Source organism: Vitis vinifera, chromosome 18, assembly GCF_030704535.1.
Source record: "Vitis vinifera cultivar Pinot Noir 40024 chromosome 18, ASM3070453v1".
Classification (NCBI taxonomy): Eukaryota; Viridiplantae; Streptophyta; class Magnoliopsida; order Vitales; family Vitaceae; genus Vitis; species Vitis vinifera.
The window spans coordinates 18511034-18583122 of NC_081822.1; the positions used below are offsets into that span (position 1 = coordinate 18511034).

The 72089-nt window shown below is 32.0% G+C and overlaps 3 protein-coding genes and 2 long non-coding RNA genes across 6 annotated transcripts in view; 2 read left to right on the forward strand and 3 right to left on the reverse strand.

Annotated features, from left to right (window-relative positions):
• Positions 1-2118, reverse strand: part of LOC132253251 (uncharacterized) — a 5148-nt gene extending 3030 nt beyond the window's left edge. Inside the window, exon 1 of the long non-coding RNA XR_009465101.1 lies at positions 1798-2118. This is a non-coding gene — a long non-coding RNA (uncharacterized LOC132253251). The remainder of the gene's footprint in view (positions 1-1797) is intronic.
• Positions 2119-8935: 6817 nt separating this feature from the next.
• On the forward strand, positions 8936-11037 carry LOC109121648 (uncharacterized). The gene is made up of 2 exons (XR_002028863.2): positions 8936-9395; positions 9981-11037. It is a non-coding gene; the product is annotated as an uncharacterized LOC109121648 (long non-coding RNA).
• Positions 11038-18033: 6996 nt separating this feature from the next.
• Positions 18034-26212, forward strand: LOC100252919 (probable arabinosyltransferase ARAD1). The gene is made up of 3 exons (XM_002270202.5): positions 18034-18849; positions 20702-20955; positions 25527-26212. Exons 1-3 carry the CDS (start codon positions 18204-18206, stop codon positions 26076-26078), a joined length of 1452 nt encoding a protein of 483 aa, XP_002270238.2. The 5' UTR covers positions 18034-18203; the 3' UTR covers positions 26079-26212.
• A 68-nt stretch (positions 26213-26280) lies between these two features.
• LOC100247803 (protein DMP7) lies at positions 26281-26922 on the reverse strand. The gene has a single exon (XM_002270242.3). The coding sequence runs from the start codon at positions 26920-26922 to the stop codon at positions 26281-26283; it is 642 nt and encodes a 213-aa protein (XP_002270278.1).
• A 792-nt stretch (positions 26923-27714) lies between these two features.
• Positions 27715-41401, reverse strand: LOC100242669 (putative 1-phosphatidylinositol-3-phosphate 5-kinase FAB1D). 2 transcript variants are annotated; one of them, XM_010666734.3, is made up of 13 exons: positions 41122-41401; positions 39532-39829; positions 39367-39400; positions 38574-39251; positions 36136-36280; positions 35715-36056; positions 32982-33830; positions 32426-32760; positions 31846-31972; positions 31560-31715; positions 29013-30491; positions 28674-28940; positions 27715-28375 (listed from the first exon to the last, which is right to left on the reverse strand). In XM_010666734.3, the coding sequence occupies exons 2-13, from the start codon at positions 39767-39769 to the stop codon at positions 28025-28027; spliced, it is 5001 nt and encodes a 1666-aa protein (XP_010665036.1). In that variant the 5' UTR covers positions 39770-39829; positions 41122-41401; the 3' UTR covers positions 27715-28024. The 2 variants fall into 2 exon arrangements, with proteins under 2 accessions (XP_010665036.1, XP_059590324.1); XM_059734341.1 differs by lacking the exon at positions 41122-41401 and adding an exon at positions 40903-40965.
• Between the last annotated feature and the right edge of the window lie 30688 nt (positions 41402-72089).

The window sequence follows — 72089 nt, forward strand, 5'->3', positions numbered from 1 at the left end:
AGTTTGATCTTTCTCAAAAGCTCTTGTCATGACAAAATTTGAAATGTTGGGGTGCAGCTCACTGTCAAATAATGTATTGCTGGAAAAGAAGTCCTTTTACAACTCCTGTGACAATCTTAAAGCGTCCTTTGCCAAGCCAATGATGCACTTCTTTTCTGATCAAAAAATAAAAATAGTCCAGACATTTGTTAAGCACGTATTCATAGATTAGCATCCTTCCTTCTTCAATATGACAACCCCAAAAGCCTGAAAAAATCGAGGTGTTGGAGCTTGGATATCAAAATAACTTCATCCTTGTGCTCTTGGAGCCCTTGCGGGTTTCTGGACCTAATTCAGAACCTGAAATCCGATGTAGATGTTTTTCTTTGTATCTTCAATATACCCTCAGACATCAATCTGATGTCCATACCAGATCAAACAACTGTTGCCTTCAGCACTGTGTTGATTATTGTAAGTCGTACAGAAACTGTTTTGGAAGAACTGTTCTCCTCACATTTCTTTGAAAGACAGTAATTATGACTTCAACAACACTGTCTGAACCTTGTATGGGCTTATCATCAATTCCAACAATGGAATTGTCCATCAATATCCGCAATACTTTCTCTACTCTTGAATGAAACCTGGATGAAGTTTCTCTCATAGCATAATAAAAGAAAGCAGACACCTGATTCTCTCATAAGCAATGGTTTTTTTTTACAACTTCCAACATGATCTTTTTAACACTTTTTTTATCAGCTATTCAACTGGTACATTCCTCGATATGAATGATACCGCCTCTGCCATAAATTCCTGAATGTAGTCCTTGGGGTAACATCTTAATTTCACTGTAACCTTCAGAACACGAACAATATCTTTTATCTTGTCCTACGATCTCTGCAAGACGACACTTATTCAGTACCTCCCGGATTTCTTGATCTGAATACTCTCCTAGAGGATCCAAATTAGTTCTCACAAACTGACCCAACTGACCCACAAACTGCAACCTTGTAACCTTTCATAATTTTCATCCATTCAACAATTTTGATAGTTGACTCCTAATTTTTATCACATGTCCAAACGCATTCTACTATCTCAATATCAAAGGTGACTTCAGATGGTTCAGCTTTCCTTTTTTTTTTCTTTTTTTCTTTTTTACCGTATAAAACCCAAAGGATGCAGATTCATCCATCAATTACAAACATCAGAGAAACATCTTCATAGTTAAAATCTCCGAACATTGAACCCAGAACGCCACAAATTAAGAACCTTCAGGAACTATGGTAACCTCTGCATCTATCTAGTCTAACCCTAGGTAACCTTGTTATACCCAGCCTTTATAGAATTCCTACCTTTCTCGGAATATTCATCCTGTTATGGTCTCCGTAGCCCAGAACACCAAAGGAGGGAGAAGGAAGAAATACATAGAAGCAGAAGACAAGAAAAATAATCCAGAAAAAAAAAAAAAAAAAAAAAAGAGGCAAGGGAGATGAAGATGGGTGAGAAGGCAAGCCACAATTCATTGTTTTCAAAAGGGCTAGAAGAATTGAACATGTCAAGACGAATTTAGTTAGAACTTTATCAAGATTCCACAAACATTCAAGCTTAAGCACAAATCTCTGTTTCAGCTATTTGTAGAAAGATTCAAAGAAATCAAGAACACAACCATAATAGAGCAAGTTCATAGACAACTTCGATTCAACGACATAAATAGGTGGCCCTTGATGTCCACTCCAAACAGTGAAGTAAATGCTCAGAATTATCAGAGAAGCATCAGGAATCAAACATAAAAGAAGACATAGAAAATGGCTGAAAACGTACCTGAGCAATCTTCACCGGGTTACTTGGCTTCCCTTTCTTCTCCGAAATCCTCTAAAATCAATCGTGAATTCCTGTTTTGCTTCTTCCCACCAAAACGATCTCCTCCACAAAGACAGTTCCCCTAGAAAAAATCCCTGAATCTCCTATCCTTCTTTTCCTTTTCTTTTTTTCTCCCCCAAAAAAACCCATCTGTTAGAGCTTTCTATAGCAAATAACAGTTCTTCTACGTGAGGAGTCTTCCTCTCTCCAAATTTTCTCTTATGCATCGGAAAAACTCTTTTTTTAAATTTCAAACAATGCCAATCCCTGCACATCACCTACAATCCATGCATATCATCTAAAGAGTCTTACCGTTTTCAAAAACTTCTCCAATGGTAGACTTCTTCTATAAAAATTTCAAATTATTAAATTAAATAAATAAGTAATAAAATAAATAAATAAATGGGAGAATGATAAAATGATAATAATAGATAAGTGAATAAATAACAAGATAATAAACAAATAAATAAGAATAATAAATAACTAAATAACCAAAAATGATTGATAATAATGAAAATAAATAAATAAATAAAAACATAATAAATGATCAAATAAAAGTGATGGATAATAATAAAAAATGAAAATAAATAAATAAATAAATTGAGTCACACAAGTCATGCAACTATGCAAGTCACGCTAAGAATGTCTAATGGGCCAAGTGGGCTTAAGCGGGCCTAAGCAGACCTAAAGTATCAAAATGACTTAAGGTGGTGTCTAATGGGTCGGGTATACCTATACGGGCCTAGGGTGAGACAAGGTGGGCCTAGCTAAGTTTAACCTAAAGTGCATCTAAGTGAAGCCTAATCTAAACTTGAAGAGCAGTCAAGGTCATAATGTGGAGCCGGATGAACCCCTAAACCAAAGTCTCCAAAGTGGCTCTGAAAACATAAGTTACACGAGTAGTAATGGGCCACCAGGGAATTTACTGTAAAGTATCGAACAAGTATCTAATAGGACACGTGCTAGGAGGACAAAATTGAGGGTCTACACTATCACTAGTGACCCAAATCTTAGTGTTATTGACATGCTTACAGGGGTAGTCTGGATATTCCTCATGTTTGAAGAGTTCAAACCAAATCCAAAACTTAATGTTTTTCTTTTCTTGTCTTAAGTAAGCATAAAATTCTTCTTGGTAGAGGGTTCTAATGTCTTTAGGGACAGTGCTAAAGAACCAATCTTTCCTTTGCTTATTGACTTTAGAATAGAAGTCCTTTCTTAAGAGATCCTTGTTGATTTCAAAGTCCTCATCACTTAGGCTTATAATGTTAATCATATAGGAGACATAACAGGGGACTCATCCTGTTGTGATTCCTGAGTAGACTCATTTTCCTCAGTGTAAAATGGTCTGGCCACGTTGGTGTGACTTCTAACACCTGTTAACTTAATATTCTTAGGATTTGCTGAACTGTAACCTTCTTCTTCCCTAATGGTTCTAACTAGGATAAAAGAGTTTGAAGCTTTAGAGGGTTCATAAACTGAAACTCTAAGGCTGTTGGAATGACGGAAAGAGTTGGAGAAAACTAGATCTCCTCCTCCGTCAGGATATTGAACAATCTGTTCAATCCTTTCAGATCTCTGCTTAATGGCTGGAACAGCATTAGCAAAATGCCAATTTTCAAGAAACTCAACATCTTTCCACAAGATCTTCTTAGGGATTATGAAGTTTGACTTATCTAGCATATCAAAGTAGAAGAGTAGTCTCACCCTTAGGACTGGTGCAAAGAGCTCCAGATCCAACACTTGTGGTCATGCTTTTATAGGCAAACCTGGTTATGATGGAAACAGGACTGTTTCCTGGTTTGAACTTAAAACCATGGGTCTTAACATGCAAGACAACTGGATCTAAGATGTCTGCATCTCTTAGTCTAACTGTGAAGTTAGGGAAACACTTGAAGTAAACTAGGCCATCATTCAGTCCAGCTTGGACTTCACCTATAATAGAATCTCGATAATCGAGATGTCTATTATCTCTTAAACACATGAAAATAGAGGTGTTTAAACCTAATCTTGTCAAAGGCTTAGCTGCTACTTGAATCATACCAAAGTGTATGAAGTTATAGCCATCTTTCTTATGCTTCTCAATAGACTTACTATCTAACAGTCTTATGACTTGATCGTCTTGTTCTAAACTTACTGACATTTCAGAGGTTTTGATGGTATAGTCTGTGAAAAACTTAAAGGTTCCTTTCTTATAAATTTCTTGATTAGACACCTTGGGTAGCTTCCAATCATCTAAATCATTTTGGATCTTAGGATAATTGATCTCTTCACTGTTTACAACAACATCTTGAGAATCAGTGGATCTCCTAGACATGGTTTTGAAAATCGAACTCATTTTAGGCTTTTATTTGAAATGAGTAATTGTTATTTTTGCTTTTAAGCATGGATCAAATATATTTTTGCATGGAAAATGTGTTATAACATTTATTTTGTTTATAACGAAACATATGGAGATATTCTACTTTTGTAAGTTGGAATAAATAAAATAAAGAATTTGAATCTAGTTTGTTTGGTCTTTATCAATAGGATATAATAGTTGACTTTTTGGTTCAACCAATGGGATGTAATCATTGACCTTTACATTTTCCTTATAAGGAATGTAATTGATTTGGACCCTAACCTCTAAGGGTTTGGTTAGAGGTTACTAGTACTAGTAGTGTTTGGTTTCATCCACCTTAAAAAGAACATTTGAGGCTAACCACCCATTTGTAAAGTCTCACTTAACTAGCCACTATTTATTATTTGATAATCAGAGTAAAAAAAATTAAAATGTATTTGATTTGAAATGGATATGAAATTATTTTGATATATATGAGAATGTTTGGTTGAATTGTTTAAATGTATTAGCATGTTTAACTCAAAAGTTTTATAAAAAGAATAATGTTATATCTCCTATTTATAAGTATAATTGAAAATATTTGATTCATGAAACTATATTAATATTTCTTATTGGGTTTTGAGTTTATCCCCTTGTTGATAATTTTTTTCAGGTACCTTCGTTCTAGTCCCAACAACAAACTCCTTGATCATACAGTCATCCAAAGTGACACCACACCCATCCATCCCAAAAAGTAGCGGCATTCCAAGGACGCCAAGGCTAGTCCGAAGCTGTGCAGTGAGAAGGAACATTGTGAGGGACTGGAATTTCGAGGAGGTAGTGATGGAGTATTAGTATTTTACTAGTAGCAAGTATGAAATATAGCTAGCTGCTTTGTTTTGGGTGCAACTAGATCCCTAGCTTTTTCTCTGTACAAGAAGATTTTGAGCCTCTGTCTCTGAAATCCAATGTGAAACTCTGTTCATATTTTGGCTAATCGCATTCCCTTCTATAATTGCTGCTGCTGCTTTCAGTGCCCCTCTCACTCCCCTTTGTTTCCATTTTCTATTATTCTTGCCTTCCACCATTTTCATGTTGATTTGCTGCCTCCACTTCCCACGGCTCTTACCAATTATTCATTTTCTTTTTTCTTTTCTTTTTTTTGAATTAATTACATCAATCTTAAATATACTTACAACCCTGCATTATGTTTGTTCCAATAAAGTACTAAAAGAAATATCCTTTACTTCAACGGCGTCTAGAGTTCTTCAAACAATGTGATATCTCACACCAAGTAAACCCTTAACTCTTTCCCCTCTTACTAAAAAGACTACAGATTGTTCTTGTGAATTATGGCCAATATCCGATATATAAGCAGTGATTTCAAATCCAAAGGTTAATCGTACTTTGATAACTTTACTCAAAGTTTGGTTTTTTAGGGGTGATAGTAGAAAAGTTGATAGATAAGTCACCTTTACCGCCACTCTTTAAAACTGTAAATGAGATTTCCACCTCATACAGCAACCTTTTTCCTCGTTTGAGAATCTCCTCCCCTCTTCCACTCCGTCCCAAAGAGTAACTATGACCAATTCAATCACATTTTCATGTTCCAATTGAACACTTTCCATTTTTTATCATTCTCAAATCAAAAGAGAAGATTATTTTTTTTACCGTAAAAAAAATATGATAGAAAATTAAATATAATTAAATTTAATTAGAAATTTTTTTGTTTTTTAATTATTTATCTTTATATAGAACAGTTTAAATAAATGAAATAATATATAAAAATAATTTATTAATTTAAATTTTTTATTTATTTTCTTTTTCTCAATTTTCTTGAATCAAACATAACCTTAATTTAAAAAAAAAATTATAACCATGGTATATATATATATATATATATATTAATTTTTTAAAAGAAATTATAAATTATATATATAAGAGGCAAAATCCTAAATGGCAATGTATTCAAACAAATAGAAATGTTTATAAAAACCTAAAAATATTTATCATTTAACAATGACTCGACAAAAAAAACCTAATTAATACAATAAAACTAAATCAGAAAGAAAGAACAAAATTAAATGAGTCCATCGAGTAAGTCTTTCTTGCAATTAATTTTGAACCACTCCAGAATACATGGGAACAATGACTCGACCACTGAATCGGATCTAATCAACAGCAAACCTAACACAGTCTTCGTCTTCATCTTCATCTTCATCTTCATCTTCATCTTCATCTTCATCACCATCACCGTAATCATCTTCATCTCCACCCTCCATCTCCCTCAACTCAACAACATCCTCTCTATCAATTGTCCATACATCCACCTCCACCACCATCCAAAACCCGTGGCCCCCACTCCTCTCTACCACCTCCTCCACAAACGAGGTTGTTCTGGGTATCAGGTATTTGAAGACGGTGCTCCCAAGTTCCAAGCTGGCCAGAACGTTTGATACATAGAGTTGGCGCAGTAGGGGCAGATGAAGCACTTGCACCGGCACTCCAAACACTCTGACGACTTTGGGACTCACAACATCCTCTGCCAGCATCTCCTCCCCTTCTCTCGTGTCTGTGCCTACTACCCGCTGATATCGGTGTTTGATGTGGATTTCCATGATCGCAATGGCTTCAGATATGGAATGGAGACCGTAAAAGGACAAATCGCACAAAAGGGTGTTGGACTTCATTGTGGGTGAGAGTAGCCGAACTACAATTTTGTATGAGAGGGTTTTGCTATATCCAAATATTTATAGATAGACACGAATGAGAATTAGTAACCGATTGAGCTTTGAAGTTTCCTTATTGGTGAGACATGTTGAAGACTCTCCTGGTTTGGTTTGGTTTCTAAAACCGGTGGAAAGTAAAGCTTCAAAGGAGAGGAGAAGATATAGAGGATCGTTACACGTAGGTTACCGTTGGACAATAAAAGGAAATTTTATTCTCTATTTCTAAACTATTGGATTTCCTTTGGATACGTGATTATTTGGTTTCTTTTGTCGCTAACAAAATTAGAGAACACCTTTTTCCAAAAAACAGAAAGCTTTGGATTGGTTGATAAGAAATATAATTACTTTCTATTATTAGTTTGCAATTTTAGCCACGTCATCGACATTTGGAGTGGTTTTTGAAATTTTGAATTGGGCTTCCATGGACCGGGCCAAGGGACATCCTGCACGCATTCACGGTATCTTTTAATGCCCAGCCCGCTAGGCACATTGGATACCTTCCAGCACTTTGTATATATATCTTGTTGCCGGCCGATGTGGGATGGCCTCGCCGCACCATTAAGCCAACCTTGCTGTTGTTGTCTGCATGTTTCATACATGTATTTATATTACAAACTAACATTATATCTAAGATTCATGAATGTAAATCCTACACTTATGTAATTATATTATAAATATCTCATAATACATATAAATTAATTAGAATAAAATTATTATAAATATAGTGTATTTTACATAATATTTAAATACAAAAATAAATATAAATTTATAAATAAAATTATCAATGTTGATACATATATCATTGTTTATTTTTTTTATATCATTGAATACATCCTCTAAATGTATATTTAAATTATGAATATTATAGTTGATTATCATAAATTATATCTTATATATATATATATATATATATATATATATATATATATATATATATATATATATAATAAAACAATCTCAAAATATCTATTATTACTTCTTATATAATTTCTTAAATTATATATATATATATATATATATATAGTAAAAACAATTAACTTATTCTTAAATCCATATTTTCATTTTACTTTTTTACCATTATTTGCCCTAGTTAGTTTCAAGATCTCTTTTGCTACTCCACAACTTCTATTATTATTCAACCTCCTTTATCTTAGTTATAATTTATGAAAATAAATATGTCAATTTGATAATTTAAAATATGTTTGAAATTAATTTTATCAAACAACCTTAATACTTAAAATAAGAATTAAGTAATAAGTTTTAAGTTAACAAGTTAAGTATAATTTAATTTAAAGTCAACTTAACTTAAAGTAATAAATATTAAGTTTTACCAAACACCTCTTTAGTTTTCTACTTTTCTTTTGGATGAATATTGAAGTTGGGGTGTCCATTTGTGAGGATGGTCCTGTATCAATATTTGATAATATTTTAGTGAAATCTTTAGAAAGTTAATTATTTATTTATTAACAAGAAATAAGATAGATGATTTTGGTAATTTACTTAGAGAGTGTTTAGTAAATCGATTTAATGATTTAAAATAATTTAATAACTTAATTTAAATTATCATGAAGTAAATTAAGCATATATGGTAAAATAGTTTAATATCATAACTTAAAATAAAAATTATTTTAAGTATTAAATTTAGATATCTAGCATTTGCTCTATCTCGAAGCTCTATAGTGAAACAACCCTTTCTCTCACTATTAATTCCAGTGCCACCTAAATCTAATTTAATTATTAATAATTGATTTTAATAATTTTTTGATAATTTGAAATTTTAAAAATAAAACAAGATATTAATTATTTATATGTTTGATCATATAAAACAAGATTTTAACCATATTTTTCATGCTTTGACTACATTCAAAATCATACTCAAATCATATTTTATAAGATATAGGGAAAGTTGAGTTTGGAGTCGGCTATTTGAAACTATTATGGAAATCAAACCCCAAGATTGTGGAATATGGTATTTGATCGTGAATGAGAAAAATATTATGTTACCCATGCACTATATACTGCTTAGGTAAGCATTTCCAAAATTGCCCTTTAATTTTCCCTGTCAGTAGCCACCGGTCTCCATGTCAGCAAGCAAGTGCACAATTTAATAAACACTAAAATTTGAAACTTGAAGTTATGAAATCTGAAACCCACAAAACACCCGACCCGAGAAACATTTGAAAGTTAGGGAACTCTCTCTGTCACTTGCTCTCGTTTTGCCCTAACCTGATCTCAGAAAATGTTCATTTTCATAGCTCGTTTGATACAACCGATCTATTTATTGAGGTCTTGAGCAGGCGATGGATACCCATCTTTCAAAAGCCGTCTTCGTTTGATTTTGGCCTAACCCTGTCGTGTCTCTCTTCGTGAGTTGACCACCCAAACCCAATCGGTATCTTCCGAAAACCTTCAACGAAGCCAAAGTCGAGGCATATTTTCATATTTCTTCATCAAAGGTTGAATTTTTTTAAGGTTTCTGGAAACCGAAGTGGAGCTTCCTCAATCAATCTCAGGTGAGTTTTCCATTTAAGGATTCGTTTGGCTACTGAGAAAATATTAGGGTCGAAGGTGTTATATTTTGGGGTTTGTTGTATTTTGATTAATTTTCGCATGAATGAAGATGAGGGAAAATTTGTTTTGGTTAAAGAAGTTTTCAGATGGACCCACCTTTTTTTGAATCAGTTTCTTTATGAATTGAAAGCCACCGAGTTTTCCCTTTTGTTTTTTTGGAAATTATTTTTTTTTTCCAATTTCTTTTGCTTATTTTGTTTTGGAAAACTATCTCACTGTACTAAGAACAGATTCTAAGCCTTAAATGTCTTATACTTTGCTGGAAAGCGTTTTAAGCTTATAGGTAATAAAAAGCTGGCACCAGCAGGACTATGGCCATTAAAGTGCTTTATAGTGTGCTTGGTTAGCAACCAAGTACTTTAAGCTACAAGGGTTTTGGCTCAATGAGATCCAATAAGATGTTTCTGAACCTTTTGGAAGGACCTTCCCTGTTTCTTCTTAATTAATATTTACTTAGAACTTGATGAAACCTCTCTAATGCTTATGTGAATGTCTCACATTATTGATGCTTTGTAATTTCACTGCAGGAGAACAGAAAATGGATAAACTTCTAGCTATCAGATTGACTAGGTTTGTTGCATATTGATTAATTTTATCCCTGGAAATTGAATTCTAATACTTGTAGCAAGATATTTTGGAACATTTGAATATATGAAGTATTTGGAACCTTTAACTAGGGCCCTCTGATCGCTGATATTGTATATTGCAACTTCAATTGATTTTTCCTTGGTCAATTAACCATGATTTGTAATTTGTAAATTTCTGTGTGTATTTCCTCTTTTAATTTTAGTTTTTATTTATTTACTTATTTACTTATTTTTATGTTTCTTTGTGTAACATGTACTTGTCTAAAACTTGAAGTTGTGACCAAATGTTGCAAACATGTTTAATATATGTTTTTTTTTTTTCCAAAACTCTGAAATTCCTCACCTGTTAATCTGAATTTTCATCATTTCTTCCTATAAATTGTTAGTCCTTCGCTTGAAAAGAAGGATGGGAGGATGCGGAAGTTTATATTCTATATGATGTGTTAGAATTGTTAGTCCTTTGCTGGAGATGTTGTTTATATCTTGCGACATCTCATAGAATTTTTTAGGAAAAAGAAAAAGACATGTTTGTTGCACCTCAAATGCTGTAAGGCTGCATTTGGTTGTTCACTGTTGTTGTAAGGATAAAGGATTTGAAGATGAAAAACCGATTATTGCAGAACTGAGAAGTGAAGGCATAATTGCAATTAGAGCAGCAGGATTCTGCCGGGAGGGTCAGAACGGATACACACATTGAGAGAAAGTGGGATGAGAAGCATGAATGATGACCATTTTGGTTGTTCGGTATTTTCTGTCTCAAGGACAAGATGACTCAATTCTGTTTCTTGTACCATTTTTAGTCCTGATGTGAAGCCGATTGCCATTTGGGATGTTCTTACTTTGGCTCTAATACTCAACTTATATTTCAGGGATTTAATTAGAATTAGTTGTACCCATTTAATTTGTATACATAAGATTTTTGTAGAATTCACTAGCAATTTCTCCGATGTAATGAGGTATATTTGAAACCAGTAACTGAGTTGATCATTCTCTCTAACTCTGTCCCTCATTTGGTTTCTCCGAAACACTTTACAATTGAATCTTATCTCAATCAGACTACCAGTAACTGAATTGTAATGCTCCGACCACCAACTTTAAGCTTGAACAAGTTTGAGCCCAAAAAAGGGCAACCCAAATCCAGAATACTCTAATTACCCAGAAAGTAATCAATTTCCCAAAATCTGAAACAAAATATGATGTGTGTAATATTTGATATATTGGTAGTAATTATTTTAAATTCACAGGTATTATCTAATGGGAATCTAGAAATTTCAGTCAAAATATTCTTAAAAAAATAAAAATTAATTAATTAATTAATTATTATAAAATGTGTGTTACGTTGTAGACTAGAATAATGAAGTGGATAAGGTCAAAATTTTAAAATGTTAGTTTGAAATAAAATTCAAATTATTTTAAATAATCTCGACTTTGAAATTGAATTCAAAGCATGGATGACTAATAAAAATGCTTTAATTTTTCACCTAAAATTTGGTGGGTTGTTGGATGGAATTTTGGGTGTAGGTACTTTTTCTCTTTCTACTTTATAATTTTTTTTAAAAAATAACAGTAATATATATAAATTGTTTTAAAAAATTAAGGTATTCGAAATATTTTACTAAATTTTAAATTTTAAAAAAATATAAAATAAGTTCAATGAAACAAGACTTATTTTACAAAATAAATAAACAAATGACTCGAAATATAACTATTAGTGACCGCTAAAAAAATATGAATAATTTGTAAAAATGCGATAAAGATAAACCCGCTAAAAAAATATGAATAATTTGTAAAATTACGATAAACATAAACCCGGGTATAAAGAATGTGATCATGGTACAAAAAAATATAATTGAGGTATAAAATGCATAATGAAGGTAGGACAAAATTTGACAATGAACTAAAGTACAAAAATTATGAGTAAGATACAAGTAATGTGATTATAGAATAATAAATGTTACTATGGTATAAAAGATGTATTAAGGTAACAAAATGTGATCAAGGAATTAAGGTATAAAAAATGTGATCAATCTATGTAAAATGTGATTATGATATAAATGACACGATTAAGGCACAAAAAATATTATGATTAAAGGCAACAGTACCATAAAAGTACAAAAATGTAACTATATGTTAAATGTAGGTGTGGGTTAGAAAAATCGAATTAAGATAAGAACAATGTTGTAAAAGTACAATGTGGTTATAATGTGGTTACAAAGTCTTCTTGCAGTTCTAGGTGTCCAACAAATGAAGTCACCACTAGTATGGTATGACAATTTTAGCACAGTACCCTTACCAGTGAATCCAATATTACATTCATAGTGAAAAGTTAAAAGAGTTCCTATCATTTTATTGTCCATGATTAAATTTTATTGTCCAATGAATCCACTAGTATGATATGTTTTTTATAATTTTTAATTATATTAATTTTGCATTATCCAAATATAATTTATATCAAAAGAAACAAGCATAATTTAAATAATTAGAAATTTATTATAGCTTATATTGACAAAATTTGTACATATTAGCTTAAATTTAAATTTGGAAAATGCTAAAATTTAATTTCCATAGATATAGTTGTTAGCTTTACAGCTCAAAAAAATTTTATTCCAAAGCATATGATGTGTCAAAAATTCTCAATTTTTGTAATGTTGTAACCTTTAGTGAACAAATTGTCTTATGCTCCAAACGTTTGAGTGAGCATTTTCAGTTTAACAAAGTAGATAATAATAATCACATAGTACATGTGAACACTACGACAAATACATGACTACACATTGATATTCATAACACATTTTCAAAACCTATGTTAAACTAGATATTACAATAAGCAAAACACATGCTACAAAGAAACCAGCAAAGAAAGTGATTACATATGTATATGAAATATTTTGCAAGGAATGTTGATCATCAACTGCAAGTTCAAACTTTGGTTTCCCAACAGATAAGCATTCATCACTTCTCTTCCACCTTGGTGCATAGAACACCCAAGCTTGGACAGCTTCCTCTTTAGAAGTATATGATTTGTAAACACTCCCCTTATAAAGGAGCTCATTCTTTTGACATTCGGCCCAAGAATCGCACACTTCATGTCTACGACCCACAAACACTACATAGTATGTTTGCTAGTTCGTCATCTGATCACATAATTGTTGTTGGTTAATTTTTTATAATCAATCAACTAATAACTATTGAAAAATATAGTATAAAACATATATAATTCACACATGTGTACCACATTGTAGGATAATAACAGTGATGATAAACTACAAAATTTAAAATATAACAAGTAATGTGTGGGATTTAAGATCTGAGGCTTGGGATAGGTAGAAGAAGCCAACTTTAACTGAGGTAGTACCTAAGGTCCCTTAAGGTAGTACCCAATGTAGATTAAGGTAGTACCTGAAGACTATTAAGGTAGTACCTAAGGTACAGTCCGCAAAAAACCAAAGGTGAACCACTTGCCCACACAAGAGAATCACATAATGGCATGCTCTAAGGGTCATAAAGGAAGGTTCGAGGCTTTGGATAGGTAGAACCCAACTTTAACTAAGGTAGTACGTAAGGTCCCTTAAGGTAGTACCCAAGGTAGATTAAGGTAGTACCTGAAAGCTATTAAGATAGTACCTAAGGTACAGTTCACAAAAAAATAAAAGTGAACCACTTGCCCACACAAGAGAATCACATAATGGCATGGTCTAAGGGTCACAAAGGAAGGTCCAAGGCTTGGGATAGGTATAACCTAACTTTAACTAAGGTAGTAATTAAGGTTCCTTAAGGTAGTACCCAAGGTAGATTAAGGTAGTACCTGAAGGCTATTAAGGTAGTACCTAAGGTATAGTCCGTAAAAAACCAAAGGTGAACCACTTGCCCACACAAGAGAATCACATAATAGCATGGCCTAAAGGTCACAAAGGAAGGTCCGAGGATTTGGATAGGTAGCACCCAACTTTAACTAAGGTAGTACCTAAGGTCCCTTAAGGTAGTACCCAAGGTAGATTAAGGTAGTACCTGAAGGCTATTAAGGTAGTACCTAAGGTACAGACCGCAAAAAACCAAAGGTGAACCACTTGCCCACACAAGAGAATCACATAATGGCATGGTATAAGGGTCACAAAGGAAGGTCCGAGTCTTGGGATAGGTAGAACCCAACTTTAACTAAGGTAGTACCTAAGGTCCCTTAAGGTAGTACCTAAGGTCCTTTAAAGTAGTATCCAAGGTAGATTAAGGTAGTACATGAAGGCTATTAAGATAGTACCTAAGGTATAGTCCGCAAAAAACCAAAGGTGAACCACTTAACCACACAAGATAATCACATAATGGCATGGTCTAAGGGTTAGAGAGGAAGGTTCGCGACTTTGGATAGATAGAACCTAACTTTAACTAAGATAGTACCTAAGGTACAATCTGCAAAAAAACAAAGGTGAACCACTTGCCCACACAAGAGAAGCACATAATGGCATGGTCTAAGGGTCACAAAGGAAGGTCCGAGTCTTGGGATAGGTAGAACCCAACTTTAACTAAGGTAGTACCTAAGGTCCCTTAAGGTAGTACCCAAGGTCCCTTAAGGTAGTACCCAAGGTAGATTAAGGTAGTACATGAAGGCTATTAAGATAGTACCTAAGGTACAGTCCGCAAAAAACTAAAGGTGAACCACTTGACCACACAAGAGAATCACATAATGGCATGGTCTAAGGGTCAGAAAGGAAGGTTCGTAACTTTGGATAGGTAGAACCCAACTTTAACTAAGGTACTCCTAAGGACCCTCAAGGTAGTACCCAAGGTAGATTAAGGTAGTACCCTAAGGAACAATCTGCAAAAAAACCAAAGGTGAACCACTTGCCCACACAAGAGAATCACACAATGGCATGGTATAAGGGTCACAAAGGAAGGTCTGAGGCTTGGGATAGGTAGAACTAACTTTAACTAAGATAGTACCTAAGGTCCCTTAAGGTAGTACCCAAGGTAAATTAAGGTAGTACATGAAGGCTATTAAGGTAGTACCTAAGGTACGGTCAGCAAAAAACCAAAAGTGAACCACTTACCCACACAAGAGAATCACATAATGGCATGGTCTAAGGGTCACAAAGGAAGGTCCAAGGCTTGGGATAGGTAGAACCCAACTTTAACTAAGGTAGTACCTAAGGTCTCTTAAGGTAGTACCCAAGGTAGATTAAGGTAGTACCTAAAAGCTATTAAGGTAGTATCTGAAGTACAGTCCGCAAAAAAACAAAGGTGAATCACTTGTCCACACAAGAGAATCACATAATGGCATGGTCTAAAGGTCACAAAGGAAGGTCCAAGGCTTGAAATAGGTAGAACTCAACTTTTAACTAAGGTAGTACCTAAGGTCTCTTAAGGTAGTACCCAAGGTAGATTAAGGTAGTACCTAAAGGCTATTAAGTTTGTACCTAAGGTGCAGTCCACAAAATACCAAAGGTGAACCACTTGCCCACACAAGAGAATCACATAATGGCATGGTTTAAGGGTCACAAAGAAAGGTCCGAGGCTTGGGATAGGTAGAACCCAACTTTAACTAAGGTAGTACGTAAGGTCCCTTAAGGTAGTACCCAAGGTAGATTAAGGTAGTACCTGAAGGCTATTAAGATAGTACCTAAGGTACAGTCCGCAAAAAAATAAAAGTGAACCACTTGCCCACATAAGAGAATCACATAATGACATGGTCTAAGGGTCACAAAGGAAGGTCCAAGGCTTGGGATAGGTATAACCTAACTTTAACTAAGGTAGTAATTAAGGTCCCTTAAGGTAGTACCCAAGGTAGATTAAGGTAGTACCTGAAGGCTATTAAGATAGTACCTAAGGTATAGTCCGTAAAAAACCAAAGGTGAACCACTTGCCCACACAAGAGAATCACATAATAGCATGGCCTAAAGGTCATAAAGGAAGGTCCGAGAATTTGGATAGGTAGCACCCAACTTTAACTAAGGTAGTACCTAAGGTCCCTTAAAGTAGTACCCAAGGTAGATTAAGGTAGTACCTTAAGGCTTTTAAGGTAGTACCTAAGGTACAGACCGCAAAAAACCAAAGGTGAACCACTTGGCCACACAAGAGAATCACATAATGGCATGGTATAAGGGTCACAAAGGAAGGTCCGAGTCTTGGGATAGGTAGAACCCAACTTTAACTAAGGTAGTACATGAAGGCTATTAAGGTAGTACCTGAGGTACAGTCCGCAAAAAACTAAAGGTGAACCACTTAACCACACAAGAGAATCACATAATGGCATGGTCTAAGGGTCACAAAGGAAGGTCCAAGGCTTGGGATAAGTAGAACCCAACTTTAACCCAGGTAATACCTAAAGTTCATTAAGGTAGTTCCCAAGGTAGATTAAGGTAGTACCTGAAGGCTATTAAGGTAATACCTAAGGTACAGACCGCAAAAAAAACAAAGGTGAACCACTTGCCCATACAAAAGAATCACATAATGGCATGGTCTAAGGGTCACAAAAGAAGGTCCGAGGCTTTGGATAGGTAAAACTCAACTTTAACTAAGGTAGTACCTAAGGTCTCTTAAGGTAATACATAAAGTAGATTAAGGTAGTACCTGAAGGCTATTAAGGTAGTACCTAAGGTATAGTCCGCTAAAAACCAAAGGTGAACCACTTGCCCACACAAGAGAATCACATAATGACATGGTCTAAGGGTCATAAAGGAAGGTATGCAGCTTTGGATAGGTAGAACCCAACTTTAACTGAGGTAGTACCTAAGGTCCCTTAAGGTAGTACCCAAGGTAGATTACGGTAGTACCTGAAGGCTATTAAGGTAGTACCTAAGGTACAATCTGCAAAAAACCAAAGGTGAACCACTTGCCCACACAAGAGAATCACATATGGGCATGGTCTAAGGGTCACAAAGGAAGGTTCAAGGTTTGGGATAGGTAGAACCCAACTTTAACTAAGGTAGTACCTAAGGTCCCTTAAGGTAGTACCCAAGGTAGATGAAGGTACTACCTAAGGTACAGTCCACAAAAAACCAAAGGTGAACCACTTGCCCACACAAGAGATCATATAATGACATGGTCTAAGGGTCACAAAGGAAGGTCATAGGCTTGGGATAGGTAGAACCCAACTTTTAACTAAGGTAGTACCTAAGGTCCCTTAAGGCAGTACCCAAAGTAGATTAAGGTAGTACCTAAAGGCTATTTAGGTAGTACCTAAAGTATAGTCTCCAAAATAACAATGCGACTTACAACCTTTTGCAATTGTTAGAGCTCGCTAAGTCTATTGATGTCCAAGGCTCTTTCAAAAACCTGTGACTGAGTAAGCTTTGACATTCCACCCTTTTCTATATTCATACTTTGTAATGGTAAGGCTCTCTTACTCTCGGTTAATAAATCTTATACTCTCAAGGAACAATAGCTACTGGAAGTGGAAGTTTTTGATGCTCAAGTCCAAACCCAAATCTATAGTACAAAATAAAATTATTTATCATCTAATAGTGAAGTTTTGAGATTGGAGGATCTCAATAGATATGAGAACTTATTCAACATGGTAAAAAGAAATTGTAGATTTGAGACTAGATGTTGATTCTTGCTGCTCATATTCATCGACTTATCTCAACAATTCAAGCCAAAATGAATGGGTCCTACCTATTAATTCCGAGAGACTCACAACTACACCTCTTCAACCTAGCTAGTTACTTAGTGTTCTTACGATGAAGTTCTCTGTTTGGTTGCTGAGATAATGGAGATAGATTGGTGGTTTTAGGGTTTTTTTTTACTAAAATGAGAGAAAGAAGATTAGGTGTTTGGGAAATTTTGTGTTCTCGGGTCGGGCATGAGGAGATATATCTTGAGTAACCCAACATCATTAACTTTTAGATTATTGTGTTTTATTAAATTTCAGATATATCCTGCTGACATGGAGACATTAAATGTTGTAGACATGGAGACGGTAAAAGGGTACCCGGGGAAGAGAAAAGGGACTAAGCATAGAATAATAGTTTTTCCATTCACGGTCAAATCCCATATTCCACAATCTTGGCGTTTGATTTCCATGATAGTTTCAAATAGCCGGCTCCAAACACAACTTTCCCTAGGATAGATATGCTGGTGACAAATTTACTAGTATAAAAACCAACGTAGTTGCCCTTTTTTCTTCCAGGGAGTGGAGAATAGGAGTGAGCAGGGAATAAATTAACTGCAACGATGGCTCTGAAGGCCACCAGCTTCACCTCAACCCTCCACCCATCTCTCTGTTCAGTCTCTTCTCTCTTCCTCTTCACTCTCATCTCCATTCTTTCAGTCTCTCTGTTCTTCCTCTTCACCACTGCTAACCAGTCCAAATCCATTTCATCTCAATCTATCATCTCCCAGACAACCCCCCAAGCCTCCATCAAAGTCTACGTTGTAGACCTCCCCAGATCCCTCAACTACGGCCTCCTCGACACCTACTGGTCTCTGCAATCCGATTCAAGACTCGGGAGCGAAGCGGATAGAGAAATTCGAAGGACCCAAATGGGGAAAACTCTCAAATTCCCGCCGTATCCCGAGAATCCACTTATCAAACAGTACAGTGCAGAGTACTGGATAATGGGGGATCTGATGACCCCTGAAAAGTTGAGATATGGGTCTTTTGCGAAGCGGGTTTTTGATGTGAATGAAGCTGATGTTGTCTTTGTGCCTTTTTTTGCTACGATTAGTGCTGAGATACAGTTGGGTGGGGGCAAAGGGGTGTTTAGGAAGAAGGAGGGGAATGAGGATTATGAGAGGCAGAGGCAGGTGATGGAGTTTGTCAGGGGGACCGAAGCTTGGAAGCGATCTGGTGGGCGAGATCATGTGTTTGTTCTTACTGGTAATGGTGATTCGTTTTCGAATTCCTTTTTTGATTTGTTGATTAGTGTTGCTTTTCATCGATTTGCTATGTGGGTCATGAGTTTCTTGTGTTAAATTTGTTCAATTTTAGCGATTGATTTTGTGATGGGTTGCCTATGTTTTTGGCCAAAGTTCTGCAGTTAATACTTCATTCTGTTGTTGTGCGGACGATTTTCCTTTTTTTTTTCTCCTTTAAATTTTCCTTATTTTAGCAAGTGTTTCAGATTGATTTTGAGGTTGATGCATCATATATGTCTATGGGTGTTCTCCTCAAAACATGTATAGTAGATCTCAAGTGAAAAGTTTGGAGATGAATCACTTAGTGGATGGTTATACTGTTCTTTTCATTTTTTAAATGCATGAACAGAAGCTGGATCAGTTTTGGAGAAGATGATAGAGTTGACCAGATTGGTGCCTGGAAGAACAATTATTTGTTCAAATAGGGGAAGCTAATTATGATTATAATTTAGAAGCCCTTTTCCATGTTCACTTACTTCCTATCCATTTTTTGGATTTTAAGATTGGATGTTACAGATATGTAGAAGATACAAAGAAACTTCTGGGTAAAGATGGGACAAGAAAATAAATCATGTACTGTACTATGATTGGATTGTGGGTGAGAGGACTCCAGTGTTGTTCCCTAGGGTTATCATTTGGAGCTTTTCATTTTTACCCTATTGTTTCTTGTGTTTGAATGGAATTTCTTGACCAAATTCTCCAATGGCGGACGTCTTTATCTTGAGAGAACACGTTGTTATCAACTAGTTCAATGCACTCTAAGTCTATCCAACAAAACATTTTTTCAAACTATTTTGCTTAAGTAGTTCACTCCTTATACGATAAACCCACAATGTGACTCCTCCTCTGATTAGTTTTGAAATTGCTTGTAAAGGCATCCTTTTCTAGTTTAGCTATGACCATGCTTCATAAATTGACTTTCTAGCTGCTTAGAAGAGTAGATAGCTAAGTTTAGAAGCCTAAGTTTTCTCTCTATAGGTGCATGAGGGATTGGTAGAGGATTTGAAGAAAAAGGAGCCATCACATCTTTGATGAGCATTGAAGCTGTTTGATTTTAAGTTATTCCTATCACTTTTTTGGCATGTTCTGTTGAGAAACTTAACTGAATTTCTTTGGGCAATTTCCATGTGTTTGGGATTCTCTTAAATTCTGATGCTTTGTGCCTCGGTAAAAACCAATAAATAGAACTGGTAAATTGTTATTCTTGAATATACATAAATCTTTGAAGGAATCATTTAATTTCACAAATTGCAGTTGTTTCTGTGATTTCTCTTGAATTTTGAAGTGAATGAATTGTTTAATCATCAAACTCTCAAGCAATATCAAGTTGCTTTAAAGCACATCTTATATTTCAAATTTTTATTGGAAGTTGTCTGCAATGGTTGAATCAGTTTCCTTGACTTCAGTTAAAATTCCCTAATATTAATATTAGAAACATATCACTTTTGGTTGAACTTTTCCAACCTTTTTTAGACTTATCTTATTTGTTTATGTCTATAATATGTATATGGCAGTTTTTGATAGAAAAGAACAATCTTCTCCAATGACTCACACTTCAATTCCTCTTTTATCTCTCGGCAATTATGAAAGTCAAGTTGAGAATATTTACAAAACCATGATCTTATTTATTCTACAATGCTCTATTTCATTTGGTGTTACATTTTTTACCGATAAGGTGAAAATATAGTCATGTTCTTTTGTTACTGGCTACCAAAAATGTTAATTAAGAAAAAAAATTAGAAGATGCTTTAGCAGCTTATGATTTAGTTTGTGGATTGTCAGGTAATCTTAAAACTTGAGGCATTCTTTGGCAGACCCTGTTGCAATGTGGCATGTCAAGGCTGAGATTGCTCCAGCTATCCTTCTAGTGGTTGATTTTGGAGGATGGTACAAGCTCGACTCAAAAGCATCCAATAACAGCTTGTCAGAAATGATACAACACACACAAGTTTCGTTGCTTAAAGATGTAATTGTGCCATACACCCATCTACTTCCTAGGCTGCATTTATCAGAAAACCAGATACGTCAGACTCTTCTTTACTTTAAAGGGGCTAAACATAGGCACCGGGTCAGTGCAAAATTTCTATGGAGAATTATTTTAATGTAGTTATCAATTACTTACAGTTTTCTATTGATTGTAGCATGATCTTTTTGTCTACTTAGATGATTTGCACTTGCTTGATATCAAGGTTGTTTGAGTTAGGTTATTGATAGGTACCTATTAAGAAGTGAATTGAGGAGGATCAAATGGAGATCATTTTAAGATCATATATGAAAAATAAAGGATGGTGTGTTTATATAATACAGATTCATATATCTGTGTCAGTGTGTGTGACATGTATGTATGTTTTTTTTATCAGAGTGTGTCTGTGTATGTATGCATGTGTATTGGTGAGAGAAGAAAACTGTAACTTAAGAAAATACAGAAAATAAAATCCTTACAAAATCAAGTAAAGCAGTAAGAGCGAAACCAAAAAATAATAACTTAGAAAGTAAACATATTGCACTAAAAAATTTTGAAGTTAATAGGTAGAACATTTTGGAGAAAAGGATGTTGGCTAACTAACAATGTATTTTGCATAACACACCCACTAGATTTTTTTTCCCTTAAAGTAAAGAAACAATCAAAGTTTTAAAATTTTTACCCAAAAAATATATTTTCTTTTGTGTTAAAGTGTGAAAGATTTGAACAACTAATTTGTATTATTTTATTGATTTTGGTGATTCATATAATCTGAGATATATGTCACACACTTGGGAGATCCCAAGCACCTATGAGTCACTTTTACAACTTCAAGCGTGGCTGCTAAGTTAGCCTCACCTTACCAAATGCTAATCAATGTATAGGAGCAAAAATGCATGAAATTGAACACTTGGAAGCTTGAAGAATGCACGCGTATTGCATAATACAAGGGTAAGAGCTTTAATTTGCCTCAGAGCTCTTCCACTCTTTGTTGTGCTTTATGGCTGTGAGGCCTTTCCTATTCACAATAGACACACTTAACACATTCCAAAAAATGGGATCCTGGAGATTTTCTAGAGCCTTCTATACAAGTTCAACTATGTACAAGTCTTTAAACAACTTTGGAGCATTTGATATAACCCTGGCTATATCTAGTTATAAGGCATTCCATACTATTCCACAGTCAACGTTACTCTGAAATATTCCACATAACTTCAGAAGTTTCTAGAACTCTGTGGTCTTCTCTACTAGAAGTTCCAAGGTGCTGAGCAGATGCCTCTGTAGTTCTATGAGTAATTTAGGATTTGTGTCTAGAACCTTCCTTCTGCAGCATAATATACAAGATGAGGAGTCATTTGCATGTGATGTGAGCATAGGAGTCTTAGATGGGAGATGATTGAAAATAATAGCATAGGATAAGAACCCTTTTTACAATCAAAAAAATTGGGAAAAATGTGTTTTTGGTACAAACTTTTGAAAGAAAAAATGGAAAAAAGAGGAGCCTCAAAAAAAAAATCAAAATGTCATATATTCTAAAGTCAAAGGTAGTACCTACATTATTAAAGGATAATACCTCAGTACTACCTTTTATCTAAAAGTGCATAAAACAACAAATATTTTGGGATCATATGATATAGTTTGAAATATGAAAAGATTCCCATTTTATATACATTTTCAATTGAGCACATGAAAATGTACTTTTCCCAAAAGGATTTATGATCATTAACCAGGAGCTTAACTGCTATGCTTGCTCTGTAAGATTTCTTTAACATACAACCTCCACAGTATGCTCTTGAGGCTGACCCAAATTGTAAGGCTCAAAAGATGTAGTGTGGGGTGGGGATATCAGAGGTTCCAAGTTTGATAAGTTTATGTAAATAGGACATGGGCAAAAGTTTTGAGATCAATATGCATGAAAGGAAGACCTTTATAACAAAGGGAGAGGTTCAATATCAAGTTTTCTTTATTTGCTTATCACACATACTGATGAGGATGAATCTTCAAGATATATATCAAGAAAGGGAATTAGTATTAGTTGTAATTAAAGTAGGATTAATATTACTTAGAATTAAATTATGATTAATATTTGTTGGAGTCTAATTAGGATTAGCTAATTGAGTTATAATATAATTAGAATTTGAGTCATGATAGGTTATTAGAGTCCTAGTAGACTTTGAATGTTATAATTAGAATTAAAATCATAATAGGTCATTAGAGTCCTAGTAGACTTTGAATTTCTTAGAGAAGCCTATAAGTAGGCTAATCAATGTAAATCAAAGAGATGAATTGATGAATAATATTATATTTTCTTCATTGAAAGGTTGCAACCCTCAATGATAAGACTCCATTGATTTTCTTCTAGGTGGGGCTCTTAGAAGGCCTTAGTGAGACTCTAAGGTTTTTTCATCTTTTCTTCATTGTTTCTTCTTTCTCTCTATTTCTTATCTTATAATTTTCTCTACCATAAAGTTTATTCTTTATTCCTCTCCTTACACCCTAAAAATAAAACCCTAGCCCACCTACCCTTGAGTGTAGGCAACCATCCTAGGGTTGTCCTACATCAATTTTGGTATCAGAGCGAAAATTCTTGGCATGAAGGCATATGTAATTGAGGAGTGGAGCAACGTATGCAAACATGGTTGAAGGCTACAACTTTTTTATGCAACCATTGGTGAACATACCAAGGCTAAATGAAGAGGAGGATTGGCGACGTACTAGCATCTTCCAAACTCGTGTTGCTTGTCAAGGGAGACTATGTACTTTGATTATTAATGGAGGTAGTTGTTCCAATCTAGCTTCAGAGGAGCTTGTTGAGAAGCTTAATCTAAAGATAGAAGATCATCCAAATCCCTATCAAATAGCATGGGTAAATGGTACATCTATTTTGGTGAGTTCTCGTTGTCTAGTGACGTTTAATTTCAGTAATAATTTTGAGTTATCAGCATGGTGTGATGTTTTGCCGATAAAAGTTGCCCATATTATGCTTGGAAGACCATGACTTTTTGATGAAAGGGTCCAACATGATGGATATGAGAACACTTACACACTTGTGCGCAATGGGCGTAAGAAGATCCTTCGTCCAATGAAGGAAATTCCACCACATAAGTAACTAGAGGAAAAATTAACACCCTTGAAACTAGAAGAGCCATCAAATATTCTTACTAAAAAGCAAGTCGAAGTTCCTAGAAAGGAGAAAGAAATCATCAATGATGAATCTAGAAAGCAAGAGGTGATGAAACTAATTCTAGATCAACCAATAAAAGAGCTCAAAGAAGTTGAAGAAGAATCGATGTTTGACTTCCCAAGGCCAAACATTATCATGAGTGCTGGCAAACATGAAGAATTTGCTGAAATTTCTTTTGAATATAGGGAATTCAAGAATCTTATTCTTCCACAAAACAATTTATAAGAAGAGTGTGGGAAACAACTTTCCACAAGCTTATTGAAGACACGTAATTATTTCAAGAATTATCGACTTGTTGTACAACATCAAAAAGTTTTTCGAAGTCCAATGTTTGTCTTGCATGAAATTGAACAAGTTCAAGAGATCTTGAGATCCTGTCTTACCATGGGATAGAGACGACGAAGAAAGAAAGGGTGGAAGGCATTTATCGGAATTTCAATTGATCGTGGGAAATCACTAAAACTCGAGGTCGAGTTTTTTTCAAGTCAGGGGGAATTGATGAGGATGAATCTTCAAGATATATATCAAGAAAGGGAATTAGTATTAGTTGTAATTAAAGTGAGATTAATATTACTTAGAATTAAATTAGGATTAATATTTGTTAGAGTCTAATTAGGATTAGCTAATTGAGTTATAATATAATTAGAATTTGAGTCATGATAGGGTATTAGATTCCTAGTAGACTTTGACTATTATAATTAGAATTAGAATCATAATAGGTCATTAGAGTCCTAGTAGACTTTGAATTTCTTAGAGAAGCCTATAAATAGGCTAATCAATGTAAATCAAAGAGATGAATTGATGAATAATATTATATTTTCTTCATTGCAAGGTTGCAATCCTCAATGGTGAGACTCCATTGATTTTCTTCTAGGTAAGACTCCTAGAAGGCCTTAGTGAGACTCTAAGGTTTTTGTCATATTTTCTTCATTGTTTCTTCTTTCTCTCTATTTATTATCTTATAATTTTCTCTACCATAAAATTTATTCTTTGTTCCTCTCCTTACACCCTAAAAATAAAACCCTAGCCCACCTACCCTTGAGTGTAGGCAAACCATCCTAGGGTTGTCCTACATCACATACATACAAAGGAGGATCTTGAGTATGCAGTTCCCACCATATTTGATGGATTCCAAACTATGATTTGGATAATGAAAAGATTATGGAACCAGGACATGGACAAAATTTTTGTTTCAACTAATTTTTCAAATATTCAAAAAACCTTGGATTTGGCACCTATTGAAATATTGGAATCCAAAAGGGATTATGTAAAAGAGGACAGTCTCTGACATTTTATCTGCTGCTATTTTGACACCCCTTATTTTGAGAAGTCAAGATTTTCCTTTTGTCATTTTTATGATGTAATGAAAGATAACCATCTTATTCCAAAGTACCCTTTCTTTTGCTGTGTTGAAAATCCATGTGCACATTACCTTTTATTTTTGTGAATGATGCTCATAAGTCATAACACCATTAAAATTTTCTATTAACAGGGAGGCCTGGTACGTGAAAAATTATGGGACTTGTTGGTATATGAGCAAGGTGTTATTATGGAAGAAGGCTTTCCTAATGCCACTGGTAGGGAGCAATCAATAAAAGGGATGAGAACATCAGAGTTCTGCTTGCACCCTGCTGGGGACACCCCTACTTCCTGCCGACTTTTTGATGCGATCCAAAGCCTCTGTATACCTGTCATTGTCAGTGATAACATCGAACTCCCATTTGAAGGGATGGTGGATTATTCAGAATTTTCAGTGTTTGTGGCAGTAAGAGACTCATTGCTGCCAAACTGGCTTGTGAGTCATCTTAGAAGCTTTTCTAAAGGGCAGAGGGACAGATTTCGTCAAAATATGGCACGGGTTCAGCCCATTTTCCAGTATGATAATGGGCACCCAGCTGGTATTGGACCTATCCCTCCTGATGGTGCAGTGAATCACATATGGAAGAAGGTTCACCAGAAGCTGCCCATGATTAAGGAAGCTATTATTCGAGAGAAGAGAAAACCACCAGGTGCATCAGTTCCACTTCGATGCCTTTGTACTTGAATCATGTCTTCATCTTTTTCAAGTATGGTAGCTGATAAGTGGTTCATTTATCTGGTTATTTATCAGAACATGACATATTGTTTCTTGTTTCAGCATAATGTAGTAATAATATGATATATTTTCTCCTTTGCAAACCTTATTCAACTGAACATTGTACAGAGGAAAATAGCAGGGCTTCCTGTTTTCTTTAACACAACCTCTCTCAATTTCTGGTGTACAAAGCATCCTTCTGCAACAAGAAGGGATACCCAATTCCCCTTCTATTAGAAGGAAACACCACAAACAACAGACTTATAACAAACCCAACAACCAAAGGAACAGAGTTGGTCACTTTTCTGGACATTTCCAGATGATAACACTCCAAAACATCATTGTGTGAGCCTGCAAAAGTAAGAAAAGCAATCAATGAAAGCAATGCGTGGAAGAGATCAATCCATCTCAACCTATACTCAGATGGCGCACAAGGCTTCCTCCGGCCTCCATTGAAAGTCCATATCCCATTGCGTGTGGCTACGCCATAGTACAACCTTCCCCTTGCAGTTCTGAAGCTATCAGTGAACAAAAAGAAGATGCAAGAGGCTGCAGAGATAGCCAAGAAGAAACCCATCAGCCAGCGGTTGAGCGTGTAGCATTTGCCGTCATTTGTGAGGAGGGGAGCAAATATGGTGAAGGCAAGGATGGTGGCGGTAGGCAACAGAACATTGAGCCTAGCAGTGCCACTGAGGATGGCATTGAGGACGTATATGAAATGGGACTCATCAGTGCCATCGTCTCCCAGGCAGTAGTAGCTGCCGTTGTCAGGTAGATAACTTTCTATCAGATCTTGTTGGAGGGAGTTATCCATCCCCAGCTAGCGATGGGGGTGGAGGAGGAATGTTATCATAGCTTATATCACGAGCAGGCAACATGAGATTCTTTGTTGAAAGGAAGGGAACAAGTAATTCTCTACCCTTTTTCCTTCTATTCCAAAGGGAAACTTTCCTTGCACCTGCATTTGCTTTTGGTTTCAGAAATGAGATTGCCTTTGTTCACATTCCAGGAGGATCATGGCATGCAATCAAGACAGCTCCCACCATGTTAAAAGGTAGAATGTTTAAATTCCAATTCAAACAAAGTGCCCAAAGGATAATAGGGATGAAGCCATGTTCGGCAATGTTCTGGAAAACAATTCTCAAAAAACAGTTTTCAATTGTTTTCAAAAACAAAATTATGTTTAAGAAACTCAAATATAAAAAACCATATCCATGTACTTACGTACAATTCAAAACTACTCAAAATGTTTTTCATATTTTCAGTTATTTATCAAAACACTTTATAAAGCCACTTAAAAACAGCAATTTCACACAATTTTTAAAACATTGTTTTTAGTTAAAAAAATTTATCAACTGCATCTTTTTAATTAGAAACCTGTTTTTTATTTTTGAGAGCAGAAAATCAAACATGCCGCAACAAGTATGATAGAAGTTGAGGGAGGTGATATTGTAATGTCAGGTTCAAGCCCTTCAGTAGATGTTTCAAGCCATGTTCTTCCTGAAGTTGCATGATTTGTTCAGACAATTTCATTACTAAGAGAACGAGAAAAACCGAATCCTAAGGTTAAAACAAATATCCCGGCAACATTCCAACCCAGAGTTGATGAACATGAGACCATATAAATGCAACTTTCATTGATTAAAATAATCACAGCTGTCCTTCACCATTGTGGGCTTTCTACATTTGATAAGCTTTACAAAAATTATATTATGTATGACTCAACCTGGACATGATATATGACCTATTGAAAAGAAACTATCCCCAGGAATTCGCTAAAAACCGCAGAATAACAGGGCTATATATAAACTATGATGACCAGCTATGTACAGTATTTGTAAACTAACTCGAAAAAAAATGAATAAACGCTGGGAAAGGACAAAATAAAAAACACTGAATAGTTGAATGAACAAGACTCAAGCTGAAAAACCATTTTGCTCCCCCTGCTTCTGGGCTTTCAATTGAGAAGAAGACTCGTCCTCTCTGATGCCACAAAGTTCACAAGGATTGGAAGACCTTTGTGAGCACCAGTGATCTGGGACACTAAAAAAGTATGTAGACATGAACTTCCTGAATCTCTTTTTGTACTCTTTTGGAGAGATGACGGTTGGCAAAACATTCTTAGGGACAACAAGGGAAGACTTGACCCATGTCTCAAGTTGCTTGTCCCATGTGTACTGCCTGAGATAATCAATAATGCCACAAACAAGCTCATGCCGCTGAGTATCCACTCCCACCAGTAGAGAATAATCCATGACATTAATTGACTGCAAGTTTAATCAAAACACAGAACTGTCAGAAGCTAAATCTAGTGACGTATTATTGATTTGGACATTATAAGCTATTGGTGATGATTGGAGTTCAGGGTAAATCTGGAAACGTGAGCTGCCACTCTACTATTGCTTCTAAAAATTCAGAAAATTCAACACATGGGATATCTAACAGTAAGCTGTGGTGATTGAACTATATGCGATAAAATCTATATGCACTTAATTAAGAGTTCAGGCGTGTTTTAGGACTTCTCTTGCCACAATTATTAATAGAAACTGTCAGCAGAAAACTCACATTGAGGAAAGTTGTGTCATTCCAAACTGCCCGCTGCAAGACACGCTTCGCTTTCCTACTAACGTACACAGGAGAGGTGTTCATGTCATTAACAAAGTTCTGGTCCAAGAGAACATCTTCTGGACCATCAGCAGCTGAATTGTATCGAGCATGTAAAGCACCTTTGAGATCATACTGGCGAGTAATGCTTCTACAGAAAGTAAGATTCTCCATCACCATCAGATCATGTCTCATCTCTTTCCCACTCTTTGTCTGTCTAATAATTACCTGCAAAGTAGTTCAAATGCTAAGAAAAATGGAAGTATAGTCATTAAATGTAAGAAAGGTATAACAACAAACCTGATAAATCCCAAGAATTTTGGCAAGGCAAGTTTGGCTCCCCGATGTGAAGGAGTGATTCATGTAAGCAAAATAATCAGGAGCAAACTTCATAAAGGATTCGAATTCTGTCTTCTTAATTTCCTTTATGATAAACCTGTCATCCAGTGTTTTAGCAAAGAAAGATTTACTTTTCCCACCTTTGGCATCCCAGTTCCTACATCGGCTGAGGGAGGCGATGTAATCAAGCTCAGATGGACAGCACTGATCTCGAAGATTGCGGAACTGGTTGGCATATAAACAAACCACTGAATATTTACCCTTTCCAGGTGATTTTGCAACTCCAAGAGAGACCTCAGGATGAATGGCACCATAAGAAACCAGAGAATCCAACAAATTAAATCCATCAAAACTGGAGAAGAGAGACTCCTCAGAAGAAACACTTCCATCTGAATCCACAGAACCATTTGAATGCCAATGAGATGAAGGCATTGACGTAATTCGATTCAGGCTGTGTGAATTTTCCAATGCTCGAAAGGCCAATCCTCTCTCTCTCCTACTACCCTCATCAAAATCTTCTGCTGGTACAGGTACATCCTTCAACAAGGCCAGGGCACAAGAGATTATGCTTGAAAGTTCACCCTCATAGTCTGAGACAATATAATCATCAGTACCAAGAGGGATATGCAGCCTTGAGCCCTCCTCAATGATCAGTTGATAAGCTGAGGGTAAATATTCTGGTGTGTAGCTACTAATAGATTCAAATTTGGGCAAGTAACCTCCCTGGAGATCCTTCATGCAATCCCTCCTAATTTCTGGAAATGGAGACCAGATCCATCCTTTTGCCTTCTCCAAGTTGCATGCCAATGGATGAGATGAACTCCTTTGAGATGCATCTAGACCACCAAAAGAATCATTGTGTCCAAGTCCTCCGGTAATAGGAATGATTCTAACAGCTTCTAAATGATCCAAGGATGGAAGTGTCTCTCCTTTGCAATTTTCATCACCAGAATGAACATGGTCAGAGAAAACAGGTCTCTCTGAGACTGATCCATATGTGTGTAAATACCCCAAAGTTGACCCCTCAGTATCCACAGCCACAGTTGATGAATTGAATGGATCAGCTTGTTCTCTAGACATTTCAACAGGACCCTCAACAGGGATTTCCCTGATTGACAACTCATTTCCCTGATCTCTTGTCTCCAACTTTGTTTTCACATTGCCACTATTATAGAAACCTTTATCGCCAGTATCCAAAATATTTTCTGCCCGCAGGATTCCATTGCCAGCAATGCCATCCTTCTTCAGAAGCCCTTGAATTGCTTTATGAGTGGCACTAGTGCCAACCACTGAAGAATCAGGCGAGAGTAGTGCATGCAAACGCCTATCCCATAAGCATGATTCAAGTTGAAGCTCCCAGAGTAATCTGTTCAAGCTGAGAAGTTTATAAATGGCCTGCTCTGGCTTCCCATTCCTAACAATAGCTTTTTGAATGTTGACCTGAAATTCCACCAATCAGAGAGAAAAAGAAAAGAAAAAAACAAAAGGAAATCAAACTTTAGCTCATGGTTGATGGAATTGTACGTGGCAAACCTTGTCTCCTTGAAGTTAGAAGATGAGGGCATGAGCAAAAGTGCAAAAATGAAACATGGAAGGGGAGCTCCATGTTAAGATGTGTGGAGCCTAATTATTATCCTAACGGTGATCACCCTTGCGTAGATTGACCCGAGGCAAAGACAGCACACAGATCAACCTTTGCAGTAAGGTCAACGTGGGGGTTGAAGAGGGCAACTGCCCAAGGACAGAATTTTGTATGTAAGGGTATTTTAAGTTGGGATATTTTGGAGATTTTACATATGTAATTTGATTACCCTAATTATGTCATCTTTAGGGTAGTCGACTGGTTAGATCAATGTATTAAGAGAGATAGAGAAAGGTAGAGAGAAAAACCTAGAGGGTGCGAGGCGTTTTGTGATTATTTTGCAATCTCCATTTGATCATAGTTAATATCTATAGCGGCTAAAAATGGACGTAACCCTCACATTGAGAGTGAACCACTATAAATCCCATGTGTTCTTGTGCTTTAATTTTTTGCATTAGTTTATTCTTGTTTTTTAAAATAGGATTAGGGTGTTTTAATCCTAACACTCCAGAGCCAACAGTATATTTTTGCTTAAAGTTGAGGACATGACATTAAACCCCCAGAGTAGTGCAAGAATTTACATGATATCATATCACATAATGATAAGAACTTAACTTTTCCCTCGTATTAGAAAATGAGTGCCAATTTGATAATGCAGAAATAGCTAATAATATATTAATTTCAAACCATGGCTACATACACCAATCTTAACAGTAATGACAATAACATGCATGCATGCACAATTAAATACATGGAAAAACATCCACCCATGTGGCAAATAATATCTTTCCACAGAAAACAGACGAAATTAGGTAGAGAGAAATTTATAGGAGACAACTGCATTCACAAGAGTGATGGATCTCTGCCACAATGATTCTAAAAGTCATAAGATATCAAAAACAACTACAAGGAAAAAAAAAACTAACCTCAAATTCATATCTCTCCTGGCTTAACATCTCTTCAACATCAGAAAATTCTTTCAATGAACCACCAAGATTCAGAGTGGAGCCTGCAAACCGAGATGCTATCTTCTTCAAAGCATTAGCAACCTCTGTGAACAGTGATATCGCTTTCATGTAGACCTAAATAAAAGGAGAAAAATATTACTTCTAATTGAAATGAAGAAATGAAAGAGCAGCTAAGAATTTAACATTCAACATTGGACAAAAGTATATAACCATTTGGTGCAGGCAAATTAAAAAGGTAACATACATTCTCCATTTCCTTCTTGAGAGATTCTTGTCTAATTGAATTACTGAATTCCAGCTTATGAGGAGGTACATCTACAGCATAAGTTGAGACAGGAGAATATCTGAGCACTGCAACCATGGGACCTAACCTGGACAATGCATGAAGATACCATGGATCATTAGGATGTACAAAACCTTAAGGATGTCGTTTGCAGGTTACGATAACAATAGGAAGGAAGAGCAAGTGCAAAAAGTGTTCATTTGTTTGCACCAGTTCTCTCAAGTTGAATTACTTGGTGCACTCAAGCAGCAGGTTCAAAAGGGTGAAATGGCACTCAACCTGGGACATGTTTCCCCAAGCCCAACACTTTTTGACCCTGTCTCCCCCTCTTCCTTTCTTTTAAAAAATTCCATAAAATCGGATTGGATTTGTTTTTAATCCATTTCAATGCCAATAACATGATTTTTAACCAATCCGGAAAATATTTCCTCTTGTAGAAAGTGGAAACCCAGCCCAATTCCGGAATTAATATCCCTTTCATCATAATGGGCAAAAGAGTAATACTAAATGACAACTAGCATATTTACACTACAAATCATACCCAAAAAAGTAGAGGAAGTCCCTGTGAAAAAAATGCCCACAGCTTGATACCCTACTGGGTGAAGACAGCTGTGAAAAACTGAGCTCCAAAAACTTTCCAAAGGACAAGCCACGAGCAGCAGTGGATATCAACACTCTTTTTGTACATTGTGTGATTCCATTCTCAGGTTTACATTTACCGCAGCGACTCCACATCCAAAGTTTTCCTTCTGCTTCCCCAGGCAAACATGACTTGGTGGGAAGTTGTTTAACTTGTATGGTAAGCTGCTTATTGCAATGTGCATAGTAGTAAAAATGAGCTTCTGGCAGTTCACCACATGTGGGGCATTGATGCTTCTGCATAGTGCAGCAGTTTCTATCAGTGCAAACTTCAAGTTAATGCAAAGAAACTAGAAAACAAATCACACCATGCCATGTCATAGAGCTGAGTGTTATTTAAGTCATCACACTGAAACTAGAAAAATGAAATGACTCAAGCAACCTTCAGTAATCTTGACAGGCCCAAGTGACAGAATAATAATAACTTAAAACATCCTAATAAATGGAGACTCAGAAACCTGATTGAGTAAATTATCTTGCAAAAATTTCCCAAGGGGAACATCAAAGTTCCTGTAGAACTTGATATGAGAAAAATGGCTTTGCTCACAGATCCTCCCTTTTGATGCATTCCGACTTGACATCAGAACCAAAATGCTCTGGGAGTCCAAAACTGTGCTAATGTCATCCTTACTTTGCATTTGGTCTTCATTTTTGCCACCAGATTTTACGTCATTCAAAGGAACATCAGAGCAAGCCAAGGGTGACAGTGGTCTTTTGCTATCATGTGACTTCTCTTCATCAGAACCACTTTTTGCTTCCATATCACAATTTTCAAATGCCTCTGGAGATTTCAAAACTGGAACTGACGTCATGATCTTATTGTGGTGTTCCTTTCCATTTAAGCCAAAGTATGAAGATAGCGAGTGATAAGGAGTTGAGGATACAATAGGGAAATTGTCCCCTATAACTTTCTTTATGGAGGCTGAAAGAGACGATAACCCCGAAAGAACAACTGGGTTATATGGCTCATAAGATAATGAAGAATCACCTTCTAATTCCAAATTTAGGGTGGACGCTCCTTCAAGGAATCCATTTGAAACAGGAACATCACTCAAGCGTAATGCATCATCTTTGGCAATAGGCTCCTCAAGACAAGAGGCACTTGAATTACCAGAGCCAACAACAGGGAATTGTGGATTAGTTGGCGCTAGATTTGCTAACCCATCAAAAGGAATAGTAGAGATCATTGCTTTTTGATCAACAAGGAAAGAAGTCTCTAAAATTAAATGATATGCCATAACAACTGCACACTGCATAACACATTTAACCCTCTTCAATTCCTCACTGTGAGTTCCTTTCAGTAAAATCTGCAACATCAAGATTATATGAATTATTAATCAAATAAATAAAGGGAACACTTCACAAGGAGCAGCTGCCATGAAAACTTGTGGCAAAAAATAAAAAATAAAAGAATTATAATACACACATAAGAAAACTCTATATACCACCCAATACCAGTGTGGTCCTACAGACCCAATATACACAAAGAAGAAGGATTGTGTCATGCAGATATCTGAAATATCATAGACCAAAGGAAAACCATCTCATAAAGTGCCAAAAAGGAAAACAGGAAGTTATAGATTAAATGGCCTCAGAGGGAAACGCAAAGGAACAGTAAGGCATGGTCAAAGTGAATGAGAAATTGCATCACATGAGCATACAAAATAAAAAGTATGAGGAACAAACTGATTCCTTTTTTCGTTGCATCAGAAGGGTCACCATTGAAGCCCAGTGCCTCTACAACAATTAAGTTAAAGCATCATAGAGACAGCCTCTCATGGCCTAGAACAAAGCTTTCCCCCAGGCTTTGAAAATGAACAGGTTTTGTGCCTGTGCCCATACAGCCAGCCCTCAACAGGGACATGATACTTCTCCTATTTTGTGGCTCCTGGTTTCCAAGGTATTAGCTAATATCATTTGAGCAACATTGTCAAGGACTGGGAGGCTACTTGCCAGAGAAACAAGAGTAAAGAGCAGACTAGTGCTAAATAAACTTCTCCATCTGTGCTGTTTCTCAAGCTCAATTTTGATGGGCATTCTCTAGAGAACCCAGGCCAAGTGGCTGTTGGCATATGAGCTTATTCTAAACCAGGTGTTTTGGGCTTGCTATAAAGGCAAAGAGCCTGGGGCACCTTCTTCCTTGTGGATCTCTAATATTTTTGTGAAAGGAGATTCTTCAAGTATTATTCTTTTTTTATCTCTTTCTAATGGGACTATGGGGGAATCCTAAAGCACCTTCGATCATGATAATATGAGAATCCAGGATCTTGAGAGGAATTCTATAATATCCTTTCATTAGGACAAGTCGCTTGAAATACTAAGAAGGGAGCTCAGTTTAGTGAGATTTTTCTTGAAACCCTATCTGACAGTTTTGCAGGTTTAAATGATTTGAACCTTTTTTCTTCTTTTTTTTCAGTTTTGCATTCTATTCCTTTTCTTCTTCTTTTCTCTTTTTAAGGGGAGGATTCCTCATCTTACCTTTTTCTTGTATATAATGTTCACATTAATTGGCATAAATTAGCCAATAGTGTTTTTCCAAATGGGTTTACTATGTGCTATCCAATTTGCAAGTACTTATGCAAGTGACTGTTTATTTTCCAGGTGATCTATCACAGAATGTACCAATTTTAAAGGGACAGTCCAATTTGGTATATTTTGTTGGCGGTAGGCACTCTTACCGTACAATTTAGCATTTTGATCATACTTATGGTACAATTTAACATTTTGATGGAGGTAGGCTTTCCACAATGGAGATGGAAGAAATCCTAATATGGCAAGAATAGAACAACTATACATTTAAAGGAGGAAAAAGGGAATGGGAATGGGAATGGGAAGAAAAGAGTACCCGCAAGACACTAGTGGAAGCTTTTACCCCATACTTCGAGACCTATGTATATGACTTGGTAGAAATATAATACATCAATTAAAGATCATTAAAGGTTACCACTAAATGCTGGAAAAAAAAAATTATAAGTAAAACATCAAATGGAGCTATTCATTGTAGGAAGAGGTCTTTTGTTTGGAGTATGTCCTTGAAAGAGAAATTTATGACGTTTTACAACTGTTCAAGCACAAAATCCAGCATTCAAGTGCAACATTGCTGTGTAGGACAGCCCACAATGAACCAGCCTTGTAAATTAAAACTTCTAGAATATCATGAAATAAGACTAACATGAAAAGAGGATACTCACCGTACAACCTTGCCGTGTAGGACAGCCCTCAATGAACATCAAGGTCTTACTTGGCTTTTTTCCACCTTCACCCACACTAGCATGTTCCTCCACAAATTTTTCAAAATGAAAGGAATCACAATGTTTCAGCTTTTGGCTCATTAAAGTTCCAGGGGACATTATTGGTGAACCAGTACAGCGAGCAACTCGTTCCAAGCGATGGAGCTTCATATCAAAGACTAGTGTCACTCCTTTTTCAAGAAAAGTCTCTTGCACATCACGAGAAACAGTTTTCTCCACTAAAACTACATTCGGGCGACACACATCTATCATCTCACGAACAGAATTCAGATTACCCTTCTCCTGTTCATTATCAAATGATCAGAAAATATATTTTCATATGTCCCAGAGATCAATAACAAACACATGCCAACCATTTTACCTGATCCATTGAATTAAATGATGATAACCCACTTGAAGAATGACCAAGCATGCCCTGAATCAACAACAGTCGAGGGTTCTTGTACCTTGTCTGCATGTGCTTATGAGCAGCATGCTTTTTAAAGACCAGTCCTTTAATTACTTGACTGCAAAACCAAACATCAATTTCAGGTTTTCCCACATTTCCCAGCTAACATTTACATGATGCTTTTATTTTAAGATCCGTTATATTTTTTTTACACTAAATAAAAAAAAAAAATATGTGAAAAATAAGATATCAGGGTTTAATAGTTTTCCGGTGTGTTACTTTAAATAAGAAGGAGAAAAATGAGAGAAAATAAGGCTTGAAAACCATCTTTTGTTTGAAAATGGAGAAAGCACATGAAAAGAAAGGAAAATAAAGGCCCCATTTAAGCACTACATTAAGATACATGCACACTATTTTGGCTAAGCACCAAGATGGTAATTCCCACTATATCATCCTAGTTCTTCTGTCCTCCTTAAAAGAGCCTACAGAAGAAAAAGGTGGTATCTAAGGTGTTGTTTGGTAACCAAATGATCTGGTGAAAAATGAAAAGAATTAAGAGGATCTCAATAATTGACCTTGTTCAATAACAGAAACCAGATACCACATAAAATAAAGTCCACTTAAAAGCCAGTTATCCATTGTGTCATAGAGACTGTACCAAACATTTAAAACAAAACATGGTGAATGGTTTTAAAATTTTATCATTTAAACTCCATTTTAACCCTCTTCTCTAAAACAGATTTCTTTTACAATGAAGTTTATTAGCAACCAATCTGCAATTCTGTTATCTACCTTTTTTTTTTTTTTTATTGGTTGTGAAAAATACATCTACGTATTATGAAAATGAATTTTCCTGATTATAACTCCAGAGATAAAAATGTTGATTCCCCGTTTGGGAAGTGAAAAAGAGTTTTTTCCAATCATGTTTTTTCAAACTAATAAACCACAAGGAAAGTCTGCATCTAAACAAAATTTCACTTATATTTTGCATATGCATATTTCTTAACTTGATTTTTGAATTTTAAAAAAGCAGTTTAACTCTTTTATGACATTTTCAATAACCCAAGAAAGTAATATTCCTCAACATCATATACCCAACACTTTATTTATTTATTTGGGTGGGGTGGTGGTGTTGGGTGGGGACAAATTTATGAGTAAACAGTTTTCTTTTCTTTTTTTTCTAAACCTTATTTTAATTGAGTTCATCACTTAAATTCTGAATGGTAACGATAGGTTTCCACTTCTACAAAATTCAACACATAAATATTCATTATTTGATTTGCCATTTTATCAAACACCCTCTAAGTAACTCCTTTATCATCAACTTATTTCCTTTCTTCTCTACTCCTTAAACAGAGCTATAGAGGAAGAGGGGCGATATTAAGGACCTATTTGGAAATTGTTCTTAAAAACAGCTTTTTATTTTTGAAAATAGAAAATGGTTTTCTAACTCAAGAAACACGATTGGCAACCTTTTGACTGAAAACAGTTTTTTTCAAAATTTATTCTGAAAATTGGTTGTTTTTTTAGAATAAATTTCAAGTGTTTTCAATTATTTTTTGTAGTGTTCTAAGCAACAATTGAAAAGATGGAAATACTTTGAAAAATTTTGCATTATAAATAAGTGTACAACAAGCCAAGAAAACTGTTTTTCACATTTGGGTCCCCAATCAGAATTCTTTTTTCCTGTAAACAATTGAAAACTATTTTTAAAAATTATTTTCAAAAGCTATTTTTTAAGAACTGTTTTCAAAAATGTTGCCAAACTGGCCCTAAGGTTTTCCAATATCTATTCCAAATAATATAAAAGATGACAAAAGGAAAAAAAAAACATTTTAAAAAAAAGGTACAACTTTATTTCCCCCTAAAGTAAAGGAATTATAGATAAGTAGTAGAAATATACCAGCTTCAGCAGAGCAACATTCAAGTTTACATGCCGGTAACACATTTTATACCAATGAATTTTCTAAAGAAAAATGACTTCATGAAAATGCACAATCAAAATTCTTCTAGTGATAAACATCATTAATGTTGAAGAAAACCACATGCCTCCTTATTAACATTAGATAGCCCTAAATCCAAGAAAAATTGAGCATGTTTAGTCCTATTCTCTGAAAAAAATTTCTCGAAATAGGTTTTCTATAACAAAATACTAAACATCAACTTATTGTCCTCTATGTGTTTTCTCCATGTTCTCTTGTATTCTAAGAAAACTAATTGACTTATCGTAGCATGAAAGAAACCTTCCCAGTATTTTCCAAACATGAGTTTTAAAAAAATGCCACTAGTAATTGAACTGTTTTCCATTTTATGTTGTCCAAGAACAATTTTCGGACAGGAAGCAAACAAGGTATTTTCTTTTTTAGAGTGAGGGTGAAAGAGGAACGAGAATATCAGTTTGAGAACATTACCTTTGGTTGCGAGAACCAGCTGCAATGCATTTCACCTTCACATAGCCATCTGGATCCATTGCTTTACCCTCAATGGCATCAGGTTTCACAAATGAAGCAGCTTCCCATGATAAAGAAGTAACTATATCCACCCAGCTTTCACCATCTTTCCCTGAAGAGGCAACACCCACAGATTTAAGAAGTTGATTCACGAGAGTCTTGAACTTCCCATTTATAACCTCTTCCATTGCCTTTTGTTTTTCATCCCTAAACTTGTAGCTCCCGCTGCCTTCTTCTCCAAAGCTACACAAGGAACTTGGCTCTCCCCATTTCGTACCATCACCAAACTCATCGTCGTCATCACTATTAGCCATGCTACACTCCATGTCATCCTCTGGTTCCGGGGGTTCCCAAATTATGGCATCCTTCTCATTATCATAAGAAATATCAGTTCCTACTTTGGAGAATCCATTAGTTTTAAAAACACCAGTATCTCTTCCTTCTTGACCATCATTAGTTCCGCTGATTTCCACATCTCTTCCCATGTGTCCATTATTCTTAAGGCTGTTTTCTATTAGTGTGTTGGATCTATCAATTCCATCTGCTTGAGTTGCCATGTTTGAGTTCTGCAAATGTCCATTTAGACTAGAACTAGCATCCTCAGTTCTGCTTTCTGCAGTACTTTCATCTTGATTAACCCTAACAAGAATCAAAAGAAAAGGAAAAAAAAAGGGTTAAGCTAGCACTTACAAGAAAAATATTGCACATAACTCAAAATAGCTTTTTTCCCACAAGTGGGGGCTAACAAAAATACCTTCCATATGAATTTATATCAACTGAAAATTCACCTGAAAAGGTGGAAAGGAGAAGAAGGTTATTATGATGATAGTTATATGCATAGCAGAGGACTAATCCATTGATTCTATTCAACCAAAAATTCAAAACACATAAAAGAATAACAAGAAGAGGAGGGATTTACTGCAGCTTGAGACAGTGCTATCACTGCTTGTCAATGAAATTGGTGGACTTGATATCCGTGAAGGATAAGAACTCAAATCATCCCATTTTAATGCTTCTTGATGGTGCTTCTGCCCACACAATTTACAAGAACTAATGGGATCTCCATTTAATTTTAGTGAATTCTCATTCTTGTGTTTATCCTTGTCCTCCCTCGAATTTGTCAACTTTGCACCACAAACATGACACATATTACTCATCTGATACCAACAAAACTCCCGCAAAATAGTCTATTCTGAATGAGGTCTGACCGTGATAGCCTGGTTATTTGAGAAGAAAGGAAATTAAAATATAAACCAAACCAAAATCATTCACTTTATTGGAAGTCCTTTTCACATCAAGATCCGCTTGAAGCCAAGAAATCCTCAAAAACAAAACATTTCAAAGGATCATAATTCTCCTTGTTACTATATTATAATTCAAAGGAATCGAGAATCCCAGGATACCTGATCAATAATCCTTTATTTCATCAAAAATCCATTTCCTAGTAAGAATTAATCAAACACTAACACATAAAACACTTCCAAGACTCAGAACAAAAAGAAAATAAATCCTAACTAGAAAAAAAATCCTAAAACAAGCAAAATGCTGAATTAATTTGTAGGGAAAGCAAATACTCCTTTTTGATTATACGATAACTCAAAGGATGAACCAAAAAAACCGCAAACAATAATCTTTCTTTCTTCCATTTCATAAATAAGAAATCTCACACTGTATAAACACAAGCCCCCAAAGCCTAGACCTTTCAGTAAAAGAGTCTAAAACTTTGCAAAGAAAAATGCACACAGATCATATGATAAAAGGGATAGATATATCCGGACTGCAGCCAAGTATTAAATCAAACACTTGTCATCCAGAGTATAAAACATCAGATTTTGAGGAAGACCCATATCTTCTAAACGAACAGATATGAACAGAAACACATGAATCAAACAAAAACAAAAGACCTCTGTTTGGTTGCAGAGAAAAGTGAAAATAAGAAAAGAAAATAAAAATAATTACGTTTTTTTTTTTCTACTTTTATTCCTGGAGAGTGGAAACCTCGACCCAAATATGCTAAGTTGAATGGAGACTTCTCTTCGGATAAAACCGACCAAGAATAAAGGTTCAGACTTTTCTTTTTTTATCACTTCTCTTTTCTCAAAGTTTCTCAGCAAACCAAACAACAAAATACTCATAGTCTCGAATACCGTCTCTCTTCAAGAAAAAAAAAATCCAACAATTCAATCAAAAAGCAAATACAACCGATGAAAATAACCCAAACTTCCCAAGAAATTAAAGGCAGAAATATTGGAAAAAAAATAATTCAAAGAAAATCTTGGGAAATCATCACCTCCAGAAATAAATGGAAAGTGAATAAAGCCCAGTGACCGAAAAACAAGGAATGATTGAATGCAAACACTGCAAGGATTTAAACACAAAAAAAAATGAAAAAAAAAAAACTACCTTTTCAAGCTCTAAGCAAATCAACAAAACCATACACGCAAAACCCCCAAAAAAAAAATGGAAAGGATTTATTTCAAAAAAATAAATAAAATAAGGCATAACTTACTAAGGAAGCGAGCAAAGAAACAAGGGTTATAGTGGTGGTGGTGGTGGTGGTGGTGGTGGTGGTGACCCTCAAACCAATCTGAAGCATCTGCAGAAAACCAGTGGTGGGATTTTGATTTCCTCTGTGTAGAAAGCAAGGAATGGAGGAAAGAGTCTGTCGGTGTGGAAAGGAATGAATTTGAGCTGAAGTCATGTACACAACCCCAATTTACTCAGATTGAAGCAAATGAATGAATGAATGAATGAATAGAGGGCAGGAGAAGAAGGAAGAAGCAAAGAGGCTTTCAACTGGACCCCACTGTCTTCAATTTTTTTAAATTTTTCTTTCTTTTTTTCTTTTTTTGAATTTTTTTTTTTTTTTTTTTTTTACATTGCTATTTTTTTTTCAAAGAAAAGATTTTCGGTAGATTGGATCTACCCCTGTAATAATTGATATTTGTCAATGGCTTTCTAAACTTTGCACCCCTACCCCTCTTCTTTTCATTATTACGTTATACCCCACTTTTATTTTATGGAAAGTCAATGCTTCCTATATCATTAATAATAATGTGTTGCATATAAATATACAAATATAAAAATATCTAAACCATATCCAAATATGTTCCCAAAATATATTCATTAATAAAAAAAAATAATTCTTAAATGTAACATTAGTCTTCTTAGGTTATACCCTAAAGGACGTAAGATAAGTGCATGAATGTTAAGATTTTTAAATAATAATTCAAGGATTTTTTAATATTTTTTAATGTTGAAGTTCATTGTATTTGTAATTTAATTCATGATGTATGTTTAATAATATACAGCTTTTAAAAATATTTGAGTCGAGTTTTTAAGATGGGATATTATTTTTCTCAAATGAGATAAATAAAGCATATTTTATTTAATTAAGATTTTTAAAAATATTAAAAAAATTATATTTTTAAAACACTGATAAAAGAATCCACTTAAAAAAGGTTTGGGCAATCACATAAAATATGAAAAAAGTTGGTGAAAGTTTGGGATTTTTGAAATTTGGCAATTTATTTTTATAAAATGGAAAAAAATATATAGGAATTAAGGATACAACTTAGATAGGATAGTTTGATTTAATTCGTGTCTATTTGGATAGATTCTAACAAACAATTTCAATATCCAGGTCGAGCTTAGGTTAAGTTTTCCCAACCAAAATTTAATTTGGATTGATCCTAAGTTAAGGTCAAACAACTTTAACCTAGAATATGATTTAATATTTTTATAATGTTTATTATTTTTTTAAATTTTTTTTAAAAAAATCAAATTATAATTATATCTTTTTCTTTAAATATACATAAGTTTAATTTTAATTAACTAAAACTCAATCAATACTATCAACCCCTTACAACCCTAGCAAAAATTAATCACTTTGTAATTCAATTTGGGTTCTAATTGAATCCAAGAAAGAACCCACCTTTTGCTCATAAAAACTATCAAACTTTTCCACGTTTTTAAAGGTAATATTTTAATATTTTCTCTTCCATTTTTTTTTCTTACCTTTTTCCTCTATCATTTATGAGTTTTTATTAATTTAAAAATAATATCCGGCTCACTAACCAAATAATAGATCAATCCCAAAAATATTTGGTAACTTCAACGGCCCATAAAATATATATATACATTTTTTTTTTCACATAGTTTTCTTTTTCTTAAAGAATTTGTAACCAAATTCAAAGCACTGAGAACCGAACAACCCAAAGGAACGACCGGCCGCTCGACTTGATGCGTGGCATGCACTTATTAAAATAATAAATAAATAAATAAAAATTCAAAATCATTTTTTTTTCCAATATATAATCTCACTTTAGTCTTGACCAAATTTCTAGTGCAAATTCCATACCAAATACAATCACATTAAATTGTTCAAAATCATTAATGATTCCTAATTATTTCAATTACATTAATCCTTCATCACAAAATCTATAGATTTTTCCCTTGTGAAAAAGGTATATATTGTCATAATTAAGCAATCTTAAATGATCTAATATTTTCTAAAACTCGAAACACAATGATAAATAAATCTAAAAATTCAATCGAATTAGTGATTTCTCATCATGTTTTTAATTGAAAATTTAGAAAACGATGATTAAATCCGAGACCATGTCAGATTTTTTTAATAAAATGGTTACTTGTATGTAACAAATACGTGTATTAATACATGTTTAAAATATGTGACACTTAATTTCAAATCCAACTATTTAAATCTTATTTAATTTACTTATATATTTATTGGTGTATTAGGTGGTTTTTTTTTACTTAACTAAATAAAACTTAATATTTAATAATATTAGATATTAAGTTGTTTGTTTTTGTAATATTTTATTTTTATTAAGTATTAAAAAAATCATATTACTTTTTTTATTTAAAAAAATTAAATATTTTAATTTCTTTTATTTAATACAAAAATTATAATAAATCATAAAAAAATAAATAATTTAAAATATGAAAATAAATTACTTCAATAAAAAATTAAAAAAACAAACATACTCTTACTTAATTTATGACTAGGGGTAACTTATTATAATTATTTTTCATGAGGGTCTACCAAAAATCAGGGGTGAAATTAGAAAAGCGTGTAAGCAACAGGCAGTAAAGTAGAAATATAGAAAAGTAGAACGGCATGAAATAAAAAACGAAAGACGCGTGCCCGGAAGTCTCGTTGAGTGTCTTGACTTTCAACACCGTAAAGACGGCTTTGTCGTACTCATACATACGACGGAGACAAGGTATTTGCTATTAATTGCAAGGAATATATTATTTAATAAAAGTAAAATTCTTTTGACTCTTTTTTATTTTTGAGTCCTTTGACGGTGATTATATTTCAAAAAGAGGCCATATTTCTGATGTGGGCGCCTCCACTTTCTATTAAAGGGCGCTCCATCATCCTTATTAATATTCTATTTCTAATTTTTTTTTTAATTTAAATTTGAACTTAGAGTGCATCAAATCTGTAAGACAAATCTGAATCTGACTGTTTGTGATCCACTTGTGAGTATTAAATTTAATTTTTTTTTTTTTTGGTTTTTGTATTGTTTTTGAAAGTGGACCCACTTTAGTATTTTTCATATTTTATTGTTTGATTAATTGTTAAAATTATGGTTCATTGAAAGGATATTTAATATTTTTTATGCTTGAAAAAGTATAGAGTAAGTATTTGAGGTTGTGAAAATATTTTGAAATTTGATTATAAACTGCAATAAAAAAATGTCCAAAAAATTAATATTAGAATATTAAAATACACGTGTCCATTTTGCAATCATTTCTTTTTTTATTAAAATTAAAAAATTATATATAGAAATGAAATATTTTAATTTTATCTTTAATAAAAAAAATTTTAAATTATTTATTTATTTAATTTTTTTAATGAAAAATCGTATTAAAAAAAGTAGGATTATAAATAAAATGCAAAATTCAGAGTAATACTCTATAATTGGAACTGCAGCCACGTCATGGAGAAGACGGAAGAGGGTAGTGCTTTCATGTCAGCTGATGCAATGTGGTCCAATTACCAAACCACCCTTCTTTTTTGACGTGGCAGATTCTCATTGGCAAGATGCAGGGAGAACTGTTGAAACAATAATTGCCTCATCAAAGGTGTGGTTCCAACTTACATTTTTGTCCTCACTGCAATTTCAAAATTTTAAATTCATTCAAAAGTTTAAAATTTTGCACATTAAAAAAATTTAGTGTTTTTGAATTAATCGATATAAATTTGTGTTTTTAAGGGCTGTTTGGCTTTTCAAAAATAGTCTTAGGTTCTCCAAAAATAATCAAAGTCTTTTTTTTTTATCATTAAAAACAAAAAATAATGTGTTTTATTTTAGGGATATCGAATTAAAAGAGACGAAATCTTCCTTATTTTGAAAAACTAACCTTTCATATTTTTTCAACATAAAAAAAAATACTTATTTTTGACAAAAATGCTCTCATATATTTTCTTGCAAAAGTAACATTTTTTTTTAAACAGACATGTAAATAATAAAAAAGTTAAAGGGTATTTATGTCAAAAATAGATTACTTTTCAAGTTCAAAAATAAGGAAGGTTAATTTTACAAATTTGTTGGGATGTTTTCATATTTTTAATCAATTAATCATTTATTTTATACCATTTTTACTTATTTTTAAAAATTATTTAAAAAATAATTATATCAATATATAATTATGGGATAAAATATTTTAAGTTTTAAACAGACTTTTATTTTACAAAATAGTAAGAGATAATTTTCAAAACTTATTCTTAAAAATTATTTTTTAAAATTATTTTCAAAAATACTTCCCAAACGACCCTTAGTGTTTTTATTTTTAAAATTATAATTTGTTTTGAAAGTGTTGTATAATAAAAAAGAGAGTTGTTTTGTGTTTTAGGAGAAAAAAAAATTGAATTGGTAGTACAATTTTAAAGGGTTTTGGAAAATAAAATTATTTAAAAAATATCTTAAAAAATTTCTTTCACAAGCCAAAATTGAAAATAAAATATCCTTCCTTTTTTTTTTTTCATTTTCTAGATATATATATATATAATATAACAAACAAACATGACATTTCAATCTGTTTTTCAATGAGCATTTGGCATGCTCTCGAGAGGCATTCCTTTAACATACATCATCCAGGAAGGATCAAAAATGGATTGGAAGTCCATCAAATCATTGAGGCCCGGTGAATGATTTTGAAAAGAGTTTTAAAATAATAAAAATAAAAATATTTTTGTTATGTTTTTGGAAAATATTTTAAAAAAATTGATTTCTATGAGGAATTCCCGGGAGTATATATTTAGTCCTAAAGGGAGTATATATTTATATATAGAAAATAAAAATAATTTTTTTTCTATAGTTTCAATGATTATTCAAAATATTTTATAAGAAAAAATATATTTGAAATTTATTTTAAAAAACAACTATTTTCTGTTATGAAGGATAAAAAAAATAATTTTCAAATTACACCTTAATGACTACAATTTGAAAGCAAGGTACAATGATTAAGTGATGGCGTCGAAGGGGGCGACAGATGGCAGCTTCCTCCCACCTCAATTAACACGTGGATGTCACACGCACAACTCATTTCGTCTGCAAATTGAGTTCTCCTTGATTCTATTATTGATGCTATGTGTACAATTATCAATCCTATTTTTTAAACAAATCAAAGTCTATTCTTCTGCATTGTCGACATCTACTTGTTGGGAAATAATAATATCCTATAAGTTAAAATTTTATTTATTTATTGTATAATCATATTAATAATGAATACGGATCGTGATATGTTTGGTTTAAAAATACCAAGAAAAGAAAAAAAATGATAAAAAAAATTATTTTCTCTTATTTGATTTTCCTATAAAAGAAAATTAAATATAGTAAAAGTTATATATTTTTTAAATTATTTAATTTTATATAATGAAAGAAAATAAGTGAAACAGATTTTAAAAAACATAAAAAATTAATTTATTCTAAATGTATTTTTTATTTTCCTTTATTTTTTGTTTTTTTTCAAATGTTATCTTTATTTTTTTCCTCACATTTTCTCTTTATTTTATTTTCCTCCTATTTTCTTTCATATTTTTTTTTAAGAAACAAACATAGTCTAAATAAAAATTTTAAAAGAAATTGAAATATATAAGATTCCTAATAATCCTAATTACTTTCATAATTTAATAATGAATTAATATTTTCAATAATCTCCCTTAAACCAAACTTGAAGTGATTATAAAAGCATTATCTTCAATTTTTTTTTAATATATTAGCTTTGAGTGGTTTCATAAGATATCTAGAATTTAATGTTCTCACCAATCAAATTTGAACTCAATTTCAACATCTTTTGTGATATATTTATACTTGATATATATGCTTTTGTTTCTACCATTAAACATCGAATTCTTCATTAATATGCATTGCAACAAATGTAAGAGTTAGTGATAATTTTTTTATCTACGATTAAAATTTCATTACTAAATATAAATCTCATACTATGAAAGATAAATTTTGTCATGAAATATTTTACCATTAAGTTAAAGTTCTAATGAATAGGAAGAATGTATTCTATGACTATCGCTTTAAATCATAAATGTTATCACTAAATAACAAGAATTGATTTTAGAATTACAAATTGTCATTGCTTTAAGATTAATTACAAATTGTCTAAAACACATATTTGTAATAAATGGATATGCATCCAACAACCCTTTATTAAGTTTGTTTTAATCTTGAATTTAGATGATATAAAGACATAGTTTTAACAAAAATTATGTTAAAATGAGACTAAAATTTAAAATTTGTGTCTAACCCTATCACTAGAGTAGATACCCAAGTTATAAGAAGATAACTCCTAAATGAGGAGATCCTTTTTTAATTTGCTTATCCTTTAGATAAAAGAAATCTGAATGAATTAAGATCCACAATCATTTTCAAAAGAATTAAAGTTAAGGATAACCATATTAAATTTTTAATCAAATAAGTTAGTTATAAGAGAATTGAAGATCAATTAAATATTAAGAAGATTTAAGAAACCATCCAAAGATTTAGAGAAAAATTGATTAAAGAAGTCTATTCAAAATTCCCTATTGCATTTTCGCATAGGAATAAGCATGAGGTGGAATTATCCTATAACCCAAAATTTAGAGAAAAAGACATTCTCACAAAGACAAGACCAATTCAAATGAATAAGAAGTTCATTTTCGAAACGAGAAATTCAAGTACTTCTTGATAAAAAATTAATAAAAAATCTAAATTCCCTCGGAACTATTTTGCCTTTCATGTTTAAAAACATGCAAAACTAGAAAAAGGAGCCTAAGACTTGTAATCAATTACAGATCCCTTAATGAAGTCTAAAGATGGATTAGGTATCCTATTATAAAGAAAGACCATCTTCAAAGATTAAGTCTAAAATTTCTCTAAGTTTGATATAAAGTTAGGATTCTGGCAAATCCAAATCGTTGAAAAAGATATATATAAAACAACTTTCAACATATCTTTTGGAAATTCTTAATGGAATGTAATACCATTTAGACTTAAGCATGGGCCTTTAGAATTCCAAAATATAATGAATAAGACAAAAATTCTCATTATTTATATTGATGATGTTTTACTTTTCTCTTCATCCATAGAAGAACATTTGAAGCACCTCAATAAGCTCATTCAAACTGTCAAGGAAAATAGTTTACATATATCGACCTCTAAAATGAATCTTTTCCAAACTAAGATTAAGTTTTTGGCTCATCATATCTATAAAGGAACTATAACTCCTATTCAAAGATCAATTCAATTTGTTGATAAGTTTTCTAATGAGATTAAGGATAAGCAACAATTACAACTTTTCTTACGAAGTCTCAATTATGTTTCAAATTTTATCAAAGATTTAAGTTAGATTTGTGCACCATTAAGTCAAAGACTTAAGAAGGATCCACTTCCATAGAATGAGGACCATACCAAAATTGTTAAATTTATTAAAACCAAAGTTAAGACCTTGTCATGCCTTAACTTAGTTGGCTTTATAACCTTTAATATTGTTGAGATTGATACTCCAAAAATATGTAATGAATGGATTTTTAAGCAAACAATGGTGACAAAGAAAGATTAGTAAAGTTCACCTATGGACTTGGAACCAAGCCCAACTCGATTATTGTAGTATCAAAAAAGAGATTTTAAGCACTATTTTATGTAACTTAAAATTTCAAGGTGATCTTTTAAACCAAAATTTTTTTAGTACATGTTGATTGCAAATCAACAAAATTAGTTTTACAAAAAATGTTAAGAATATAGTTTCTAAAGAATATTTTTGCTAGATGGAAAACTATTTTATATATTTTTATTTTCAAATTGATTATATTTAAGGAGACAACAATTTAGTCCTTGATTTCCTCAATTGTGAGTTTTTGCAAGATTCATAAAACTATAGCCTCTAGAAAGACAACCTAGCCCTCTAAATTAAGTTTTCAGTCCTTTAAGAAAATTTAGAGCTCTTTAGAGCAACTTAAAGAATCCTTTAGTTTTTCAAGCACTAGGAAACCACTTGGGATAATGTGAGTAAATAATGAAAAGTAAATTATGCTAAAATTCAAAATTACAAAAAAAACATAAAATAGGAAAACATGAACATTAAAACCTGATATGAAAACATCTTCATATCTTAAAGAAATATCTTACATGGAGAAATAACTTATAAGATGACTTAGAAAGAGAATTATTTTTCTCATATCCAAGGAGGATAGAGACAAAGAAGGATTAAAAGTTTATGAAGAAATGGACGAGAAAAACTTTACCTTTAGATTGAGGGCAAAACTCTTTAAATACAAATCTTAAGAAACATGTGAATTGAATTGCAATTTTTCTCATGACATGAATAATGAATAGTAAAATTTGTTTTGTACTGCAACTCTTTTGACTTTTGTCTTAAAAACTGAGATGAATATTTCTTTTAGTGAAGATCTATAGAACTTCTGACTTAAAGGTAGAGATGACTTGACTTTTGTCTTAAAAGTTGAAGTGAATCTTACTTTTGGTAAAACTTTTCTTAAAGGCCATTATAGTTTGAGCCAAATCTTACTTTTGATGGAACATTTATTAAAGGTAATCATAAATTACTTTGAATTTCTGATAGGATGGAGGATTTCTTCATAATCATCTTCATTTTCCTATTGATAACAATTTGATGAAGCCTTTAAACTTTGTTCATTTTTTGAATGAGTATCTTCTTTTTCTTCTTAGGAAAGAAAGAAGTTTAGGGACTCCAGATCACTCTGTTCCAACCATGTATCTCGTTAGGTGCATGCAAAAACTTCTTAAGGTTATCTAAATCCTAGAAATTGTAGTAAAATATCATTTAAAACAAAAACTAAATCTAGATTTATAAATTAGAACTGCTTACCAAGATCTAGATGTTTCTAGATTGATTTTTTTGTGATAAAGAATGTTTTCAAATGTGTGGTAGTCATTGAAAGTCTCATGAACCCACTAAGATTCCATTGGATGACTCATCCTTGAATCTAGGCATTGAGATGGTGGAATAGGGTTCTCTCTCTGAACGTGTGTGAGAGAATGGAAGAGACAAAAGTCTAAAACTTTGACCCCTCAAGGGGAATTTATAGGTTTCCCATTCGGCTTAAGTGACTTGAACTAATCTTGGGCTTAAGTCACTTAATCTAGTCCAAAAAAAAAGTCTTAATTAGCCTAATCTAGATATATAGTTCATTAACCCTTATGTAACCTTGAGTATTTATCGAAACACTCTTACGCACATAAGTGAATCAAGAACCAATCCAACCCTCATAAACCGTACCATCAAGATATATGAGCTCAAGTGGGGACCATTGGGACCCATTGATTGCTACTCAAAAAGACCATATTTTAGATAATAATTCTCATGAGTTTCACATCTTCTGAGTAGTAATTATGCCTAAAACACTCGATTAACATGTTGTTGCCCTTGCAAGAGTTACTAACAAGTTTTATGAAGTTTTGGAGTAATTTCAAGGTATAAATTTGATAAATTGGTGACAAAAGAGATGAATTAAATTGAAGAGAACAAATAATTTGATAATGATCCAAATGCATAATGAAAGAAGTAATGCAATAGGTTTGGACTGGGATTTGAGTTGATTTGGAGGTAGTTGAAGTGAAAAAAGAAGAAGGAAATGGAATAAATGACAAAAGAAAGCTTAAAAATTTAATATTTCTATTTCACATGATCATGGGAAAATTTTGCACAGTCATGTGAAATGCTCTAAGATTATGTAAATTACTACTATTGCATTTTTGATTTTGCACAATCATGTGAAATTGCTTGAGCTCTTGCAAAATGACCCTTTTATTATTAAACTCCAGATTGCTTGATGAAGAAGCTTCTGGAAGATCTCTTAGATGATGCCAAGTGTTCACTTGACTTTGGCTTATAAATAGAAACTTGATTTTCTCATAAAAGAACTTTTTTTAGACACTTCTAATTGTAGAAATTTTTAGATTTTCTCTCTCAATAGAATTCTCTATTTTCATTTGTTTTCTTACTAGCCAAACATATCTTGTGAGACCAAATCTCCAAGCATAAGTGGTTGAATCTCATTTTTCTCAGAGGAATGAGGATCTAGAGGCAAGATCTATGGTGAATTAGAGAAATGAACTTTAATTACAAAGTTAATTTGATCTAATTGATTGATTAATTGAATTTTGAGGATTTTTCTCTTCAAATTGTCTTGCATTATTACCACAATACAAACCAGGTAGAGTCATTAAATTCTTAAAGCTAAATTTGATGAAATTGAATAGTTGCATTGTGTGAATCATTGGAAGATAATTTAAGATGAATTGAATATATAATTTGAATTGATCTCTTGGATTAAATAACCTAATTTGAAGAGAAATTAGATCTAAACCTAAAACTACATCTAAATCCAGTTTAGATGAGAATTTAGGTTTTCAATCTAACTTGATGAAAATTAGATCTCAACATCTATTCACCATGGAAATTGTTTTCTAGAAAATCCTAACTTCGAGAATTTCATTTCCTATTAAGTTTCTTCTATTTTACATTTCATTGTTCTTCTCAATTTGAGACCATTGTTAAATTGATTTTTCACCATGAATTTTCAAATCAATTTCACTTGATCATAATAATTTTTTCTCCTCTCATTCAAGCCTTAATTACCGAGAACAATCCATCTTAGTGGACGATACCTAAAAACCACTATACTACAGTACTAAAACCACTTTTAATCGGGTACAAACTACTCTAGCATAGTGAATTAGGTTATAAATTGTGTTTTGATTCTAAAAATAAAAAAAATCAATTGATCACCCATAAGACAACATTGGCTCTTTCAAACATCCTACTATTACGAGTCAATTGTACTCCAATACCCTATGTTTATTACAATGAGATAGAACTTGAGTATGTGTCCTATCCATTGTATATAGTCTCCCTACAAATTGGTCTTTCTAATCTAACAAGGTGAAATATATCAGCCTCTCAAGATTACTGATAAGAGCATATGTCAAATTTCACTTAATGAATTGTTATGGCCACAAGTTTCATTATAGCATGTCATTGGATTACCTAAGAGGCTACACTATCTCAAAGCTCATGAGATATCATAATGCTTCCATTGAGAATACTTATTACTATCAACTTTTATCATCATTAACCCAATTCATTAGGAATATATGATCACTTTAGGAATTCACTTATAAGTCAAAGCCATTGCAAATTTTTGTAGAAGCTCAAAATTCTCTTAAGGTTGAGAAATAATATAGTATATCAACTTAGTGAAGTCATAACTACCTGATAACCAATTGTAGGGAATTCGTATTACTTCATTCCTATTAGTATAGAACCCTTAAAAGCATAACATAATGTAACAAATTTAGGATTCATTATTTATTTAATGATATTATAGTTTCACTTTTATCTATCTTTATTCCATGCATTGTGCTTTATGTATTCTCGTTTAGTGTCTCTTGCATTGTATATAACTTGGGTACATTAGGAGTTGTATAGAAGATCCAAGTCATAAGTTCCTTGAAAATAGATGATTTGTTCATAGTCGATTTATGGACTTAGGCGATCCATTAAAAATTGTAGTACACTACCTCCTACTTGAAAGGATGGTTGGTTTTGTCCATCGGGATGGGTTTCACATGGCAAGTGCACTAGTGTGTATGGTTACACATTAGACAAGTCCTACAGTGAGTTATGACAGAAGACTATCAAGTTGTCTTGACTTCACTAAACTACTTTCTTGTATTGTCTTTCAACCTTGAAAGAATATTGAGTTTGTGCCAATTTAGTAGTAACTTAGACTTATGGGTGAGATCCTAAAGTGATAATATGTTCTCTATGGATTGGGTCACTGTTAATGGAAGTCGATAACAATAAGTATTTTTAATAGAGGTACTACGATATCTTATAAGATTGAGATAGAGTGTCCCCTTGGGTAATCCTAAGAATGTGTTTTCATATAAACTATGGTCATAATAGTTCCTTAAGTGGAACTCAACATAAGCTCTTTGTGAGCTAAAATATATTAGTTGATCTACATAATATGAGGATTTGTAACTCAATGATAGTAGAGGTAATCTTGAAAGACTAATAGTTTTCTCCTTGTTAGACTTCATACACTAGTTCATAGGGAGATTGAACTCAATGAATAGTTGGTCATGAACCCAAACACATTGTGTCTCATTATCATTTACATAAGATATTGGAGTACAATTGATTATCTGTAATGAGATGTTGAATATTTGTAATGAGATATTGAATCTTTGTAATGAGATGTTGAATCTTTGTAATAAGATGTTGAATAAACTTCATAATTGGATTATGAGGAAGTCAATAATATCTTATGGGTCTTAGTGGTCCATGTTTGAGCTCATATACCATGTTAGAACAATTTACGAGGGTTGGATTGACTTTTGGTTCACTTATGTGTATAAAGACATTTTGGTAATTACATAAGATTGCACATGGGTTAGTGAATGATATATATGGATGGAGCTAATTTATTAATTATATATCCCTTGAGGTTAATTAATCAATTAGAACCTAATTTGGGCTAAATTAAGTGACCCAAGCCTATGTGGGCTCAAAACACTTAAGCTTAGTTATGATCCTTATAAATACTCCATAGAGGTCAAGGTTTCTATCATTTTTGTTTTCCACCACCTAGAGAGAAGAGAGAGCCCTAGCTCCTAATTAATGTCATATTTTGCATAAAAATAAGGCTAAGTGCCACATTTTAAGCTTGAATATATCATAAAAAATACACTTCAACTAGGTAATTTTAGGCCATCTTGTGTATGCCCAACTTTTTTATGTTTTCTTTGAGTTTTTTTATGTTTGCAATTATATTTCTTGAATAATGAGATATTGATATCCTCATGGGACATCCCAGATGTGAGAATAAAGGGCGAATTTAGCTGGAAAATCAAAATTGCAATGAGTTCTTAGGTATTGATCCTATCCGACTAGTAAAATTTTTTGAGGTAGTTGAAAGGGCTAGGCATGCCTAATTAAACTTAAATAATTTTCTTGATTTTTGACTTTATAAACTTAAATTTGACCAATTTTCAAAATTTTTGGAGGTTGTTTGCCTAAGGAATAAATTTGAGAAACATGAATGTTGTTTCAACACATGAAGGTACTACCAAGGTCCCTATAAGGGTCTTACCACTTGAAGCCGCCCTTTTGACCTTAAAACTTATGCAATTGTAGCACATGAGAGGTTTTTTAATTGTATTAAAAAGGAGGAATGAGTTTGTCCAAAGCGGGGGACCAATTCTAGTCCATTCTTGAGCCCTTGACTTTGCATGGGAAAAGTTTTCAAATGAGAGAACTTAGGGCTTGCTTGGAAAGGATATAAAAAGATAAATGAACAATTGTTGAAGCAGGCTTGAATTTTTTCCCTTGATGGGGAGTTCTTGCATGTTCTTGGAGTTAAACTTGGGAAGGGGAGATCTTGGATACACTTTCGTTGTTAGATTTTCTTTATTTTATTGTTCTTGCTTTCATTTATTTTTTTTTGTCTTGAATTGGTTTTATTTAATGTATAATTGAATATTTTTATTATCATTGGTCATTGCAATTTTAGATTTGATTTAATGTTTGATATTCAATTTTTTGATTTCTATTTTATTCTTTCAAGTTAATTTCAATTCAATGTCTACTAAGTAGGTATTTAGGTCGGGGAAAGGGTGCCCTAAGGCTTCCCATTCTTTTATTGGAATGTATCCTTTCATTAACAATTGTTTTTAATTCAAAATAACCCATAAAGAGAACTTGATTCATTTATTATAAATCACCTCATTTCAACATTTGACAATTGGGGATTATAAGTCTTAATAAGGTATCCTAAACACTTAATGGTAAAACCATTTTGACTTGGGATGACTTGATTAAGCCCTAAGTACTACAATTGGGCAAATAATTGTGATATTGGGCTCAAGAAACCACTATATATTTATACTTAATTATAGATTGAAGCTTAGGGTTCCCATAGGGTATTCTAAGCACTTAATGGGGAAGTCATTTTGACTTGGAACAACCCTATGTAAGCCCAAGACAACAATTTTCAAATCACTAATACTTGGGGTATTTGGGAAAAACTTAGGGTTATATAATGAGATTCAATTAATGAGTGAATGCTTTTAGATAGTATATTAACAACAAGGATTATCCCAAGGTAAGGAAGAGAGCCTAAGGATTGCCATTTTCTCAATTGTTAGTTACAAGTTAGTTAAGGTTGTTAACCACTTCTCATTTTTTTTCACTTAATAACTTTCCAACCACTTCTTTGCCCAAAGCAAGAATTCAAGAAAGCGTTATTTTTTATTACCAATTTCATTCATTTTCTTAATCTTTCTATCTCACTTGCTTTCCAAGATCCTTTCTCTGAGGTTTGACACCCAACTTGCCAGGTTCTTTTTAAAGCCATAATCGCACCCTCACTTGGGAAACCACTAAAGTATCCACTATTGATGTGACCTAGAAAAATATACTATATTTAAACCACTTGATGTGGATTGATTCTTAGATATCTCGTGTTTAATCAAAAGGGACACTTCTTAAGTTTAAATCATAAAGTAGACTTTGTTCACTTAGGAAGGATCCCTTGTCATGCTCAAATCTTATTATCCACATGTCTTATTTGACTAATATTATTATAATTGTTTCCCAAAGGGAGTCCATGCCAAATTCTTGAATCATTGGTCAGACATAACTCACATACTCTCTCCAAGATTCATGCTTTTAAATGTATGCTACTCACTTAAAACATTTGGAAACACCCAAAAAATGGATACAAAGGCAACCATGAATGAAAATAAAATGAAAAATCAATAGCAATCATGGTGTCCAATGCCCCCACTTCCAAGAGAAAAAGAAAAAGAAAAGTAAAAGTAAAGAAAAAAATGATATCAAATTAAAAAAAAAATGGTGATCTTAGATCAAATTGACTCGATTTGTACTTTAATTGGAACAAAGACATGACTGTCTTTTCTAAGTAATCAATTTCAAAATGCACAACTAGATAGTAAGTTGTATTCCCTTGAACTCATGTTTCTATGTTGGCCTTTTTATACATTGATGGTTATGCATTGGGTTTCAAAACTAAAATTATGATTAACTCTGACCTTGGAACTTGAAACCCCACTCTTGATAGATTGATGTATAATAACTAGAAAACTCACTTAATTTATTATTATTTAAACTAATCTTGAGAGTTCTTGAACATGATGATCCGCCTAAGGTGTTTGGTTTGTGTTTATGTTTAAACTTTGTTATATTATTTGGTTTCTAATTAAGTTTGTTTAGTTTCCTAGTTCCCTTGGGTTTATTTTATTTTTTTCATTATATTGATCCAAGACTTTAAGTTCTTAAGCATTGTTATCAAGGCTCGAGTACTCCATCTAACATTGCTAGCATTCAAGCACTATAAGTTATATCCAACGTCGCTTCAAGCGGTTAGACTACTTGAGCGTTCTAAGTCATATCCAGCGCCGCTTCCAATATTCGTGACGCTAAAGCGCTAATCTGCATCGAGCACTCATTTTGGCTATTTAAAGTCATTCCATGTGCCTTTTGCACAATTTCACATTTTCAAGTTATTTCAAGCGCTCTAGGTTTCACTTATTTTTCGTTTAAGGTTAGTTCATTTCGTATTTCAATTTTAGTTAGCATAGTATTGTTCTACACCTTGTTTTTAGCATTCCTAGTGGTTTAGTTTTCATTCATAGTTTTATCTGTTTTTCTCACTTTTTTTGTGTCCTTTAATATTCCATTACTTAATATGGCGAGTCGTTGTTGTCAACAAGAGGTGATCCCTCCTAGATCACCTAAGCCCATCCAGGGCATCACACTGTAGTTCCTTTTGATCAACGGGTCTTCCATTATTAGGAGGCACGAGACCGCTACTACACCTTCTGTGATAGACGTGTTGAGATCGACCATCTGGTTGATCTTCAAACCTTTTAGGACCCTCCTCTCATTGCCATCATTAGAGAGTGAGGGTTGGAGATGTTATTCTCTTTTCAAGGGACTTACTACCCCCATCTTGTTTGCATGTGCCATACAAACATGCATTATGTTATCACCGGAGTCATTTTTCAAGTGACTAGGTACAACCAGTTCATCCCCTTCTTCTCTCATTCCATCTGACGTGTTCTTGGCATGCCGCAACTTGAGTCTCGCCTTCCTTCTTTCTCTTCAAAGGTGTAGGCTTTCACCAAAATGGAGTTTGATGCCATCTCTACCTTCATGTATGGCACTTCTCGCCCTTTACCTTCATATATTCTTATTGTTGGCTTCTCTATGCCAACATGGTTGCTTGCTACCTTTTTTACCTATTCGTTTCTACCATTCCAACCATCGTACCCAGATTAGTTGATCATTTACTCGATTTATTCATGTTATACTCTCTAGAAAACAGTTCAATATTAGTAAGGTGATTCTAGATGCGATGACTCCTCTTTACGATCCTTCTTATTGAGAAAATGGCATTTTTTTTGCCCTCATCATCTTGTGTATCTTGGAAGGTGTTAGTTGAGATAGACCCAACATTGAGGATTCAGTCCTCCCATACCTACTGGATGGGAGCTCTTGGGCCAAGCACTACAACCACATTTATGGACTGATGGCATCCCTAGCTCACCATGGCGCTCAAGATGCAGTATAGTAGGCGACTTAGAAGGCAGTAGCAAAGGAGGGTGAGCTCATCTGCTACACACGAGGCATCTTCTTTTATTGAACCAACTGCTTGAGAGACTTTGGATTCTATGGCCCAACTTCATTAGCAAATGGACTCACATGATTTTTAGCTTTGTGAGATTCGGGGTTAACTCGACTATATCATATCATGGATCCACTCTCAAGGTGTCTTAAGCTTTGCCCCTTCTCCAACTCCTTTAAATGCTTAGTTTGGTTATTTTTATGTATTCTTGATCTGGATTTGTTCTTTTATTGTATATCTTATGTATCCAGAATCATGTTTTTGTTATACACTCATTCATGATGTTACTTTATTTTTCTCTTTTGTGTGCTTTCCTATTCATATGCTTTGCCATTTTTGTGACAAAAAGAGGAAGATCATTTACCATATCTGATTCACTTAAATAAGGGAAGCATAGGCATAAGGGAAGCATATTTCTAATAATTATTTGAGAAAAGATAATTAAGAAATTTTTCTTGAAAAATGGGAGTTAATATTATTTTTGAATTATTTAATTCATTTTTTTATTCATTTAATTCTAAAGGGAAATTAATTGAAATATTGGAGGAAATTAAATAGGAGACATTAGAGAAAACCAAATCAACTTTTGAAAACGTAACTTAGAAATTTAAGAGAGATACCTGACATGGATGTTTCCTACAAGATATTTCTATTTGAATTGTCTATCTCTTTAAAACTATTCTAAGTCACAAAAGCTTCTTCCCATGATTTTCACTACATATATCATGTTCGGTGATGGACCTCTAGGCATTGTTATCAATCTATTGTGTCTTATCAAGCTTCTATGATATTTGGTTGATTTGCATGCATATATATTCCTCTCAAGTTTTACTTTGTACCTTGGTGTCTCTATAGGGATCCATTCCTTTTTCATGTTTTCACAACGCATCAAACAAAATCTCTAATCATCCTATTTTGTTGTTTTGATTATATCTTATTCCACATATTGCTCTACTTTTTGTATAGTTTTCTGTATGTTTTTAGGTTACAAGGTTGGAGTAATAGTACTACAAGTTTGTGAAAAACAATCCCTTAGTTTATTTTAAATTGAACGTTTATGTAAACTCCATTATAAGAGTTCAGGTGAGTTTATGTAACAAATTTTTGTCACAAAATTGCCAAATGAGGATATTGTTAGGACATTGAGTCATATTTGTGTGTTAACAATTTTGTTCATTTTAATGTATGGTCATAAAAGTTTTTTTAGCTAGTGACTTGCTCTCCATTGAAGATCAAGAGTTGTTGTTCTTTCAACTAAAAAGTCACAGGTACATTTCAAAAGGTTTGGTTTGTGACAAGTTAGGATCTTATGAGGTACAAAGAGAATTGGTAATTGTTTTGAAGTTAAATCTAATTTTTATAAAGTTTTTCGAAAAATAGGGGACGCTCGAGCAGGGAGTAGCACTTAAGCGTTGGACTACTAAAGCGCTCCACAACGCTCAAGCACCTGAAGCGCTCAAGACACCTAAGTGGGCTTAAGCGGTCATGAATTTTTAGCTGAGATTTTTTCACACAAATCTTATTTAGAAGTCTTATAAAACCAAACATCTTTGAGATTTGTTCCTATAAATACCTCATTAGAACCCCTTAAGGGTTAGTATAAAGATTGGAAAAAGATCATATAGATATTAGAGAGATTTCAAAAAATGTCTCCTATAGAGAAAGCTTAACGTGTTACACCATCTCCGACCTCTCATTTAAGGATTTGATTTTTGAATCTTAGGTTAAAAACCTTCATCCCTTCGTAAGGCTGAAGTGTATTCACTGGAACAATCAAAGGTTACTATGTCGTGGACATGGATCAAATTGTAAGTATATTAGAGAGTAAATCTTTAAGGTAAAACAACCAAGTAAATCTTGTAACTTGATTCATATAGTGGATTTAGATTAGCAGTTTTACACCTCGTGGTTTTTTATCTCTATAGTTAGTGTGAGGGTTTTCCACATAAAAATCTAGGCCTCATTGTTTATATCTTTTGATTATATTGTTTGAATTTCCTACAAAATAAAGAATTGATATACCTTGACTACTCACAGGATAAAAATTGGGTATCATTTTTAATCCTTGTATTATAATTTTTTAAAATACACCCATTCACCCCCCTCTAAGTGTTACTTTGTTGGCCTTAGGGGCTTTTTAAAGTATGCCAGTTGATCATCATATAGGTAGATTTGAAACACAAGGATTGGAAAAATAATCTTGATGGTCTATATAAATTTTATTAGGGTTTAAAGTTAGATAACTTTTTTTCTTCCATTCTCCTAAAAAACCCCTAGCAACCATCATCTCAAGGTGAAAGAGAAGCTCACACTTCTTACAATGCTAGGATAAAAAAGGAAGAGTCATCGGGTGGAAGATGTTTGGTCTTCAAGGAACTCTTTATCAACTTGAAAAAGGATTTGGGAGCATTCAAACCTAATGTATGTCCTAAAACACCATAGAAAGTAAAAAAATTAAAAGTTGGCACATGTTTTCACTGTAACTAGGATCAAATAGTAGACTCCCTATTTTCAATCTAATAGAAAAATAATTGGAATGAAAATCTAGAAAAAAAGAATTGAAGAAAGATGAAAGATATAAGTGTATGTAAATGTCTTGATAGGTACATTCAAATGTCCTCCTATGGGACACTCAAACATCCTAACAGTGTTTAAATGCTTCTTAAGGTTAGTATTAATAAAAGAAATATATTTCAAACTTTGCAAACCATAGATACAAACAATTTGTATGATTGATGTTTTGTGTGTAATATGCGGTATATTAAAACAAATTAAACTACAATCTTCTCTATACATCATTTTTTATTTTGTTATCTTTTATTAATGGTAGATATTGTAATATGAAATAGAGGTGTTTGACCCAAAATCATGCTTGCCTTAGCTTGACCCATATTAGTAAGACAAATCAGTTTAACCCTAGTCTAACAAAACATAAAGCATTAGAAAAACATAATTTTGTACATTAATCTATTAATTATGATTATAACTCCCAAATCATGGTAAGAATAATTAGAACCCTAACCATAACTATTCAACTTTGATTCTTAACAACTTTTACATCGGTAGGTGAGATCACAAGTGAGAAAAACCATGAAAAACTTATTGAAAAATTCTCCAAAATCCTAATTAGTATAGATTCCTGTTTATAAAGAACATAGAATATTTTCTATATTCATGTCATTGTAATTTTAAATTTCTTTATAGAATAAGAAAAAATATTAGAAACGTCTCTATAACTATTCTATGTCAAGAGGGAAAAAAATTATGAGATGGAGATGAGTTTGTAAAATTGTACAAGACAAATATGTGAGAAAGAATGAGAGACGCTTAATAGAGTCGGATGGAGTGAGATAGCTCATGATATAGGGTGTAGATATAAGGAGAGAGGAAACATGAGATATTTTAAGAACCTACTAGTTGTATTTAATTTATATCCTCTATAATTTTCTTTCAAATGTAAACATGACATATTCTCTAAAGTATAGTAAAACTAAGTAGAGGCTTTATCAAATCTCTTCCTCACTTCTGTTTTCTACTTTATTCTCCTTCATTCTTTAACTTAATCATTAAGGCTACATTTGGTTGGTGGATAAATAGGATAAAATATGTATGTCCTATAATATGATACCGTTGGATATTAAATCCGATGGACTCGATATATTAAGGTAGCATATTCAATGAGATATGCTATATTATATTTATATTTAGTTTGTAAAATAAAAAAATAAAATAAAACTGAAATATATATTCTTTCTCAATGTTTAAAATAAAAATTATATTTCATTCAAATATTTAACATATATATATATATATATATATATATATATATATATATATATATATGTGTGTGTGTGTGTGTGTGTGTATGATTAACATATTCTGTAGAGAAGAGATATAAAAAAGAGGTCAAACAATATATCACAACACTTATCATATCTCATATTTGATTGAATATAAGATGAAATAGATTATAAGATAACTTATCATATCCTATCATTAATCAAATATAGGATAAAATATATTATCTTATTTTTATCTTATCTCATACTATATCCAATTAATTAAATATAGTCCAAATATAAATTGTTTTGTGGGTGATTCTAATCATCTTGATCATAAAAACTACCAAAAAGGTCGTGATAAAAAGAAAGAAGATTCTTAGGCTTATCCAATAACAAGTATTAATATTCATTTTCATAGAAACGTGTTCAAATCATCTAAGGCCAAATTAGAGATAAATAAATATTGTAAATTTTGTCATAATTAATCGAATACATTATTAATTTTTCTATAATAATAAAATGAGTTCATTGAATAGAGAAACAAAAACAAACATGTTTCCAATGAACCTATGCTCAAATCTTTCCAAAATTTAAAATATAGAATATATAAAAATGCTATGGTCTCTGCCCTCCACTACATGATATATTTCCATTTATTTATTTATTTTTGGATAAACTTGCTTGATCCAACTCATCTACATCTTTGATTCAAATGTGGGAGTCGGTCAGGGCCCCGGAGGGGCACATGCCCCCCTTAAAAAAATAAAATCATAATAATTTAAGCCATTGACTTTCTATTTGAGGAGAAAACATGCTTTTCAATGCACTATATATCATAATTTTTTATAATATGAACAATATAAAAAAATATGTGATTAAAAAAATAAAAGATTGTGATGTATTCAAGTATTGAAATACCACTAGAAACCAAGGTTTAAATTTGGGATTTGGGATTTGGACTTTGAAATTTATGAAAATGGGGTCAAGCAGAAGAAAGATTTTTGGTAGCCAACCAAGGCAGAATCAGTTTCTTTGGCTGCTTCATCATTCATTTATTTCCTTTTCCCATTAAATTATTATTAATTATCTAACAACTTATGTTGAATAATGAAGGGCTGCCCCCACTCTTAATTACAATACAAAATTGGTAGTTGTTTTTAAATATTGGAAAACAGTATTGATTTCCAGGGAATGAACCATTTGAATATGAATTTGAGATCAAGACCCAGAGATTGATGTCCTCAAACATGTGCTTTGACCAATTAGAGAAGCCCAAAGAACTAGTTGTCTTTGAAAAGAAAATTTCAATTTTGTTTGTGTTTTTTTTTTTTTTTTTTTTTTTTTTTTTTTTTCTGTAATTTTCAAATGATAATGAAAATAAATGGAAATTTAAAATATTATCAAAATTTTTTTAATATCCTTCAAAACTTGGAATTGATCACTCTTCTAAAATAAAATGGGGTCATGGGTTTAGAGTCCAATTTACTTTTTTTTTCCTTTTTACACCCATTAAAAGAAAATTAATAAATATCATATGATTTGTTTATATATATATATATATATATATATATATTTTCATCATTTAAAAAAAAATATTTGTAACAAATGATAGTCATAGAAATAATTGGAGATTTAATAGTGGTTAAAAAAATATTTTCAAATTTATGTCAATTCAAAATACCAATAAAAATTAATATAAATTTTAAAATTAATAAAAGATAATTTCAAAATTTAATATGTGGGCCAAAGTTGTTTTTTCCTATTTGATTTGGAAATAATTTTCTACTGCTCTATTTAAAAAAATATATATATTCTTAAAAAATGATGCACTTTTTATTTCAAAATATTTGAAAGGTCAAACTTAGAATGGAAGGTGGAAGTGGTCATGTAGAAGCAATCGACAGGATCGCCCAAAGAGGAGAAAAGCCCCCGAAATGTGTACAAGAGTGTTGAAAAAGTGTCTGTGGTTGTTGAAATATTTTGAAGTTAACTAATTTTCCAAATTGGAATAAATGAGATCCAAAACAATAGGAAATGGGGGAAAAATCATAATTAGGGGTATTGACCAAAAATTCCTAGAAAAAGTAATAGTAGTGGTTGAGGCAGCCTATAAATTCATCAATAAGTGAAGTCATTCATGGTTGAATGTATCAACCATTAACATTAGTAGTTGAAAACATCATTTGGGTTACTTAAATGCTTGACTTTTTTTTACCTTTTTTTTTTTTTTGGTTTTTTGGTGGGGGCTTAATAAATTAATTTAAGGTCATGAGAGAAAATAACCTAAAGACTATTTACTTCAAAAAAAAAAAAACAAAGGAAATTCATTGAATTATGAATTAATGGGTTAAAAAGATGAAATATTCCTTATATCTATGAATTTAATATTTTTTATATTTTTACTTGAAAAGTAATATTTATTTTTAAAAATAAATGTCATTTATTATTTCAAATATTTATATGCACTTTTAAAAGAAATAGTTAATTTTACAAGAAAAAAATAAGAATATTTTTATCAAAATGTTGCTAGAAATAGGATAAAAGGTTAAATTTTCAAATCTAGGTTTTCAATGACCTTTTTTTTTATTATTATTATTTGGTATTGGATAATTAAACATACGAAAAGTTACTGGTTAACGGTTCACTAGTTGGGGTGGTTAAACTATGGTCAAATTGGTGACATCATAAATATATAATTTATATTTTATTAAAATTAAAAATAAATTTATATAAATGTATTAATATTTTAAATTTTGTTAAACAAAATATATACAATATTTAAATATGAAAATATATTAAAAATAGAAAAAAAAAAGAAAAAAAAAAGGAATCATATTGGAAAGACCATTGGTTGACGGTTTGATTGATTGAATTAGTCGGTTTGATCCGATTTTCAAAACATTGTAATTAAAAAGATGGGCTATTGAATTCTATATGTGAGGAATATAAAAATAATTAACTTGCAAATAGCATCCTCGTATTGCCCTTTGATTTGAAAAAAAAAAAAAACCACAATTAATTGCTCTTTGGCACTTGTCTAATATGATGTGTCAGTTAATTTTTTAATTAACTGCTATATTTAAATTTAATTATGAAAATAATTCAAAGCATTTTTTTGTGATTCATAGGAAAAAAAAAAAAGAAAAAAAAGAGAAAGAAAAGTATGGGGCTTCCAAATAATGGGTTGATATGGAAAATAATCAAACCTAATTTTCATGTATGATACTGAAATTGTGATTTGATGGTGGCCCTTCCAAGTTCCAAGTGAAAATGGGAATGATTCCTATCCCAAGTTCCCAACTGAGAAAGCAAATAATTTATTAGGGTTTTGATTTTGGAAGTAAAATGCCAAGGATGAAAAAACAAAGGGGCTGTTTGCCATTTTCCAAACATCACATGCCTTGATGCCATACTCCACTGTTTGAAAGAGGAGTTCCATGTGAGATGCCTCTCATTCCCCCCCCACTTAAAATGTGTTTTTAGGATGTCTTTTTCCATGATTCCAGATACTTCTACTTATTGTTAATTTACTTCTACTTCTACCTCTACCTGTGCTTCTGGTTCAACTCCACCCAACCAGGTGTTTATTTCAACTATCCAAGTGAAAGTGAAAGTAGACCCACCGTTTGGGAATATTTTTAAAAACTGTTATTTAAAATAAATTTTTTAATAGAATTTATTGGGAATTTTCTGTCTTTTTTTTTCTTTTTTACATATTTTTTTAAAATAATTTTTATTTTTCATTATTATAAAATAGTCTTTAATAAAAATAAGAAAAAAAGATGTTTTCATATACTCGTATAAAAATGATTATTAAATAAAAATCTTTAAAAATAATTCAAATTTCATGCACTCCTCAGTTAAAGATGATGAAAGGTTAAATCTACTATCTTTGACTAAAAAGTGCATAAATTACTAATTATTTTTAGATAACGACTTAAAATTTGTATTTTATAAACTTGAGTTCCTATTTTATGATTTTTTTTTCATATGAGTGTATGGAAACACATTTTTCTCTTATCATAAAAAAATTACAAAAGGCCATGTTCAAGATTTTGTTATGTTTTTTATTTTTTGAAAATTAAATAATATTATGCACTAAAGTTAAAAAAATAAATCAAAATTCGTTTTAATTAAAAGAGAGTTTTGATTTTCAAGATCGTGAAATTTTAATTTCTATTTGAATTCTAATTATAATAAAATGCATTAGTAAATAAAAAATAGAATGGAATATCCATAAAAATTTTCTATTCTATTTTCCAAACATGCTAAAGGATGTTTTTAGTATACAAAAATAGAAATACAAATATAATAAATTTCAACATAATATTTATAAAAAAAAAAATCAGAATTGTAGTAAAAGTATTCTTATTCTCAATTTTCTAATAAATAATTTAAACAAGATAATAAATAAGAATATTACAACACTTAAAATATATACTAAAATTAGAATGAGTTTTAATTATTTAGTCAAAGGATATTATTATTGAAGATTATAATAAAGATATGTTTGATTTCAAAAAGAATTAAGAAAAGAAAAAAATTCCTAGAAAAAATATTTTTTATGTTTGGTTTTATTTTTTGGAAAAAAAATAAAATATAATTAATATTAGTTAAAAATTTATATTTTTTAAAATGATTTCATCTTAGAAGAGGAAAAATAAATGAAATAAATTTAAATTTCATACTTTTATCTCTTTATTTAAATTCAAATATATATATATATATATATATATATATATATATATATATATATATATATATATATATATATAATTGATTAATTTTATTTTTATTTTTTATTTTCTTTCTACTTTTATCTCTTTATTTTATTTTCTACTGAGTTTTCATCAAAATTTTCCGAAACCAAACATAACTTAAAATTTTGATTGCATGCGGAAAGGCCATACCCAAGCATCATTAATTGCTTGAATTTTGGACCGCCTCCATGTGAGTCTCCTGCAAAAATTCCATATAAATTTAATTTTAATGAAAAGGACATTCAGATGCAAAGCCCTATAAGAATATTTCTTAAAATGTACCAAAATTATCTGTCATAAATTCCTAGAAAATAAATTTTAGACAAAAAAAAAAAAAGTAGTTGAAAGTTTTGGTTTGAAAACTTGTTTGATAGGATAAATTTATTCCAATTTTTGACAAAATAAAAAATTGTCAAAATATATTTGATTATATAAATTGTTAATAGTTTTGAAAATAATAAAAAAAGAAATACTGTTTGTCTATTATTTAAATTTTACTTTCAACTTGTTATGTTTTTTTTTTTTTTTTTGGCTAGTTGAATATTAGATAAATACAAAAGAGTTATTTATCTATTATTCATTTGCTTAGTATTTTCATTTAATTTGAAATTCTTTATTGAAAACCAAAGCAAACATGGCCTAAACTTTTCAACCTATGCATATGGTCGGGAAAAGTTGGTATAGGTATCATAATCATATGCTTGGTTTTGGAAAGTTTGAGGAAAAATACGAGAAAAAAAAGGAAAAAAGAAAAAAATAATAATAAATAAATTTAAAGTTAATAAATTATTTTTATGTACTATTTTAAATTTATTTTACTTATTTAAATTTATCATATAAAAATTAAATAATTTTAAAATATATAAATTTCAATAAAAAGCAAACATGACCTAAAAATTTCAACATATGCATCTACAAGTTGGGTAAAGGTACCATAATCCAAATACTAAAGATATGTTTGGTCCTAAAAAGTTTGATAAAAAATGAGGAAAAAAAATAAAGAGTAAAAATAGAAAATAGAAAAAAAAAAAAATTTAAAATTAATAAATTATTTTCATATACTATTTCAAATTTATTTCCCTTATTTAAATTTATTATAACACATTAAATGTTTTAAAAATATATGAAATTCTTATTAATTTTAATTATATTTGACTTTCTTTCATATTTTTCTATGAAAAAATCAAATATAAGAAAGTTATTTCTTTAAATATTTTCTAGGAATCAAAGATAACTTAATGGTATACTGAAGAAATTTTGTAACTTATTTTAAAATGGAGTACCTAGTCATATTTTTTTCGGGTTAAAAAAAGTCTCATATATATATATATATATATATATAAAAGATAAGAAATTATAAAGATAGAAGGAGATTCAAAATTAGTTATCAAGTAGCTACTAGATGAAAATATTATTCCATGGAAGATTAAAAATATTAATGGTAAAAAAAATTGTTTATTATTATTATTATTACAAAAATTCTAAATTCTGGTCTAAAGTCTCCCTTGGATGGTATGAACAAGAATCTGATCCAATAAGAAATTTCGACCCATTCACAGTCAAAAAAAGACTCTGGTTTCCCCCCACAAAAGTCCCCAAATCCCAGGATATTTCTGGCAACTCCCTTTCAAAACAGAACGTGTATGATGGCAATCTTTTCACCATCATCAAAATAATATACTCAACACAGATTTTAGAAATATTATACAAATTAATAATATACAGATTTATCATCCTGACGTCAGAATTTTTTATTTTCAATATGCCATTTTAAATTAAATTCAACTCAAACCACGCCTAAATGAGATACCACTTCCATGTAAATGCAGTTTGCATGTTGCAGTATGTTTAAGAATTATTATTATTTTTTTATAAAAAAAATTCAAATATAAAAAATAGTTTTTTAAACTAATAATTTATAAAAATATTATATATTTAAAGTTTGTTTGACGGTGTTTTTATTAAAAAATTGTTTTTAGTTAAAGTAATATAACCTGTTTGATAGTGATTTTAAGAAACGTTTTTAATATTTCTAATACTTGAAAATTTTTTATCATTCAAGTATTAGAAATGTTAAAAACGTTTTTTAGAAACACTCCTAAACGCATTTCAAAAAAATATTACAAGTGATTTTTAATATTTTTAAAAGTGTTTCGTATATTTTATCAAACATGTAAGGTTTTAACTTAAAAATAATTTTTAAAAACAAGTTTCAGAAAATATGATCAAATAAGATCCATTTTTTTTATTTATTTTTAAAAACGGGTGAAAGTGAAAATAACTTATACTTGTTTTCTAAAAATTATTCTCTATTTCATTTTAAAGTATATTTTATTTTTTTAATCATTACTTAAGATATTCTATAGAAAAGAAAAATTAAAAGCACCTCAAATTTGATAAGAAAAAAAATAATTTATTTTTAAAACAAATTATAAAAATGATTTTTTTTATTACAGTTTTCAAAAGTATTTTCTAAGTTAATGGAATATCATTTTTAAAAACAGTTACAAAGATAGTTGATAAATCTCATGTGCAATAAATTATGATAGATTAAGAAATGAAAAGCATTGATATTTGATGCGAAAGAGAAAAGAGCCTAAGCCCCAGAAACCCAGAAGAATGTGTCATGACTCATGACCTAAAAAAAGTTAGGAATATTATTTATTGACTTTGATGCATGTGGGTCGCTAAATAAGAGCCCCCCATTGAAAGAAAAAAAAAAGGGAAAGAGTAGCCCAAAAATCATACCCCGTTGGTTGGTGGTGGAGGCATTGGGAGAAAGTCACGTGACCCCAAGAAGAACAAGAACAAACGCCAACAACCTTATCCCCAACTTGCAATTTTAAATTTTAAATTTCAAATTTGGGCCATTCTTTCATTCTTTCTTACCATTTCATTCCAGCAAATTGTAAAGGAAGACTAAGAATTTTAAAATTTAGCTTTATCCAAAAAAATATCTCTCAAATGTCAACGGACTTATGGGAGTGGTCCGATGTTAAAAGTTTCTGGTTGGAGTCAACTTGATTATGAGGAAATTAGGGTTTCTTGTTTGCGAAAGACAATTAGAGGTGGTTGGCAAGTGCTTTTTCTTTATGTCTTTTCAGCCGGCGCAGGTACGTTTCCTTATATTAAAAAAAATAATTTTATTTGAAGGTAAAAGGGACGGGCGGACGGGGACCCCAGAAAGGGTCAATGTTGCGGTTAAGGAGGCACTTCATTGATTTTTAAAAACTATAGAATTATTCTAGTTGGTAAATATAATTAATTTCTCAATTAAAAAAAATAAAATAATGAAAGAAAATGTGACGCATAAAATTGACACCCACTCAACTCGTATACGAATCATTAAACGCGTATAAGGTAAATCTAAACCATTGAATGAAGGTGCATTTACAATATCTGGTTGGTGATATCTTTCTATCACATATTAATGCTTTAAAGGAAATCTCTATTTTTTATTTTTTATTTATTTTTTGTTTTATGTTGGAGTTATATACCATTCTCTATTTTTAAAAATGAAAAAAAAAGAAAAAAAATGGTTTGTTTAAAGTCTGTTTAACGTGTGATTTTAAAACAGTTTTTTTTTTTATAAAATAAAAATAGAAAGTTGAATTTTAAAATTTCACATTGTTTGACCATTATTATTTGAAAATAAATTTTAAAAACAGAATGAAATAAAAAATAATTTTTAGAAAACAATTAAAAATTGTTTTCAACTGTTTTTTTAACCTCATTTTAACAAAAAATCTTCAATTCTTTTCCTTAAAAAATAACAATTTCTTTTAATACCTACATACAAATGCTTGAATGGTAAAGGATGATAATATAAAAAATGGTTTACTCTTAAAACAAAAACACAAAAAAAAAAAAAAATATATAAATAAGAAATTTATTTCATCCATTTTAATCAATTAATTCTAAAAAAATAATATTTATTTTTGAAATATACATATTTTTTCATTATTTACTTTTGATCCAGGCCACTTTATTTAGATTTTTTTCCTTAAAAATAAATTTGGAATTTTGCCCTACTTAAGTAGAAAGCTTCATTTATAAATTTGTTGGATTTTTGTTTGAATCCTCCGTGTCCAAATGAGGTCTTTTACTCCAATGAGCTCATGGGCTGGGCTTTTCATAGGCCCAAAAACCATATACATATATTCAGCTAAAGCGCTTGGATTTTCTAATATTCTAATTTATCTTAGATTTTCTCAAACAAATTCCCAAATACTAATAATTCCAGAACCCTGAATTGATGACTACGAGGAAGAAAGGAGAGTTAAACAAAAGGTCCAGCTGGAAAATGGGTGAGCCTTGGACTCATCTTCTGGGCCAGCCCAGTACAAATGGATCAGCCACATGGCGTGATTCTTTTTCAATTTTAATTAACATATTTGATAATAAATTCAAAGAGATGGAAAATTGCTACTCTTCTTTTGGAGGAAATAACCTGGAAATTTCTTGAATGGAGTGGAGTGTGACCCAAAATATGTGTTAGGTGACCAAACCATACTAGAAGGTTTAGGAATGTGGAAACTAAGGAGGCCATGGCCCATAAAGATGAAGTGGTCATACAAGTAACCCTAATTCCACCGACACCCTGCCCCAGAGTTAAAGCAAAGGAAATATGTAGAAATTGACTCCACTACCAATCAAGGTTTATACATGTAAATACTTCAACTTATCACTATTCTTCTTTCTTCAAAATTGCAATACAATCATTCATGTTTGGTTGGCCATGTTTGTTAAATATTTTTCAAACAATTTTCGTTTTGAGAGTAAAATATATTGAATATGTTATTTCTAAAAACATATTTTAGTTTTTTTTTTATAATTAATTTTAATGACTTTTTAAGATTTTTTTATATAAAAATAATAGGATAAATATGAGGAATAATTGAAAATAAAGTATTATATACAAAATTTATTTTTAAAAATGATTTATCAGTATAAAAATAAGTAGAAAATATTTTAAATTCCTAAATAAATATTTTTCGAGAAATATATTTTGATACTAGTTTCCAAGAACTTTCCCTAATAGACCTTTATTTCCCAAAAAATGCTTGGAAAAGATCTTATATTTAATTTTATTATAAAAAATGAAAGAAATTAAATATAATTAAAATTAATTAGAATCTTAGATATATTTAAATTATTTATTTTTTATGTAAAGATATAAAATAAATTTAAAATAATATATAAAAATAATTTATTAACTTCAAATTTTTTATTAGTTTTTCCTACATTTTCTTCACATTTTTTTTCCCAGTAAACATAGCTGGCTTCATTCCCCTAAAGGGGTCACGCTGGCTCTTAAAGGGTGTTCTGTTGGTCAATGAACTTTATGTACTGCAATAAAATGGTAAGAAAAGTTATTTACTCACGTTTAGTTTTACAATAGAAAATGTGAAAGAAAGTTAAATATAATTAAAATTATTAAAAAATTTGTGTATTTTTAAATTATTTAATCCATATATAGAAGAGTTAAATCAGTGAAAAAAATTTAGAATAATATATAAATATAATTTATTGACTTTAAATCTATTTTTATTTTATTTTTTCATTTTTTCTTTCTATTTTATTTCCTTTATATTTTCCTTTAAGCTTTCTAGAACCAAACATAGGCTAAAGTTTTAAACCTTCTATTAATTTTAATTCCTTCTAGTTTTCAACATAGTTAATTTTAAAATACTAATTTTTAATTCTTGTTTTAAAT

Coding starts and splice junctions, on each gene's coding strand:
- LOC100252919 (XM_002270202.5), top strand. CDS start 18,204: ATGGCTCTGAAGGCCACCAGCTTCACCTCAACCCTCCACCCATCTCTC. Junction 18,850..20,701: donor TCATGTGTTTGTTCTTACTG/GTAATGGTGATT, acceptor ATTCTTTGGCAG/ACCCTGTTGCAATGTGGCAT. Junction 20,956..25,526: donor GGGCTAAACATAGGCACCGG/GTCAGTGCAAAA, acceptor TTCTATTAACAG/GGAGGCCTGGTACGTGAAAA.
- LOC100247803 (XM_002270242.3), bottom strand. CDS start 26,922: ATGGATAACTCCCTCCAACAAGATCTGATAGAAAGTTATCTACCTGAC.
- LOC100242669 (XM_010666734.3), bottom strand. CDS start 39,769: ATGAGTAATATGTGTCATGTTTGTGGTGCAAAGTTGACAAATTCGAGG. Junction 36,057..36,135: donor CATTTAATTCAATGGATCAG/GTAAAATGGTTG, acceptor GATAATGAACAG/GAGAAGGGTAATCTGAATTC. Junction 31,973..32,425: donor GACTTCCTCTACTTTTTTGG/GTATGATTTGTA, acceptor TGCATTGTCCAG/GTTAGGTCCCATGGTTGCAG.